Source organism: Pan troglodytes, chromosome 10 (assembly GCF_028858775.2).
Source record: "Pan troglodytes isolate AG18354 chromosome 10, NHGRI_mPanTro3-v2.0_pri, whole genome shotgun sequence".
Classification (NCBI taxonomy): Eukaryota; Metazoa; Chordata; class Mammalia; order Primates; family Hominidae; genus Pan; species Pan troglodytes.
In genome coordinates, this window is record NC_072408.2 from 112,133,987 (window position 1) to 112,206,075 (window position 72,089).

The window sequence follows — 72,089 nt, forward strand, 5'->3', positions numbered from 1 at the left end:
AGCTTAGAACACAGTGCTCATGACAAGGAGTGGCTGGAGATGGGTCAGGTGGGGACAAGGCCAGAGGTTAGGGTTGGGTTGGGACAAGGCTTTGAATGTCTGCTGGAAAGCCTCGCCTTTATCTTCTTGGGAAGCCGAGATTGGACATAAAGTAGAATGATGTGATCAGACATGTTAAGACAGAAAGAGCACTTGGCATCAGTGTGGGGTGTGGTTGCTTCCTCTCCTGAATGCCTTCCTTGTCGTCTCCATCTGACTAGCACTACTCATATTTAAAGATTCAGCTCAAGCGTCACTTCCTTTAGGGAGCCCTCCATGATCTTCACGGCCTGGCCACCTACCCGTCCCATGGGCCTCTGTTGAAGCTGACATAAACCTGGATCACAGAGCCTGACACATCTTAGGGCACATTTGTTTCCCGGCCAGCCTGAGGGTTTGTTGAGGATTGGGCTCCTGTCTGCACTTCCCTATGGTTGGCAGCTGGCACAGAATCCAGCATTTTATAATGACTCACTAAAAATATTTATTGTTAAATAAATAAGAATAAGCATCCTCTGCTTTCATATTTTCTGAAGCTGTGCGTATGTAATTACTACCATTGATTGAATCCTTACTGTTTGTGATGTGCTTTATGATCTCATTTAATTCCCATACAAAACTTAGATGATAATGACAATAACATGACTACTACTATACTAAAACTGTCACCTGGTGCCTAACGTGCTTGACACTGAAGTGATTTGCTTATATTAACCCATTTAATTCTCATATGAACCCTTTTATGATCCTGAACAACATAGGCTTGAACTGCTCAGGTCCACTGATATGTGGATTTTTTTCGACCCAGCCCCAGTGGAAAATACAGTATTCAAGGGATGCAAAACTCATATAAGCAGATTCTGCAGGGCAGACTGTGGGACTTGAGTGTGTGTGGATTTAGGTACATGGGGAATGGTTGGGGGTGGTTCCTGCAACCAATTCCTTGCAAATACTGAGGGATGAACACATTATTCTTTTTCTTTTTTACAAATAAAGAAACTGAGAGGCTGGGAGCAGTGGCTTTCATCTACAATCCCAGCATTTGGGAAGGTCGAGGTGGGAGGATCGCTTGAGCCCAGGAGTTTGAGACCAGCCTGGGCAATATAGTGAGACCTCCATCTATACAAAAAACACAAAAATTAGCTAGGTGTGGTGGTGCATGCCTGTAGTCCCAGCTCCTCAGGAGACTGAGGTGGGAGGACGGCTTGAGCCCAGGAGGTTGAGGCTGCAGTGAGAGCTGAACACACTGCAGCCTGGGCAACATAGGAAGACCCTGTGAGGGAAAGAAAAGAAAGGAAGAAAGGAAGAAAGGAAGAAAGAAAGAAAGGAAGGAAGGAAGGAGAAAGGAAGGAGAAAGAGAGAGAGGAAAGAAGGAAGGAAAGAAGAAAGGGAGGAAGGAGAGCAAGGGAAAGAGAAAGAAGGAGAGAGAAAGGAAGGAAGGAGGGAAGGAAGAAAAAAGAAAGAAGGAAAGAAAGAAAAAAAAGAAAGAAAGGAGTAAAGAAAAGAAAAAAGAAAAGATAGAAACAGATACACAGTGATTAAGTAACTTGCTTGTAAGTGGTGGTGAAGTTAGGATTTGGACCCAGGCACCACGGCTGGAGTCTGCGTTCTGTTTGCTGTATAGACTCTCCATCCCCTGGGCTTAAGTGAAGTTAGGATTTGGACCCAGCCACTATAGCACAGAGTCTGTGTTCTGTCTGCTGTATAGACTATGTCCATCCCTGGGCTTAAAGAGGTTAGGAGGCTTTAGGTTATTTAGCTATAAATGGCAGGGTAGGGAGTTGACTCCATGTCTGTCTGGCTCCAAAGTCATAAGCCTCCAATTTCCTGCCCTGTTCTATCTTAAAACATAATGCAAGTGTTCACCAGGGTCATCACTAAGGCATTTAGAAAATGAAATTTCTGCGAATTAAACACAGGGAGAAGTCTGATTCATGATGAGGTTAGCAGCAGCCAGTTGTGGGTGAAGCTGGAGAAACTCAAGGTGGGTGGATTGAATCTGCAAGAAATGGGGATTCAGAATGCAGCCTCAATCTAGGACATTTCCAGCCTGAGACACTATCTGAAATCACACCGCAAGATCTTCAAGCTACAAAACACTGTAGTAGTTTAATTAATCTTTTTTTTTTTTAAAAAAACATCTGTTGTAGCATTTAAAATCAGAAAATGATGTCCTCATTATCTCTCTGAAGCCTGGCAGATTCTTCTCTACTAAAGGGTCCTGGATTTGAAAATCACTTCCTTTAGAAATCCCTTTTGAGTCCAGGTTCCAGGTGCAGGAGTCCAAATTCCTTTTGCTTTAGTAATGATTAAATGTCTCCTTTTCACCTTCCAGTTCCCTCCCTCTTTTCCAAGCAATTTAATCTTAACCATTCATGTATATTGTTTAGTTAGTCATGGCAACAAGGCCATTTGATAGGTCAATTAGCAGCTAAACTTAGACATGATATTGACATTCTGGCTGTGTTAGCCACATTTTTGAGATCCTAGTATAAAGGTTTGACTGATCTCCATGAATTGTCAATACACTTAGACAATGAAGGTGCTGTAATTGCAAAAGAAAAGAAATTTTCAGGACCGTTTAAATGTATTTTGCCAAGGGGGAAGTTAAACCCTGGAAACTGAGTCATGTAGCATGTTTGCAACTTACGCTTCTTAGATTATAGATTAACTCTCTTCTGCATTGTTCTTGTTCTGTAAATGATTAGAAGAGACCAGAGACCAGAATTCCTTCTCTTCCAATCACTGATCTTTGTTGTAGATTAAGCCCTTCCATTTTTCTCTTGTACGTAACTCAGACCAGATGGTACAAAACAGTCCATGACTGCTACATCTTCAGTGTGGAATGTTAAATGTACCTTTCCGGAAAGGAAAAGACCACCTCGACTAATCAGATCATTGTAACTCTGCATTCGGCCTTTTGTAGAAAAATGTTGAAATTCTGCTAAGCTTCCCTAAACCTTGTCTATGTAAACAATCCCAAACTTCTACACTTCAGAACACTGACTTCCATTCTTTGGAATCTGTGCTTCCCAAGTGGCCATCTTCAACTTTTGCACTTGAATTCAACTCTCTTCAAACTAGCTTCTGGCCAGGCATGGTGGCTCATGCCCGCAATCCTGGCACTTTAGGAGGCTGAGGTGGGAGGATCACTTGAGGCCAGGAATTTGAGACCAACCTGGACAACATAATGAGACCTCTGTCTCTACAAAAAAGGAAAAAAAAAAAACAAACCAAAAAACCAAAAAAAATTGCCCAGGCATGGAGGTATACACCTGTAGTCTTAGCTACTTGGGAGGCTGACATGGTGGGAGGATCCCAGGAGTTTGAGGCTACAGTGAGTTATGATTGTGCCACTGCACTCCAGCCTGGGTGACAGAGTGAGATCCTGTCTCTAAAAATAAAAAAATCAACAAACAAACTAGATTCTGACCCTTTTGATTATTTGAGGTTGACAAACAACAATGAAGCAAAACCAGGCCTGTCTCTGCCCTAATGAGGGATAGTCTAGAGGGAGAGAGAGAAGCACATCTCAGAATCATATACAAACATGAAAGTGCAACTGTGACAACTGCTTTGAGGATCAACAGGTTCTCTAATAGGGAAATTTAGCCTCATCAGGGAGGTTGAAACAAGGCTCTGTGAAGAAGCAACACTTGAGTAAAGCCTGAAGGCTAAGCAGAAATTAATTAGGCAACGAGGGGAGGGAAGGGTGTTCTAGGCAGAGGGAACAGCTTATGCAAAGGCTCAGTGGTGGGGAGGGCCCCGCAGTACAAGGAGCTGAAAGAAGGTGATAAAAGGAGTGTAGGAGCTGAAAGAAGTAGAAGTAGGAGAGGCGGACAGAAGTCAGACCAAGCAGATGTTTGTAGGCCCCGTGAAAGACTTGCATTTGTATCATAAAAGCAATGGGAAGCTATTGAAGAGTCCAAGGAAAAGGAGGGGGTGGTGACTTGGTCAGTTTACATTCTGAAAGCCGCTCTTTAGTGCAAGGCATGGAAAGGGAAAGGGTGCTCGCTTGGATGCTGCTCTTCCCCGCCTCACTCTTAGTCCAGGAAATCTGGCTGGAAGGCTGATGGAGCAAGCCTGGCCATATTGCCACATCCTCTCGTCCTCAGTGACTGGTTCAGGGACAGGCATGTAAGGAAATCAGGCTCAATCAGAAGTCCTGTCAGGTATTTAGCAGGGACTACAGGAACTGATGCATGGTCTTGCCTGTTGGCTTTGAACTTAAGATCACACGAGGAACTGCTGTGGCTGTCTTACCACCACAAGGTGGAGAGCCTGATGCTACCAGGAAGTGCCGTATGGGACCTGAGAGTGAGGCTGAGCCCAGAAATGGAGTGAAACCAAGTCCCGATGGCTTTCATATCTTGTCCAAGCACAACTGAAGGCATCCTTGCTTCAGTACTTTTCAGTTACATAAGCCAACCCATTTCTGCTTTGCTTATACCACATTTCATCCAAAGAGTCAGTGGATTCGTAGCAGGAGGGGGACGTGGAAGAAGTCTCCCGGGCATGCCCATCTGCTGGATCAGGACTGTGGAAGGAGCTGGGCTTCCTGTTTGAGCTACTCCTGCCAAGCAGAGAGGCTTTCAGAGGAGGAGCAGGAGCAAATTGGCCTCTGCCTGGGAACAGACATTTTTTGGTGCCTGGTAATCTAGTCTAGTCAGCTAGGAGCTGTGTAAATTTACCCTTCTCTATGCTGAAGGCTTAGTGCTGTGGGTGCTGTTGTCTTCTGGTTCCCTAGTAAAGTTTCTTTTACAAACTATAGTCAGCTCTTGGCCGACCTGAGGGAGAAAGGGAAGGAACCAGGGAACCAGAGAAGTCTCAATGCCCTGGAAGCCAGGGGTCAGCGTGGGGTTGGGTGGGGAACATGGCAGCCACTGAGGACAGGCTTCAGCTGCAGGTAGATGTGCTTGCTTCCAAGAGCTAGGAGAAAACCATGATTGTCCTTTGTTCTTACCTATGGTGGGTGCTGCCCGCTAAGTACCTGCCTCCCCAGCCAGCTCCTCTGGACCCCTCAGCCAGCTCTCTAGGTTTCCAGGGCCAGAGCTGCCTCTCAAGTCTGGTGGTTATTTGAGGCCAAAAGATCCACCCACAAACCTCAACCTCTCATTCTCCCAAAGGAAGAATATTATCTGCAAGGGAGGAGGACAGGCAGGGAGTGACATTGCTCTGTTCTCTCTTTCAGGATGAAAGGGGCAGAACCATCTAGAGAGCTGGACAAGAAACAATAAGCCATGAGTTTAAGTTCTTGCTCTGAGAACTTGTAAAAGAACTGTGAGCCAGACCTCTTTGGGCCTCTGTTTTCCTCACTTGCAAGTAAAAGCATTGGATTCAATGTTCTTAAATCAAATATTATACACATCAGACTGGATAACTGCCTTTTAAAACTACTCAGAAAATGAAGCTTCTTACAACTTCTGGAAAAATTGGCTGGGGTTAGTGTTTAGGTCACAATGGAAGGCAGAGCTCCTCCATCCCTCTCTCAACTAAAGGGAGGACAGCAACTCTCTCTGACCCCATATAGCATTTGACCTTGGACCTTTCCTTCTGGGACTTTGAACCTCGAGAGAGAGGCATGTGGTTAAGTGAAGGTGGGGTTGGGTTTGTGACAGCAGCAGTGTGGGGTAGAGGCAGTGGCAGTAGTGTGGCACTGGGGGACAGGCACAGTGCATGCTAGCTGTGTGTTCCTTTTGCCCAGCCTCCCTGGCTTCTTCATGGCATCCCAGGTCTGGTTCCCCAACCTTCCTATCAAGTCTGTGGACCACCCAACAGCCTTATAGATAATCCCTTTCCTGGTTACATCAGCCAGAGTCAGTTTCTGTTGTTTGCATCCCAGGTATCCTGGCTGATACATAATGGAGGACACTTATGTTATTAAAACCCCAAACTAGCTAGAGACATTTTTGTCTTTTAAGACAGGATGACATAATTCATGTCAGCAGGAAAATAAATGTTTGTGTGTCTCTTTCCCCTGCTAAATGTGTTGGAAGAGGGTCTGGAGAGTAGCAGGGGGTAGGCTGTCCTTAGGGTGCATGTGCACGGGTATGGATATGGAACTTCTGTGTTGTCAGACTGTTTCCTTCTTGTATTTCCTTAAGCAGGATCAGCAAACTTTTCTGTAAAGGGCCAGATAGTGAATATTTTTGGTTTTGTTGGCCATATAGTGACTGTTGCAGCTGCTCAACTCTGCTGCTGTAATATAGAAGCAGAAATAGATAGTACGTAAATGAGCAGACGTGGCTGGTTTCCAATAAAACATTATTTTCAAAAACAAATGGTGGGTCAAATTTGCCTGTAGGCCATCGTTTGCTAATCTCTTTCCTAAAGCACTTAAAGCACTTTGTATTCGTTTGTGATAATTTGAATTATCGTTCAACCAATATTTACTCCTTTCCCTCTTCCACTGTGGACAAAGTACAATTCCCTAAACCAATGATGTTAGGCTTGGCAAAGTGACTTGCTTTGGTCGATGAAACATTAGCAGATGTAATAAGAGCCTTAAATATGTTGTCACAGTTTGGCTTGGATCTTGCATTCTGGTGATCCACTATGAGAAGCACATGCCCTGCGTAGCCACTGCCTCTTCAGCCCCAGGACAAACAACTCAGAGTTAGGATCCAAGCCCAGCCAACCTCAGTCCAAAGCAGAGCCACCCAGCTAAGCCCAGCCCAGATGAACTGACCCACAGTTGATCCACCTGCAGATCTGTGAGCATGAGAATAAATGCTTGTTATTGTAAGTTACTGAATATTGGGATGGATTGCTAGCAATATTGTAACAGTATCTAAAATACCATCTTAATGCATTCATCACAGACTGACTGTTTTATGGTTGCTTGTGTCATACATGTCATTTTTCCCTTACTGCATTAGAGATTCCTTGAAGCCATTCATCAGATCTAACTCTTCTTTAAAAATTCTGTAGCACCCAGCACATTGCCTTACAAATAGTGCTTCCTAAGTATTAAGATGGTGTGTAAGATACTGCTACAATGTCGCTAGCAAACCACAATATAATATTAAATGGTGAATGTAGCATTCATTCATTCATTCATTCATTCATATAAATGTGGAAGAATTTTCTGCCTCTAGTGAAGAATGACATTTGCTACTCTCTTCAGAATGATGAGAAAAATATGACATGACAGTGACAGTGGACATTTATGTCTCAACAAGACATAGTTTCACTTGACCAGAAGAGGAAAAGGAAGCTGAATGAGCCCATGGTTCTGCTTCTCTATCTGTATAGTGACTATAATGATAGAACCTACCTTTTGGGTTTTCATGAGGATTAAATGAGATAATTCAGGCAAAGTAGTTAGCATTGGGCCTGATCCACGGTAAGTAGTCAAAATATTTTCATTATTATTATTTTCAGAAAGATTATGTGAATTGTCTTGAAATCCAGCCCTAGGATTAATAATGGCAGTTGGGCTAAAACAAAAAAAAAGTCTTTTACAATGATTCTCTCCCTCTCTTCCTTTGTTTCTCCCTCCTTTTCTCTCTTAGTCTTCCTTCCCACATTTACACTCACACAGAGAACTTTTATGTGCTATTTAGTGCAGCAAGGAAATTGCAGGACACTATCTCTACCATCAAGGAACTAACAGTCTAATGAGACAGATACAAATACATATATTCAATGCTGTCTGTAAAAATATGTTATTTATGGACTGAATAAGTAGCATATGCTATAAGAAAGTGTTTTGAAACATCTTCAAATATTAAACACTAGGAGAATGACAATGGAAGTCCCAATGCATTTCAAAGAATCACTTTCATAATGATAACTCTCTCCAAGACAACTTAAAAATCAAGAGTAAAACTATTAACACATTTGAAAAATAAATTTACTTGGAAACTTAAAAGTTCTAGATAATTCATGGGTTAATAGGCAATGAAAATTATAAGGAATTTAAAACTGAAGGACAATGAAAATAATAAATATCCAAACCATCTGGATGCAATTTAAGCAATATTCCGAAGAAAAAAGAAGGCTTAAATGAATTTGGTATTTAACTCAAGGAGTTGTAAAAAATAATATCAGGGTAAACCCAAAGAAATTAGAAAGAAGACAACAGGAAAAGGAAGGACTGGAAATAAATGAAATTGAAAACAAAACAGAAAAAGAAAGAAATGGTTAAAAAAAAAGTGGACTCTGAAAACTCCAGCAAAATGAACAAATCTATAGCAAGACTAATCAAGACGGAAAAAGTGCAAATAAACACTACGGGAAGGCAAAAGGAGGCACATCCACAGATATAAAAGGGATTACAATCACCACAAGAAAACACTATTATCAGCTGTAGGCCTATATATTTGGAAATGTATACTGTAGCAGACACGGTTAGTTGCTGCAACTGTGCTATGCTATGCTATGCTATAATGTGCTATGCTATGCTATAATGTGCTATGCTATGCTATACTGTACTATGCTATACTATGCTGTGCTATGCTATACAGTGCTGTGCTAAAATATGGTATGTTATGATAACACAACCCTAACATCTCAGGTGGCTTACAGATCACAAATATTGCTTTCTCATTCATGTTGCAGGTTCAGTGTGGGTGTGGGTGAGGTCCTCCACCCCACGCCACACGGTGACTCAGGGGTGCAGGCTGACGGAGGAGCCAACACCTCCACATGTGCTTCTGGGGTCATTGCAGCTGGAGAATCTAGAATCTTTTTTTGGGGTGGGTGTATACAGTCTTACTCTGTAGCCCAGGCTAGACTGCAGTGGCATGATCTTGGCTCACTGCAACCTCCACCTCCTCGGTTCAAGCGAGTCTCCTGCTTCAGCCTCCCAAGTAGCTGGGACTACAGGCATGCGCCACCATGCCTGGCTAATTTTTGTATTTTTAGTAGAAATGGGGTTTTACCATGTTGGCCAGGCTGATTTTGAACTCCTGTCTTCAAATGGTCTCCCAGCCTTGGCCTCCCAGAGTGCTGAGATTACAGGCATGAGCCACGGCCTCTGGCCTGCAGAATCTTTATTACTCTTGTAATCAAGTACTTCTTGTCTACCACCCTTGAAGATGCTCTGTTGTGAGGAGTGAAGTTGGCTGACAGCCTCCAGCTGTTGGCACCTTTGGAATCTGCTGCTGTGTTGAAGCTGAGCTCTGGGCAGCTCACAGCCTGGTGGAATTACTATGGCCTAGTCATGTCTGCCCAACATGGGACTCCCCTCCAGGCAATCTGCCTTTGAGATTCCCACTGGCCTTGGCCAAGACTTTCTCAGAGCTGCACCACAGTCTAAGCTTCTTTCTGCTCACTCCGAATTTACCTGTCTTTGTATTTCCCCCTCAAGGGTGTCAGATGTGCAATGCAGTCTGAAGGCTTTCCCTGCCTACTCCTGATCCCCTCCCACTCCGCGCTCCCTGTATCTTTCAGGCATCACCCCCAATAAACCTCTTGCATTCCTACCTCCTAACTCCTAGCAGTCCAGAATCTCAAAGTCATATTTAACCTTTAATCACATTTCATTGGCCAAAACTAGTCACATGTCCATGCCCATCTTCAAAGGGTTAGGGCAGTCTAACCCAAAGGAGAACTGGATATTGGGGCACATTTGTAATTTTTATCACTACTGAAAAACCCTAAATAATGGGAAGAGAAGTTCTCTAAAAGAAAATAATATTTATTTGGGAGTAAGCATTGCAATTGAATATGGTGGGTGTATTCGGGGAAGTAAAGGAAGATAATGGTTTTTAAAGAATAAATAAGGAGGATTACATAATTGTTTTGAGATAATTGTCCTTGGCTACAAGGATCAATAACAAGGGTTATGCCAGTCAGGTTCGACAGGCAGTTGCTGGGCAGATGTCTTTGCAGAAAAATTTTTTTTTTGTATAAGGGTGCAGTACCCTTTGTGCAAGATTGTGAGTTTTGGCCGGGTGTGGTGGCTCATGCCTGTAATCCCAGCACTTTGGGAGGCTAAGGTGGGCAGATCACCTGAGGTCAGGAGTTGGAGACCAGCCTGAACAACATGGCGAAACCCTGTCTCTACTAAAAATACAAAAATTAGCTGGGCGTGGTGGCACACGCCTGTGATCCCAGCTACTCAGGAGGCTGAGGCAGGAGAATCTCTTGAACCCAGGAGGCAGAGGTTGCAGTGAGGTGAGATTGCGCCATTGCACTCCAGCCTGGGTGAGAAGAGTGAAACTCCATCTCAAAAAAAAAAAAAAAAAAAGATTGTGAGTTTTGCATCCTTTTCTGGTTGTTTTTGTAATCAGCCATATGTACGTGGGAACATTTCCTTCATGGCCTTCCCAGCCTCTATTTGTCAGGGTTTTAATAAAGTGACTCCACTTCGATTCTGACAACTTTTGATATACAACTAATGATTAAACAGTTATTCATTACCCTCCTTTTCTTGCCAGCAGAGCCCCAATTTTTTCAGGTGTCTATCTTGCACTTCCATCATGACTCAAGGGTAAACTGTAACTTACTAGAGCCAATTATAACCAATTTCCAGTAATTGGATCAAGAAAAGGCCAATGAAATCTTGGCTAATGCAATGGGAGAGGAAGTGTTCTGGGTGCCACCTGGATTTAAAAGTGACACAGGCCGGCGCGATGGCTGACGCCTGTAATCTCAACACTTTGGGAGGCCAAGGCAAGTGGATCACCTGAGGCTAGGAGTTCGAGACCACCCTGGCCAACATGGTGAAACCCTATCACTGCTAAAAATACAAAATTAGCTGGGCGTGGTGGCGCATACCTGTAATCCCAGCTACTGGAGAGGCTGAGGCAGGAGAATCACTTGAAACTGGGAGGCAGAGGTTGCAGTGAGCCGAGATCCCGCCACTGCACTCCAACCTGCCTGGGTAACAAGAGCGAAACTCCATTAAAAAAAAAAAAAAAAAAAAGTGACACAGTGTGGGCAAGAGCCTCTTTTCTCTTTTCTGTTGGTGGGTATGGTTATGTATGAACTTGATACCGGGTGCTGAGGCAGCCATCCTGCAGCATGTCAAGAGGGAAAAAGAGAAAAGCAAAAAGAAAATCTAGGCTGCCAAACTTTTTGTGGGGAGCCTTTTATGGGAAGAAAAATCATGAAAACTTAGACTTACTCAGGTTTATATTCTCCTACCTCTTGCTTTCTTTTTCTTGTCAGATGAATTTCACTCATACACCTCTTCTCTCTCCTTCATGCCAGATCAGTTCTGTTTGGAAGAATGAAAATGACAGCTAAGTGGTGTGATCTAACTGACACAGGGAAAGAAGCTGAAATTGACCACTCAGGAAATGAGGCATGTGTTAATGATTTTCTTTTGACTCATTGTTTTTAAAAACATCCACATGCAATCAACTGTTGTCTATAAAATAAAATAAAATTCCTAAAAAGGAAAAAGGGAGCATAGACTTGCTATTTCATTCCACATTAGGAAGAGGACTAACATTTATTGGGTACTTACTATATGCCTGACATTTTACTAGGAACTTTTCATACTCTGTCTCACCAAATGACCTTGCTTGCCCTTTGAATAAAATTTTAACTCCTTTCCAAGGTGTATGTTCTGACCCCCCTCTCTGAAATCCGCACCCTCCCCATCTCTACTCCACAGATGGGCCTTTGAATTCTGGCCTTTTTTAAAAATTCCCTCTTGTTTATGAAACACACCTAGCACGTTCCTGCCTCAGGGCTCCTGTTCTTGTCATTCTCTTTGCCTGGAATCCTCTTTCCTTGGATCTTCCCATGTCTGATTTCTTTTTTTTTTTTTTTTTTTTGAGACAAGAGTCTGGAGTGCACACCCAGGCTGGAGTGCAGTGGTGTGATCTTGGCTCACTGCAAGCTCCGCCTGCCGGGTTCATGCCATTCTCTGGCCTCAGCTTCCCGAATAGCTGGGACTACAGGTGCCCGCCACCACGCCCGGCTAATTTTTTGTATTTTTAGTAGAGATGGGGTTTCACCTTGTTAGCCAGGATGGTCTCGATTTCCTGACCTTGTGATCCGCCCTCCTCAGCCTCTGAAAGTGCTGGGATTACAGGTGTGAGCCACCGCGCCCGGCCAATGTCTGATTTCTTTACATCAACCACACCTCACAAAAATATCCTTTCTTCAGAGGGCCTTCTGTGACCATTCTATTAGGTTAGTGCAAAAGTAATCGCAGTTTTTGCCATTAAAAGTAATAGCAAAAACTGTGATTACTTTTGCACCAACCTTATATCTAGAATAGCACCTCTCCCTCTACCCCTAGTCTCCTATTCCAGTGACTTATTTTTTCCCATCGCACTTGTATCTAAAATTATCTGTATTTGTTTTGATGTATCTCCTCCCACTTGATTTTTCCTCTCTCTCTTGTTCACTGCTGTCTCTCAAACATTTAGAAGAGTGGCTGGCACTTTAAAAACAGATTGGGGGTACAAGTGCATTTTTGTTACACAGATGTATTGGGTGGTGGTGAAGTCTGGGCTTTTAGTGTAACCATCACCCAAATAGTGTACATTGTACCCAACAGGTAATTCCTCATGGCTGGAGCTCTTAAGGTGATACTCAATAGTGCTTGTTGAAATAATTGATATATCACATAATCTATAACATTATAAGGCAGAATGCACACTACAAGGAACCATGAGATATCTCAGTAAGTGAGTGTTAGAAAAGAACTTACAGGATTTAGGTTCATAATAGGTGATTTTGGTTGGGATTTAAGGAAGCAGGACTTTTTTTTTTTCTACATTGGATATTGTCAGGAAGCAGGGACAATTCTATGATTAGAGATTCTTAAAGAACCTCATCTCTAGGCAGGAAGACAAGAACAGGGCTAAAACCATAACTGGTAAAGCAGCAGCAGACAATCCTATCAGGCAGGATGGGGAGATGTTTGGTGTTTTGGGGGTTTGCACAATGACCTTGTTTTTGTCAGCACTTAGACAAGATTACCGAGTTGTCTTGTTTTTTGTCTCATTTCATAGTTTATAGAGTGGCCTTGTGTGATATTGGTGTTCTATGCAACTGTGTTTAACAGGAGAATGCAAAGGCCCAGCTGTTGAGTGTCACAGCTTCTAGGCCAGTTTCTAGGTGTCAAGGTCCATTTTCTGTCTCTTACAAGTGTCCTAAGGCTGGAGTCTAGTGTCAGCACAGAAATAAGCAGGAGAATATCTTTCGGCTACTTGATAGTTCCCTTTTCCCCAATTCTGGCTATGTATTAGGATGGACACTGAACCAAGACAGCACAGGCTGGTAGAGAAGCAGTACTTCTAGAAGTCAACTCAAAAATGCCTTTATTTATCCAAGAATTAATTATCCTCTCAGCACATGGCTACCACAGCTAATTTTCAAATGGAGAATGCTGTATATTTTGCATCCTGAATGATAGAACGCACCATTGCCTCAAAGGCCATGTTCAAAAACCTGCCAAGTCCTTGATTCTGGTTCATATTTTTATTTTTATGTAAACACAACAGTATGGTTTCAGGAAAGTCTGTTTTTTTTTTTTTTTGTTTTGTTTTTTTGAGACAGAATCTCACTCTGTCACCCAGGCTGGAGTGCAGTGGTGCTATCTCGGCCCACTGCAACCTCCACCTCTCAGGTTCAAGTGATTCTCCTGCCTCAGCCTCTTAAGTAGCTGAGATTACAGGTGTATGCCACTACACCCAATTAATCTTTGTATTTTTAGTAGAGACAGGGTTTCACCATGTTAGGCTGGTCTCGAACTCCTGACCTCGTGATCCGCCCGTGTCAGCCTCCCAAAGTGCTAGTTTACAGGTGTAAGCTACCATGCCCGGCCTTAGGCAAGTCTTTTAACTAGCATCCCAGCATCCTCTGGGACTCTATGGCACCTGTATTCCTCTGTTAACATTCCTTCTATATTGTAATTAATTTATTTTAATCTATCTGCCTGGTTAGACTGTCTCCCACGTATTTGTATCCCCGGAACTTAACAAAGGACTTGGCACAGGCTAGGCTCCCTACAAATATTAAGTGAATTTAAAATGGAGCTTTAATTCCTGGCTTGAAGTCACCTCACAAAACATTTAGTGAGTCTGTATTACAAGCCAGGAGGACGCTATGAAAAATCAGATAGTCTTTCCCTTTAAGGAATTTGTATTCATTTCTATTGGAGTTAATAATAATAATGATAATAGCTGATATTTACTAAAGATAGGGAACTTTGTTAGGTACTTTATATGTACCTGAGTTACTGTCATTTTGTAGGTGAAACAATGTATGTACCCAATGGGTTAAGTTACTTTCCTGAGGTCACGCAGCTATCACGGGGCAGAACGAAGACTGTAACTCAGACAGTCTGACTGCAGTAATGCTGGCCCAACTATCAGGTTGAAACGTACAGCACCGTGCCCATCCACAGTTCTCTCATTTATCAGAGAGGAGGTCCTGAATCCAAGTTATTGAAATCGTTGCAGACATTTGTTTTAAAGAGGAATAGGTCAAGATGACCAATCTGGGGAAGAACTTACGTCTTTTGCCAGGCAGTGCGTATGGGGAACAGAGCTGCGTTGGCCTTCTGTTAAAGCAGCTGGGGATTTCGGTTTTGGCTTCAGACCTGCACAACATTCAGTCAATAGCATTTATTGGGCGTCCACTGTGCAGGGTGCCCCCTGCTACTTCCTCTCCTCCCCACATCCTGGGGCAGGGAGGGGAAGTGAGGAAAGAAAAGCAAAGACAAGGCGAGGAGGATGCTGAGGGTGGGCAGGTGGGCACCCCCACCCCGCTGCGCCGGCCACGCCCCTTGCCGCGCCCTCGCCCCGGAGCCCACTTTAAACTCCCGCCCCTCGTAATGACGACCAATGGCCGACCGCGAAGCGCGCAGGAGGCTGGGGATTGGCCAGTGCCGCGGTTGCTGGGGCGACGGGTGGGTCCGGCGGGTCCCCGGGCGGGGCGGGGCCGGGGCGAGGGGTGCCGGGTGGTTTCCGCCCGGCAGCCCGCAGCCCGCTGCGCCCCGGGCCGCGTCTCCCGGCGGTGGGAGGGGGCGGCCCCCACTCGGTTCCTGGCCCCTCGCGGCCCCGTCAGCCTCCCGCTCGGGGTGCGCCGCCCTTCGTCTGGGTCTCCGCCCCCAGGACCCGCGGCCGAGAGCTCCGGAGCGCGGCTTCCCCGGCCGGCTGCGCGATGGGCTGCGGGAACTCCACCGCCACCAGCGCGGGCGCGGGCCAAGGTGAGTCCGGCGGGAGGCGGGGGCCGGCGGGGGCGGGCGGGAGAGGCGGCGGGGAGGAAGGGTGCAGGGATCTTGGGTTGGGGGCGCGCAGCCCCCTCTCCCCGTCCCCATTTTCGGGACAGGAGCAGACCGCCCGTTTCTGGAAAGACCGAAAGCGTGGCAAGTCCCCCGCGCGGGGGCGGTCGCGCCTGGAGCAGTCGAGCCTGCGGGGCGTCTCTGCCGAGGGAGCGCGGGGAGGACTGTCGCGGGCTTCCCTGCAGCCGCCGGGGCTCACCTGCAGCTGGCGGGTCTCAGGGCTCTCCTGGGGGAGAGGATTCCCGGACGTGGTCCCCGGCCGCTCCCCCACCTCCCACACTTGCTCCTCCAGGCCTCTCCCCCATCTCCTCGGAACCAAGGCGCTGCACCTGGAAAAGTGCAGCAGAGCAAGACAGGACTTTTCGGGCAGTGGTGGTGGGGCAGGAAGCGGGGAAGGGTGGGAGTAGGGTTGGGGAGAACTAGAAGCAGAGCTGCACAAACGCATCTGTGTCTGCCTTGATGCCGAAGACCGGCTGGGCTGCTCTTAGGATTTCTCTGAGAAGCTGCAGCAGTAAGGATGTTTTACATATGTGAGACAGAGCTTTATTATTAACAGTCTGTTAAGATACTTTTCATTAAACACACACACACACACACACACACACACACACACACACACACACACACAAATAGAAACTTCTTTTTATACCACTTCATGTTGATTGGCAGGCAAGGTCTTCTAGCTTCCCCGGGCCAGCCAGGCTTTGTGTCAAGTGACTTTTGCCAAAACTCACCCTTCTATTTCACCCTGCCTATGTCTCGGGATTTAAGGTAGCCTGGATCTGTTTTGAGTAATAACTGCTGACCTATTTCAGTGTCCTTTTGGATAAAGAGCTCCTATCTCCTCCAATTGAAGTCAATCAGATGCCACATCCTAGCCTAACCAGCAAATGCAAACAGCAGTCAGAGGCTGCAGTATTTCCTAGGCGGCTGTGGAGGCCCTGGCAATGACTTTGTAACCTTGGGCCTGTCACATCCCTTAACCCAGACGCCGGTAAAAAATGGAGTTTAAGACTCAAGACTAATTTATTTATTTTACAGTTTATTTTGACGTTCGCATAATGGAATCGGATGTGGCAGTCTGCTCAGTACTTGGCCAGGTTTGTGTTTCCTCCTTGGCTGCCGTTGTTGCCACACATCGGGAATATTCTGCTTCAAGAGAAAGGGCTAACATATGTGCAATTCTAGTCCTAGAGATATGAATGAACCCAGGTAGCGATTTGTTGAAAAGTTTATGACTTACAGTTAACCGTTACCATCTTGAATTAAATCCTGTCCTGGTGATAATGCAGAGAGCCACAGGAGAGCGAATTTTTTAGATTCATTTAACAGTGGGGAAGGTTAGTTTAGCGCCTTATGCTAATGAGGGCAGACGGGCTTCAAACCTGCCTGTGGCCAGAAAGCTCTGCATGTATGAAACAATGTCAGGGCCACACCCCGCACTCAGGTTGTGTCTCAGTCTACTAGGTACTGTGGCCGTATGCAATCCACTGCATGTGTAGCCTACTTAAAAAAGGTGAAGAAAAATTATCCACATTAAAAAAAATTGTAGGAAGGATTTGTAGCAGATTTCCCTTAAAATGAGGCTAGTTTCATACATGTACATTTTGATTTATTAATGAACTGCTTGTCAGTTTTAGGGATGGAGAGGGGGTACCATTGCCAAATGAAAATCAGAATGATGGACCAGGTGCAGTGACTCATGCCTGTGTAATCCCAGCACTTTGGGAGGCTGGGGTGGGTGGATCACCTGAGCTCAGAAACTCGAGACCAGCCTAACCAACATGGTGAAACCCAGTCTCTACTAAAAATACAAAATTAGCTGGGCGTGGTGGCGCCTGCTTGTAATCCCAGCTATTTGGGAGGCTGAGGCACGAGAATTGCTTGAACCTGGGAGGCGGAGGTTGCAGTGAGCTGAGATCGCACCATTGCACTCCAACCTGGGCAACAAGAGTAGAACTCCGCTCCATCTAAAAAAAAAAAAAAAGAAAAGAAAAGAAAATAGAAAGATGGTAAGGTATGATGAGCTAGCTCTAAAATGTTAATGTAAAAATCAAATTTGGAGGGAAAATATGATTTCTTGGGGAAATATGATTCTCTTTATGAGTATTTGATTGACTTTTTCCCTAGGAGCATCTCACTTATCACCTAAAGGGAAGTCATATTGAAAAAAAAAAAAAAAGCTACTGAAAGAGTAGTTTGAGGAGCAGCCTCACTTTTGTTTGTGGACAGTGCATGTGAGAGCATGCTATTCTCTCCTCCAGCTTGCTCTTTGCCAAAAATTACTTTTTGTTCAGAGGAGAGAAGGATATTGAGTGCAGATTCAAAACATGCAGGAGACAACATGATGAGCAGGGAGTTATTGCATCACCTCTTTGATGGATATGCGCTTGTCTTGGAGAAGCCATTCCCAAACATTTGCCTGCCTGTGAGTCCACCTGGCTGACTTTGGGATTTGGTCATTGTTATTTTGAAATGTTCTGTCAGTTGGTGTTAGGAATTTAGGTTCAGAAAGGAAATACATCAGGATGAGAGATGTAAAGAAAAATAAACCACAATGCAAAGGTACTGAAAATCTCAGCTGTGAGCTTGGGCATCAGCGTCAATTGCACTGTTGACCAAGCTGCACACCAGGAGGACTGAACCCAAGCAATACGAAACGCGTTAAAGAGATATTGTCTTTCTCTTCTAGTTGCTTACAGTGCACTACTTCCAATATGTCCCAGGAGTCATAGAATTCAGTAGCCATACAAACTTTTCAGAAAAAAAAATGTACAAAGAGATTGTGGAAAGGGTGCTGAACTTAAGAGTCTGGACAGTGAGCTTAAGCTTAGGTTTGGTGCTGTGCTGTTTGCATTATTGTGGGTGTTTCATTTTACTTTTTTGAATTTTGGTTTCTTTGTTTATATAATGGGAATAATTGGGTGTATCTTGTTTCATAAGGCTCATGTGAAACTCAAAAATAACATGAAAGCACTCTGTAAACTGTAATTATTACTATATAATAATATTATCACCATTTTGAAGGCAAAGTGGTTTTCCTTGAATATTTTTCTATAAGAACATGGCAAATATTTTTTCATGCATTAACATATTATTACAATACCCCTAAATCTGAAATCTCCATTCTGAGCCCTGTTTTACTTTTTGAGTTACTCAGGTAAACTGGATAATTGTTTCCCCTTTCCCTGAGATAGCAGGACGGCTGCCTCTCTTGGCTTTTGTCTGGTGGACTTGGTTAACATGACAGATTGATATGCAGTAGTGTACTTGAGTTAAGTGGATTCCGTATGCCTGATGCATGGAGAAACTGGTATGGAGTAAAAGGGTCAAGTGGCCATAAGAAGTAGTGAGATGGATCAGCCCCTTGATAATTCTGGGTAGACTTGCCCCTGGAGTATGTTTCTATTAATAACTGTAAGCTTACACATTGTCCACCCCTATGTGGGACCTCCTCTGCTGGGAACTTCTAGGGCAACGCTGGGGGCAGCCAGCAATGGATGTTTGTAGAATGAAGTCAAACTTTGTTGCTCTTGAGAAATTGATAGTCTAGGTAGGAAGATTAAGCAATTGAGAATCACTGCAAAGCAGTGGATAATAGAATATAATCTGGACCTTCAAGTTTGCAGGAGATGTTGAATGACACAGTTAAATCAGAGAAGTCCTCCTGGAGGAGTTGAGCTGGGGGTCTAGATGGAAATGTGAGAGGCATTTTGAGTACACAAAAGCTCTCCACTTTCACATTTTGATATGATCACTCTCTCAAGGTAGGAATTTGATTTTTCCCAACCTGCAACTATATAAAGGATGCAGCATATTTTTTCTGCATGGTCTAGAGTCTAGACCCCAAATTATGGAGAAACATCGGGATTGAATAGTTCATTTTAAAGTGTCACATTTGTTATAAGGCAGGGAGCTTTTACACTCTCGCTCACTCTCACTCTTTCTCTGCAGTCAGATTCTTTACTCACTTGTTTTTCCCCCGAGCATGTCTCCGGACTAGGCAGAGAAATGACCAACCTTGCATTCTGAGTTAATGATGTCAGCAGGTCGGTCATTCCCTTTTATATAGTCACATTCATATAGACTATGAAGCAAGTCTTTGTAATGTAAATCAGAAGTTCCTTTTTATGTAAACCAGAAAATCCCTTAAAAGTTTGGATAGTTCCCCATATCTACAGTAGTCTATTTTAATGCAGGCTAAGGCTGTAGAAATTATTTGCAGCAGGAGTTATCTCAGAAATATTCAGCTCATGATATTGGGTTAAATTGGTTAGTTGAATTTTTTCTGCCAGAGATATGTAATTGGTAACTGATCTTAACTTTGCAGGCAACTTACTGTCAGAATGTTTCCATAATAGTTTTCTGCTGTTTATGTAACAATAGTCCGAGGGGGAGGAGCTTGATAATTATTTACCCTATTTTATCAGTGTATCCCAGGGAGTTAATACAATCCTTTTGGGTCCAATATTTTAGATTAGTTATGTCCTTGTCCTCAATTAGCTAGATAATTGCATTCTTTTGAGGTAGCTATATTGGTCCAGGCTTAATTACATCTGTAAATGGTTTGGTAGTATTGAAATGATACAGCTCTGTTTAGCAATAGTGCAAGATTTGTGGGGGAAATAATATAAAAATAATACAAAATTTTGTTGATATCATTTTTATCTTGCACTACTCCCCTTTCCCCACAAGTATGTACCATCCTTCTTTCTATTCTTTAAACATGCTGAACTCATTCTTGTTTTCTCTCTGTGTGAAACACTTTTTTGCTGGAGAGCTGATACTATGTTTATTTCTTGTCTCCTTTCCCCTCCCCCAAATGGAGGCCTCATGAAAACCTATACATTTTGTTTACGGCTGTATCCTCAGCTTCTAGACTAGTTTCCACATTTTTAATGGAACTCACTCTTGTTTTCTCTCTGTGTGAAACACTTTTTTGCTGGAGAGCTGATACTATGTTTATTTCTTGTCTCCTTTCCCCTCCCACAAATGGAGGCCTCATGAAAGCCTATACATTTTGTTTACAGCCATATCCTCAGCCTCTAGACCAGTTTCCACATTTTAAATGGATTTTTTGGTTCTTGAAATATATTTGTTGAATGAATGAGTATATTTGGGAAACAAAAAAGATTCAAAATGAAGTCCTAAGTTGGTGTGGGCACACTGTACTGATGTAGCAATTGAGTGAAGAAAATAGAACCTCAGGAAGTCAGGGAAGCCTGCACGGAGGAAGTGGAACTTGATTTGGGTTTGAAGAATAGCGTGGAGGAAGTGGAACTTTATTTGGCTTTGAAGAATAGGTAAGATTTGGATAGCAGAAAATGGAAGGCAGGTCATTTTTAGTGCTGTAGGAAGTCCTAGAGACAGAAATGGGCTTGGCGCATTTCAGGTTAGTAAGAAGTCTAGCCTGATTGGATGTAGTCGTTCACATTGGTTTCAGGGTATTGGGAAGCAAGAATGGTTAGGATACGGGACGAGGAGGACAGAAAGGCACTGAGGCCACAGAGTTGAGAGTGGGCTCTGCAGCTAAAAAGGCCAAGTACAAATCCTGCATTTGCCATTCATCATTTGTATGACCTTGGGCAATTTGCTGAGGCTGTCTGTTCCTTAGGTTCCTTGACCATAAAATGGGGGTGTAATAAGAGAGCCTATTGTAGATTCAGTGAGTTAATGTGTGTAAAGTGTTTAGAACAGTGACTCGTATATTGTAAGTACCCAATATACTATTTGTTATCAGTATAGGGAAAGACACAGCTGGTGTAGAAGGAAGGCGTGAGCCACTGAAGGCGTGTACGTATTGAAGTGGCATCATTCACAGCTGCTGTCTGCGCTCAGAGAAGTGCTGAGGGCCTGGATCATGGCTGTGGGCCCTGAGAAGCGTTGAGGTCACAGATACGTGGAAGACAGTTGAGCTAAAGAGAGGCTGCAGATGTGGGATGAAGGAAGAGGGAGAAGTAAAAATTAAACTGTTAGAGCCTGGGTAACTGGAAGGAGGTTGCTACTCACTCTAAAAGTACGGTAGTAAGGGGCAGGTGATCAACATACTCGACTGTACCATGTTTGAAGTGATGATGAATAAAGAGAGGTGTGGAGACCCCTCTGCTCAGGTAGTAATCATTGGTGAGACAGAACCAAGAAGCTCTGTGCATCATTCGCTTGCTGTGTCTCCCCAGAATTGATGGCATCCAAAGCGAGTGATTGATTTCTGCCATTGTCACAGCCTGGTAGGTTCTTTTTGCCCACTGCCCCAAACAAAACCAGCGAGGGCTGGGCACGGTGGCTCACACCTGTAATCCCAGCACTTTGGGAGGCTGAGGCAGGTGGATCACCTGAGGTCAGGAGTTTGAGACCAGCCTGGCTGACATGGCGAAACCCCATCTCTACTAAAAATACAAAAATTAACCAGGCGTGGTGGCGCGTGCCTGTAATCCCAGCTGCTCGGGAGGCTGAAGTGGGAGAATTGCTTGAACCCAGGAGGGTTGCAAGTGAGGCTGCAGTGAGCAGCCTGGGTGACAGAGCAAGAGCCTGTCTTAAAAACAAACAAACAAAAACCAATGAGAACAGCAGTTTTTGTGGCAAATAAAGAGTTTAATCATTTCAGGGCTGGCCAAGTGAGGAGAGCAGAGAGAAATTTCTCAAACCTGTCTCTCTGAGAATTCGGAGGCTAGGGTTTCTTAAGGGGACTCTGGTAGGCAGGGGGTTACTGGGGAATTGGAACAATTGACTGGCTGGGGATGAGGTCATAGGGGCATCTAAAACATCTTTGGGCAGTAAAGTCAATTCCCAGGAAAGGGTTGGTTCTCAGAACCAGGTGGCATCTCTTGATCTACCAAAATGTGAAATCTGAAAACTATGTCAAAGGCCAGGTCTTTAGGTTTCACAATACTGATGTTATCTATAGGAGTATTTGGGGAAGTTGGAAATCTTGTAACCCCTGGTTACGTGACTCTAGTGCAGTAAGCAACTTATAGGAAAGCATGCTAAACAATAGCGGGTCATTGTTTATGCCTATTTTTTAGTAAAGTTTAAGCCCCTACCAGAATTTTAACCTTGCCATGTGAATGCAGCTTTGATCTTTGAACAAGGATGGGGTATGGTGGGGGGTGGGGTCAGTTTTCCTTGCTTCAAAGTGTAACTATAAACTAAATTCCTCTCATAGTTATCTTGGCTTCCATGTTAGAATAAGAAAAAAAAAAACCTATGAAATTAAAAGCAAAGCAAAATAGAGTCAGTTATATTAAATTTCTCTCATTATTTATAATTCAGCAAAGGCAGTTTTACCATGAGCCACTTATAGCTCCATATAGACATGGCTTAAATTTTATTATATCAGCTAAATGTCAGTGCACTAACTTATGCCTGTACTTCTTATATGGCTGCATTTATCTTTTATTTATTTATTTATTTATTTATTTTGAGATGGAGTCTTGCTCTGTCACCCAGGATGGAATGCAGTGGCATGATCTCGGCTCAGTGCAACCTCCACCTCCCAGGTTCAAGAGATTTTCCTTCCTCGGCCTCCCGAGTAGCTGGGATTACAGGCATGCACCACCGCACCCAGCTAATTTTGTATTTTTAGTGGAGATGGGGTTTCACTGTGTTGGCCAAGCTGGTCACAAATTCCTGACCTCAGGTGATCCACCCGCCTTGGCCTCCCAGAGTGCTGGGATTACAGGTGTGAGCCACTGCGCCTGGCCATTTTTTGGTTTTTACTTGCCTAAAGTATAGCTGCTTGTCTTAGTTCATTTTTGTGTTGCTATAAAGGAATACGTGAGACGGGGTAATTGATAAAGAATAGAGGTGTATTTGGCTCGTGGTTCTGCAGCCTGTACAAGAAGCATGGCACCAGCATCTGCTTCTGCTGAGGGCTTCAGGCTGCTATCATTCGTGGTAGAAGGTAAAAGGGAGCCATAGTGTGCAGAGATCACATGGCAAGAGTGGAAGCAGTAGAGAGAAGGGAGGGAGGTGCCAGGCTCTTGCTAACGACCAACCAGCTCTCATGGAAACTAATACAGTTAGAACCCACTTGTTACCACCAGCCATTCATGAAGGATCTGCCCCTATGGCCCAAACACCTCCCATTAGACCCCACCCCCATGAGATTTGGAGGGGACAAACAAACCAAACTCTAGCACTACTCAACAAGGACGACCTATGAAAATGAGATTTTCTATAAGAGCTTCCATTTTCATTGACATAATTTTATGTCAATATATAATTTTATATTTCTAGGACACATTGACCTGAATTTTTTTCCTCCATTATTTGAAGAAATCACTTATGAATCTGTATTTTTTTATTGCACTCTGAAAAATAAGCATTGCTTTGGATGAAGTAATGAGCTGTTGTTCCATTTCTTTTGGCCAAACCAAGGCTATGACATAGTTTTATAACTATTGTGGGTCAGAAGAGCATAGCAAGCTGTCAAAATTAAAGAGAATTTTATTTATTTTTTTGCAGTTATATTTATGTAGTTCTCGGAGGGACTGTTTCTTTTCTAAAACAAATAAGGAGTAAAACATTCCTGCATGTTTTTATTATTTCCCATAAGAACCATAGGCATTTATGTTTCTGATAATTTATGCTGAAAGAAGAGTGCTTTTTAAATCTTCAGTATTTTTTTTTTTTTTTTTTTTTACAAATTCTTCACATACATAATTTTATTTCGGGTGTGTGTGTGTGTGAATTATCACCACTTGGTTTGAAGAATGTAACTTAACATGTAACTTAGCAATTCATTTACCTGTGAATATTTCTAGTATATTTTATAAAGTCTGGAGTCTATGTAGTATAGTGGTCATAAAAGGTATTAATGGACTAAAATGTATATGACCTTTTCTTTCTTTCTTTTTTTTTTTTTTTGAGACGGAGTCTTGCTCTGTCACTCAGGCTAGGTGCAGTGGCGTGATCTCCGCTCACTGCAAGCTCCGCCTGCCGGGTTCATGCCTTTTTCCTGCCTCAGCCTCCCGAGTAGCTGGGAGTATAGGAGCCCGCCACCAGGCTCAGCTAATGTTTTGTATTTTTAGTAGAGACGGGGTTTCACTATGTTAGCCAGGATGGTCTCGATCTCCTGACCTCGTGATCCACCCACCTCAGCCTCCCAAAGTGCTGGGATTACAGGCGTGAGCCACCATGCCTGGCCCTTCTTTCTTTTAAAAGATAAAAGTATGTTCTTCATAATAGAGTTTGGCATGTGGGAGGAAACGCTCACATCAATAAATGTTTGAATCTGTATAATACTGAAGACATGCTGGACAGTATGATTCATGGTTTTTAATGTATACGACAGGCTGATTAGCTCTCAAAGGACCGTCTGTCTGTAGGAACCAAGATATTGTGTCCGTCTACTTAAAATTACTCAATGCAGGTGGGGCGTGGTGGCTCACGCCTGTAATCCCAGCACTTTGGGAGGCAGAGGCGGGTGGATCACAAGGTCAGGAGATCGAGACCATCCTTGCTAACACAGTGAAACCCCGTCTCTACTAAAAATACAAAAAATTAGCCGGGCGTGGTGGCATGCGCCTGTGGTCCTAGCTACTTGGGACGCTGAGGCAGGAGAATCACTTGGACCTGGGAGGTGGAGGTTGCAGTGAGCCGAGATCGTGCCACTGCAATCCAGCCTGAGCAACAGAGTGAGACTCCATGCCCCCGCCAAAAAAAAAAAAAAAAAAAAAAAATTTACTCAGTGCAGTATCTTGTAGCTGGCTTGTGTTATCATTCACGAGGAATAAAGTTCCGTTTGTGTCGTGCATGATACATATATTACATTTAGTTTCCCTCCAGATATTCATTTTGCTCTGTATTTTAAAAGAGAGTATTTTTTGGAGACAGGGAAGGACAAAGATAAGAAGGTCTAGTGGGTTGAATGGTAGCCCCCAAAAAGATATGTCCACGTTCTCTTCTCTGCAGTGAGTGAATGCAACCTTATTTGGATAAAGGATCTTTGCAAATGTAATAAAGTTAAGGGTTTTGAGATGAGGAGGTTATACTAGATTATCTGAGTAGGCTCTAAATCCAATGAGAAGGGTGTTTATGAGAGACACAAGATGAGAAGACGGACATAGAAGGGAAGGTGATGTGAAAATGGAGGTGGAGCAGAGATGATGGGGCCACCAGCCAAGGAATGCCAAGGAATGCTTGCTGTACCAGAAGCCAGGAGAGGCATGGAATGGGTGCTTCCCTAAGGCCTCTGGAAGGAGTTTGGATCTCCTGAGACCTTGATTTTGTACTTCTGGCCTCCAGATCTATGAGTGCATAGATTTCTGTTGTTTAAACCACCCAGTTTGTGGTAATTTGTTACAGCAGCCATGTGAAACGAAGACAATATTTTTCTGCAGTAGTTCAGAAATGAGACAAAATCAGAATATAAGAAAATGTATTAAACTGTATACCTGGAGTATAAATAATTCTTTGCTTAAATAAACACAGCACGATGCAATCGTGGTGTGATTCATAAAGCCCTTCAAGACTGTTCAGAACCTTAACCACTACTAGGACACATACAATTTTTATATGAAACATAAAGAATGTCTGAGAGGTTTTTTTTTTTTTCCCCGTTTCCTGACACCTAATTCTTCAACACCAAGTGTCCTGCAATTCAATTCAATTCTAACGCTACCTGGAGTTAGTGTCAGCCTCCACAGGTTTAATGGGTCGGTCCCACAAGACTGCCCTCCCTTCAGACTCTAGTTGCAAATATTGCGCTTCCAGGTTGCCACACTTCTGTCAGCTTGGCTATAGATTTGGGGGTCTTCACAAATCTCTTCAGTCTCAATGATTTGCTAGAATAGCTCACAGGACTCAGGAGGACACTTTCCTCATGTTTACTGTTTGATCATAAAGGGTCTGAATGAACAGCCAGTGGAAGAGGTACTTGGGGAAGTCTGGAAGTGTCCCAAGTGCAGAAGCCTCTGACCCCAGTGGAGTTGGGCTATACCACAGTCCTGATGGGTAGATAAGTTCACCAACCTGTAAGCTCACTGAATCCAGTAATATGGTTTGGCTGTGTCCCCACCCAAATCTCACCTTGAATTGTAATAATCCCCACATGTCAAGGGCTGGGCCAGATGGAGGTAACTGAATCATGGGGGTGGTTCCCCCATAGTGTTGTCGTGGTAGTGAATAAGTCATGAGATCTGATGGTTTTATAAATGGGAGTTCCCCTGCACAAGCTCTCTTACCTGCTGCCATGTAAGATGTGACTTTGCTCCTCCTTTGTGTTCCACCATGACTGTGAGGCCTCCGCAGCCATGTGGAACTGTGAGTCAATTAAGCATGTTTCCTTTATAAATTACCCAGTCTAGGGTATGTCTTTATTAGCAGCATGAGAACAGACTAATACATCCAGTTATTTTGAGGTTTTCGTAGGTGCTGTGGTTTGAATGCGTTCCCCAACATGTGTTGGAAATTTAATACCCAATGCAGTAGTGTTGGGAGGTGGGACCTAATAAGAAGTGATTAGGGCTTGAGGGCTCTGCTCCCATGAATGGATTAATGTGTTTAATCATAAATAAACTGGGGGACGAATGGAATGGGTTGGTTATTGAGAGAGTGGGCTGGTTATTGAGAGAGTGGGTTGCTGTAAAAGCAAGTTTGGCCCCTTCTTGCTCTCTTGCTGTCTTGCCCTTCTGCCTTCCCACATGGGATGAAGGAGCATAAAGGCCCTCACCAGATGTGAGCCCCTCAATCTTGGACTTCCCAGCCTCTAGACTGTAAGAAATACATTTTATTTTCTTTATAAATTATCCAGTCTGTGGTATTCTATAACAGCAACACAAAAAGGACCAAGACACAAGCATGGCTGGTTAAATCCTTTGCCACTGGTGATTAACTCAATCTCCAGCCTCTCTCCTCTCTCTGCAGGTGGCAGGGTGGAGCTCAATGTTCCAAGCTTCTAATCAAGGCTTGGTCTTTCTAGCAAACAGCCCCCATCCTGAAGCCATATAGGGGCTTGGCCAGGAGTCATCTCATTAGAAGCCTCACAGAGAGGCTCCTGTCACTCATCACTCAGGAAATTCCAGGGGTTTTAGGAGCTCTGTGCCAGGAACCAGGGGCAAAGACCAAATATCTTATGATGAAACTGCAATATCAGATTTTTTGAATGTTTGAATAGATGGGATTTGCTATGCATTTTTAATTAACTGAGACTTCTGTCATTGAGACTCATGAATAAAATGTTAAAATCTTCTGAAATGTGGAAAGTAAAAGCTAAATAGAGCCAAGGTGAGATGAAGTGATACTGTAAACAACCAACAGTGATGGAAATGTCCTTCTTTACATTCTATTTACAATTTTTGTTACTGAAACTGCATATAATACATTCCTGAGAACAAACCTTTCCCCTCTCCATTTTTAGGAAGATATTTAAAATTATGATTATCATTTCTGCAGTTTTGGGAAATAGTCATTAAATCTTTTGACTCCCTCCCCTCCAAATTATAATAGTCTCTCTATATTTTTTGGTGTGTTTTTTTCCCCACAAGAAACGTTGTTACCTTTTTTTCATTTCTACTTCTCCTGAGGCCCTAGGCCCATTGTATTAACCCACCAAGGTTATGTTTAAACAGTAAGGAGCCAATTTGGCAGGACATGAAGTGGTATTAGGATGAATGATGTATCCTTGTGGCCTGGAAAAAAATAGATGTAACATTATACATATTTGCTTAATAAATGATAAAGATACAGTTTAAAGCAAATGGGATCTTGCCACTATCTAATTTTGATCAAAGCACTTTTTTGCATAATTACTTAGATTAGGGATTGCCATTTGGTTAATTACAATAAATATATAAGCGAAGTGTAATTAAAAGGTTGCAGGGAGGGTAATTTTATTTCTGATCATTTTATGATTTTATACTTTTACAGGACAAATAAACTTATGCTTTGCATTTTATATACCTAGGTACTCTGATAATTTTGTTTAGGGTTTCCAACATTTGCAACCTTTTTTTTTTTCTTTTGGGAAGTTGTGTGTTAGGGAGTCATATTCTCATTACCCTGGTTACAAGCTTTTCAGTAACCACCGTGTTACCTTGCTTCTAAGATGCACATTTTCCTATTAAAAAATGGAGCACATTTTACAATCATACACACACACAGACACACACACACTTCATGGAGTGTTTCTGACTTCTTTGCCCCACCCCTACCATTGCAGTTATTCAGTTGATGATGCCCTTTCAAATGAGGGCCATTTTAGAACAGAGGGAATGGTCTGTTGACTTTGTTTTAAATGGTGGCACCATGCATCTCTCTTGGGCCTGCTGGGATGTTAAATGGTGAGCCCAGCAGGGAGGAGGCCCTTGATGGTGCCCATAGCTTGGTGCAATCAAGGTGAAGTGGATGGAGAGTTCCTGATGCTGATTAAAATAAGCACTGAATGCACAACATGTGGCCATTTGTAAACTCATTTCTCATTTCACACACGTTACTGTGCTTTGCCTTCCTAGCTGCATTTGTTGGCCCAGTATGTCCTCATTTACTAGATGCTGAAACAAAGTGATTTAGTGACTGTCAGACAAATACTGGCATAGGGATCCGACTCCAGTCATCTGCCTTCTGATTCCACACTGTTCTTACCCCATCACCGTTCTGCCATCCCTGAGATGTAGCAGGGCAGCCTTGGCCACTCTCTTCTTCCTGTGGATTGTACTAGGTCACCCCTCATCTTTAAATGTTGAGGACTCGGCTGGGTGTGGTGGCTCACGTCTGTAATCCCAGTACTTGGGGAGGCCAAGGCAGGTGGATCACTTGAGGTCAGGAGTTCAAGACCAGCATGGCCAACATGGAGAAACCCTGTCTCTACTAAAAATACAAAAACAATTAGCTGGGTGTTGTGGCAGGTGCCTGTAATTCCAGCTACTCAGGAGGCTGAGGCAGGAGAATCGCTTGAACCCAGGAAGCAGAGGTTGTGGTGAGCCAAGATTGTGCTGCCGCACTCCAGCCTAGGCAACAGAGTGAGACTCTGTGTCAAAAAAAAAAAAAAAAAAAAAAAAGTTGAGGACTCATGGTCCACATTATAATCATTGTTTTCTTCCCTCTGTAAGACTTGCAGAATCAAAGGCTCATCTCTGATTCTCCCTTCCCCTGACTCCAGCAAAACCCAAACATACTCTTTATCCTTTTCCACAAAAATAAAAAAAAAAAGCTAAAAAGATATTATTTTCTTTTTAGACGTAAGCTGAAAATTCTAAGCCCCCCCCCCCCCAACCAGTTAAATGGACCCCTTCTCTTGGCCAAGGTCATTCCTAAGTTAACCTGCAAAACTAGGTCAGGCCATGATGGGAAGTGGGGATTGGACATGCCTCATTATACCCTCTTCCCTTTGAAATTCAGGCACAACTGACCAGCATTTAACATTAAAACAGACCTTAAGACTGACAAAGCAGACTCTTTGTAGCAGTAAGATACCAACATGACAGCAGGCTCTAAAAGAAGTCAGGCCGGGTGTGGTGGCTCCTGTCTGTAATCCTAACACTTTGGGAAGCTGAGGTGATTGGATTGCCTCTGCTCAGGAGTTTGAGACCAGCCTCGGCAACATGGTGAAACCCTGTCTCTATTAAAAAATACAAAAATAAGCCAGGCGTGGTGGTGCACGCCTGTAATCCCAGCTACTCAGGAGGCGGAGGCAAGAAAATAGCTTGAACCCAGGAGGCGGAGGTTGCAGTGAGCCAAGATGGCACCACTACACTCCAGCCTGGGTGACAGCATAAGACTCCAAAAACAAATATAAAAAAAAAAAAAGTCAAAGTATTTTACCCCAAAATATATTTCTTTGACATAGATTTTGAAATGCCAAGCAAAGCTGTAGTTTGAGGGGGAAAATCTGTATTCTGTAGATAAATTCTCTTCCTTTTCCAGGTCTTTTTCCTGATCTTGAATTAGTGTCTGGCCTTTTTTTTTTTTTTTTTTTTTTTTTTGAGACAGAGTCTTGCTCTATTGCCCAGGCTGGAGTGCAGTGGTGCAATCTCAACTCAATGCAACCTTTGCCTCCTGGGTTCAAGCAATTCTTCTGCCTCAGCCTCCCAAGTAGCTGGGATTATAGGCGCCCACCACCACACCTGGCTAATTTTTGTATTTTTTTAGTAGAGATAGGGTTTCACCATGTTGGCCAGGCTGGTCTCGAACTCCTGACCTCAGGTGATCCGCCCACCTCGGCCACCCAAAGTGCTGGAATTACAGGCGTGAGCCACCGTGCCCGGCCTAGCACTTTTTTAAGTCTGATAAGAAACATTTAAAGAAGCTTCATCTGCAAAATAAAACCTTGGGTCTCCAAAATCCCTTATCTTATCTCAAGACAATTCCAGGAATCAATTGATTCCAGATCTTTAAATAAACTCTTTCAACCAATTGCCAATCAGGAAATCTTGGAATCCACCTATCACCTGGAAACAACCCCCCACACCCCCACCACTTTTGAGTTGTCCCGGACCAAACCAGTGTACATCGTACAGGTATTGATTGGTGTCTTATGTCTCCCCGTAACGTATGAAACCAAGTTGTAGCCTGAGCACCTTGGACACATGTTCTCCAGACCTTCTGAGGCTGTGTCACAGGCATTCCTTAACCTTGGCAAAATAAACTTCTAAATTGATCGAGACCTATCTCAATACTTTTTGATTTACACAGATTTTCTTCTAGATTCTCATGCTTGACTCTAAAATAAAACGTTCATTTTCACGGGTTTATGGTGGCACTAATTTTTGTTTATTTTTTTCTATCAAAAACACTCTACTGTTGGCAGTTTTTCCTATGTTAAAATTTTTTTTAAGTTTAGGATCTTTTGGTTTAATAATCTCTGATTCTAAGGTAGTTTACATATGTATCATTTTAACAGTAATGGTGGCACAGAAATGTTCTTCCCTGAAGAAGGGAACTAAGTTTATTACAAAGTTTAGGTTTAGTCAAAGCCTTAAAAGAATTCGTTTGAGACATAGCCTCAATTATCTTTAGGATCAGCTTTTAATTTGCAGTATTACAGATGCAAAATGAATATCATTGTTTGATTGTTCTTGCAATTTGGCAATAACTTTACCCACAGACTTATTTACTTACTTTGTAGCACATCTTCCTTTATTTTTACACCTCTGTGACTTGTGCAGAAGTTATTTTAATTTCCATTTAATATATATCGAAATTGAAATATTAAGTGTGACGTCTAATAATAACTTAGTTTGCTATTTTTATGTGCCAGCTTTGTGTTAAGTGTTTACATTGTCTTTTTACACATTGTCTTTTTAAATCTTCACAATAACCTTTGAGAAAGATACCTTTTGCCCTCATTTGACATAAGGGAGGTGAGGTTTTAAGAGGTTAAAGGATGCTTAATACCATATATCTTGTAAGAGTTGGAACCAAGTCCTGTGCCTCCCAGATAAAGATATTGGGAGGAGGAAATGTGGGCAGAGAATCTGCGAGAAGTAATGGGGATGGAGACCAGAAGAGATGAGCTGTTTTTGTCACATGGGTGGTGTATTAGGGTTCTCCAGAGGGAGAGAACTAATAGGATAGATGAATGTATGAAGGGGAATTTATTAAGGAGGATTGACTCACATGATCATTAGGTGAAGTTCCACAATAGGCCCTCTGCAAGCTGAGGGGCAAGGAAGCCAGTCCGAGTCCCAGAACCTCAAAAGTAGGGAAGTCAACAGTGCAGTCTTCAGTCTATAGCTGAAGGCCCATGAGCCCCTGGCAAACTACTGGTCTAAGTCCAAGAGTCCGAAAGCTGAAGAACATGGAGTCCGATATTCGAGGGCAGGAAGCATCCAGCATGGGAGACAGATGAAGGCCAGAAGACTCAGCAAGTCTGCTCTTTCCACCTTCTTCTGCCTGCTTTATTCTAGCTGTGCTGATAGCTGATTAGATGGGGCCCACCCAGATTAAGTGTGGGTCTGCCTCTCCCAGTCCACTGACTCAAATGTTAATCTCCTTTGTCAGCACCCTCACAGACACAGCCAGGAACAATACTTTGCATTCTTCAGTTCAATCAAGTAGACGCTCAGTATTAACCATCACAGATGGGAAGCCAATGGGAGCAGAGTTAGAGATGCATGTGACTCTTTTTGGAGCTAGGCTGGTGTCTTCGAGGCTTCCTAATTAATTTAGTCCATTGCTTGCATTAGCGCACAGTTTGACTTAACCGTGCCGTGCAGACACCAACTTAAAAGGTGTATGGCTTAAAACAGAAAATGTTTCTCGAAGTCTACCAGTTTTAAAATTCGTAAAATGTGAAGTTGGATTAATGTGATCTGTAAAATCTTTTTCAGAACTGGCACCTTGTAATTTACAGGAACTGTTAAAGGTGGGTGGAATAGATTCCAAAGCTAAGATTTGAAACTTAAACTAAATTTGAAATTTAAGATTGGAATTTGAGGCCTGGTGCAGTGGCTCATGCCTGTAGTCCTAGCACTTTGGGCAATCAAGGTGGGAGGATTGCTTGAGCCCAGGAGTTGGAGAGCAGCCTGGGCAACATGGTGAAACCCCATCTCAAGAAAAAATACAAAAATTAACCAGGCATGGTGGTATGCACCTGTATTCCGAGCTACTCAGGAGGCTGAGGTGTGAGGATCACTTGAGCCCAGGAGGCAGAGGTTGCAGTGAGCTGAGATTGCATCACTGCACTCCAGCTTGGGCAACGAAGTGAGACTGTATCTGAAACAAACAAAAAAAAAGATTTGAATTTTATGATTTTTTTGCCCTCCTTTCTCTGTTTTTGAAAATTTTTTTAAACCCATTTTCTTTTCAGGAATATTACTGTATTTTAATTAGGCATTAGACAACATTTTTGTAGCAATACTATCACCAATACAAACCTATCTTCTTTTTTCTCTAGGCCCTGCAGGAGCAGCCAAAGATGTGTAAGTATTGAATATTAATGATTTTATAAGCTGTCTTTCTGAGGAAGTTGCTGTTTTTCATGATTATGACCTTTAGATCTCTGTGGGTATGGCTGAAAAGACATGGAAATACTTTGTGTATAATGCACATGTCAAGATGATCATTGTAACTAAAGTGCTATTCAGAGAGTGTTCTTTGTGCTTTTCATTAGCTTTTCAGTTGCCTGGGCACTTTAACTCAGGATCTTAAGAAGGGGAAATGTTGAATTGTGTTTTCCATCCCAACTGGTATAGAGATTTTTTTTTTCTTTTAGTTAAAAGCAAGTGATTATAGGAGAAATAAGCATGTAGCTCCTATGACTACGCAGTGTTTTAGAGTTAGCTGGGGAGGAAAGGCTGGGGCCAAGCAGTTACCAAGTGTACATTGAATTGTTTTAAAGTTGATAACTAGATATTCGAATGAATATATAGGGCCATTCAACATAGTCACCATTGAGCTATCTTTAGAGCACAGGACATTTAATAATGGGCATCTCCCTGTGGAGAGATCTGGAGCTCAGGAGCATTCAGGATTTCCATGCCCCTTCTCTCTGCATCCTCCTGCCTCTAATCTAGCTATAGCAAGGACACTACAGCAGTTCACTCTTTAAGAGTATTTCTGGTTACCCAGTGAAGGGTGGGATCAACTCTCCCACCCAAAACTGGGTTGGATGTCAAGACTGATTCACCACATCTCAGGAGGGTGTGGAAAGATGTATTGCTCACATGAGGCTTTCTGGGGAGAGCAGGGCAGCCATCCAAATGGGTCTGGTTTTTATTTTGGTTGGAGAGTGGGCTGGGGTGAGGCTACTTATGAATGGGCAGAGGTTTGATCTTCCTGCTGGCACAGGGAAGAAGTGCCCCCACTTTCTTATTGGCTTACACAGATGTGGGGCGAAAGGGGAGTGATGGGGCTCAAAGCCGTCAATGGTCAAATATCAAAAATAGGGCCAGGTATGGTGGCGCATGCCTGTAATCCCAGCACTTTGGGAGGCTGAGGCGGGTGGATCACTTGAGGTCAGGAGTTCAAGACCAGCCTGGCCAATATGGTGAAACCCCGTCTCTACTAAAAATACAAAAAATTAGCCAGGCGTGGTGGCGGGCCCCTGTAATCCCAGCTACTTGGGAGGCTGAGGCAGGAGGATTGCTTGAACTGGGAAGGTGGAGGTTGCAGTGAGCCGAGATCACACCACTGCACTCCAGCCTGGGTGACAGAGCCAGACTCTGTCTCAAAAAAAAAAGAAAAAAAAGAGTCAGACTTTCTTATTTGTTACTACAAAGAATTTAGAGAAGATGAGAATGGGATTGTAAAGCTTTCTGGGAATTAAATATTTAAATATGCATTTTAAAATTAGGACTTTAGATACAAAGGAAGCAGTAATTGATGGCTTCTAGCTCCTGTTTGCTGTGTTGGAGTTTATTACCTAAACATTTAGCAACAGTGAATTCTGCACCCTGACCGTATTCCTATTATTGCAATATTTTGGTTTCTCCTTCAGTCTCTCCCTTCAATTTCTATATGTGTTGCCAGATTAATTTTCCTCAAGCACTGCCCTGCACTTGCATAGGACCTCTGCTCAAAACCTTTCAATTATTCCCATCGTCCTCTGGACTGAACCCAGGATTTATTAGGAATAGGAAGAGCATTTATGTTTTAGCCTCAAACCGACTGGCTCGCATGGCGTGGGAGGAGATGCTACAGTGGAGAGTGAGCAGAGCCCAGGGCTGGGAGGGCTGTGCAGAGCTGCTTCAGGCCACTGTTCTCAGGGGCTTCTGCGACCTCATGCTTCTTGCTCCTGTCCTTGTGTTTTGCTGTGCCCACTGCCTGGAGTGGCCCTTTCCCTTTCTGTTTATAGAAATGACATCTGTTCTGTAGGGCATGTGTGTTATCCTTCGTGAGAAGTATTTCCTGGCTCTCTGAGCTGCATAGTGTGTCTTTCTCCTCAGAACCTTCACAGCATTTTGGACCTTTCTTGTGGGGCATCGTGTTGGGTTTATATCATAGTTCTTCATGTTCTTGTCTCTTTTCCCTTGAGGATTGAGAGTGGGGCAATACCTTACCCATTTTATTGTGCTCTAGAGTTATTCATGTCATGCTTTGATCATAGTTTGTGTTGGATAAATAGTTGTTGAATCAGTTCCATCATTGCTCTTCAAGGACGGAGTGATTTCACGACATCTTTCTTTTTCTAATAAAATTTAGTGATGATTTTGTCAACAGAATTAACCGTTCCAGGATGCGAGATGCCTTTTAACTACTTAACTATTTCACTATTTAGAATCCTGAATTCTTCAGATTTCCCTTGACTATACCTCATTCTATGTCCTATAACTTTAAAATAAAGTAATTTATTAAATAAATGACCTTTTAAAAACAAATGCAGTGGATTTACCTGGAAAAAGTTAAAGAACATTATAATATTACTTTTCCTTACACAAAAGGTATATTCAAGCACATTCAGTTTTTTAAGTGGAAGCTATAGATTTATAAATCTTGACTGTAATATTAGGTGATGCCATGAATGAATGACGAGCTAAGAAATTAAGATGACTTAATTTTTTTATTATGCACATTAAAATTTTTTTTTTAAATCTAAACAGACTGATCCCAAACCAGAAGGATTGGCCAAAATAGTAGAATAAGTACTGAGAGTAAAGAACTTAGAATAGGGCAAACACAATATTATGCAGACCACAGGAAAGTCTTTGTGGGAAAATGGTTGTTATTTTTGGAAGCCAGAAATACTATATATTTAAAAAATCACTTCTCTAGGAAAGGTCTGCAATTTTTACTACTCGTTTTTCTTATTTATTTGCTGTTTTCTATAGGTGAGAAGTCAGTATATAATAACAAATAAAATGATGTATCTGTCCTGAAGTAGGTCACTGTCTACTAGGGACCAAAATACAGTGTGGTAAGTGCTAATTATTCCAGCGTTCAGAATTTAATGCTGGTCTTGGAATTGAAGGATGAACAAGAGTTCATGCAGAAAAGGAGAAAAATGGCAACCCATGGCAGAGGACAAGCATGAAAAAAGGCATGGGAGTGCCAGGGGACAGTAGGTCTGGGACCAGCCAGCCAGGTGGTGTCCCCTGGAGCCTGTGCCTGTGGTACAGTCGGGGCAGAAGTGAAAGATGAGGTTGATGGGCAGGGCTGGCTTGTGAAGGGCCTTGGGTGCAAAGCCAATAATTGTGCTTGTTTTTTTTTTAATGCATTCAAAGGCTGATAGAGATTTTAAGGTGGAGGAATTAAATGATTATGTTTGAGTTTTAGGGCAGTAACTCCCAAAGCAGTGTGACACATGGGATGAGGGAGGGTGCAGGCACAGAGGAATAATGGAAGTGAGGCCACAAGAGGGTCAGATAGCAGAGGGAAAGGAGAAGAGGTGATACAATCAAGATGCATTAGAAAATGTAATTAATAAGATTTGTTTAATGACTGAACGGGGAAGGAAAGGAAAGGAAACTCTGAGGATAATGCTGCAGTCAAACTTGAGCCAAGGGAAGCGATGGCTGATAGTCCAAAGAGGTCATGGGGGGCTGAAGGAGGAAGAGAAGTCATTGCGTGTGTCATGATGGCCACATTGGTCACCCTGGGGACTGTAGTTTCAGTTGAGCAGGGTGAATGATAACCAAGTCAAAGTGGAAGTGAGCCAGGTGCAAGGAAGTGGAGAGAGTGATGTGGGTCTTTGGTTTTACGCTGTTTGGCGGTAAGGAATGGAGGGATGTTGGTGGCTTTAAGAGGAGGCAAATTTTCAAAATATACTGTATTAGAAAAAGAATACCAAGGAAATTTGGAAAGTACAGGAAAGTATTTTTTAAGAGAAAAATTCAGTTATTATTCTACCACCAGAGACAATCATTATGAACATTTTACACTTTTCTTCAAGTGTTTTTTGGTTGTTTCTGCCCAGTTGTGAGTATGGTTGATTTTGTGTATTGAAGTTTGTTTTTCCTTTTGTCTTTTTTTAAAAACTATTTTTTGGCATGGAGGAGGCATGGATATTGCTGTAGGCTAAAAGACAGGAACCAGGAGAGTAAGAAAAGCTGATGGTGGTTTGGGGAGGGGGTTTTTCTCTGGTGGTGGAGAGAATAACGATGCATGTAAATCCTATGACAGGCTAGAGAACTCAAAACCTAGCTAGGTTAACCTTCAGCACTTGAAAGCATGGTTGACAATGTCTAGAAACTTAATCACCATAAGAAAAAGCCTACATGTGTATCAGAAAACAAGCCTATTTTTCCCTCTCTTTCTGTCTCTTTGAAATTAAATCACAGTGCAGTAACACACTGAACAAAACAAACAAAACAGTGAATTCAAGGTAATGACATTCGGCCACTTTCACAAACCTGCCAACATCAACCATGTTCTTATTTTAGTGTGGCAGATTCTCAGCTATTTGGCACAAATAGGCTGCGTTGGGATATTTTTGGTAGGAAATGGCAGAAGCCCAGTTTAAACTGGCCTAAACAAACAAACACAAAGGAATTTATTGGCATGTGGAGTGGAAAAGCTCCAGGGACTTGGCTGTAGTCACAGCTGGATCCAGGTGATCAGACGACAGGAAGAAACTCTCTTCTCTGCTTTCGTCTTCATTCTTAGGCAGCTTTCCTCAAGTGGTGACAAACAGGACCAGTTTATATCTTATCAGCTTCCTAATTCCTGTGGAAAAAAGCAGCTTCTTTTTCCTTGTAGTTTGATCAAAAGTCCTAGGGCTGGGCTCTCCTGGCCCGTTGGGGTCATGTTCCTATCTCGGAATCAGTCAGTGGGACAGGAGAATGTGGGGTGCTCATTGGCCAGGCTGCAGTCATGTGCTCACTACTGGAGCCAATCAGTATCATCAGCCCCACCTTACCATATGGCCAAAGAGCAGAAGAGGGGTGATTCCCCACGGAAAAATTGGGATGCCGTTACCAAAAAAAGGGGAGAAATTTTAAGTGGGCAAACAGAAACAATTGGAATTTAATTGAAAGCATTTTTTTTTGTAGATCAATTTTCGTGTTCTTAAAAAAGTCTTGATTTAAAGCTTAAGCAATATTTATAAGAATATTATGACTATGTTTCAAATAAGAAACAGTATTAAATAAGTTGACTCAAATATAATGTTTGCTGTTGAAAATAAAAAAACCATAGCTACTCAATGTAAACAATGTAATTCAAATACTTCTTTCACTTAAAACATGTAAAGTGAATCTTACTGAGATTCTTTCCTTGGTAAAGCTATTTTATTATTATGGAAGGTAGCAAATACAGAGAAAAATATTTTGGAATGAAATGACGTAAAACCCATTGGCAATTTGTTTTTGTTTTTGTGTTTGGAAAAAAGAAATGATAAATCTTTTATGTTGAGTTTCTTGGGATCCTTTATAAATTTACCATGTCTAATGCACCCATGTCAGCTGAGCCCTCTCTGCTCCTCATAGATACAGACCTTAAGGTATCTGATGGGCTCTTTTCTCATCCATGTAGTAGAAGGTAACACTGTCTTCTGAGGGTGAAGAGGATGGGGTTGAAGTAGCATTGAAAAAGCCTGCATTTTGGAAGCAGAGGGACTTGTGTTTAAAATCCCCTTCACCATTTGCTAGCTGTGTTACATTGTGTCCTTAGTATAATTATCTGTGAAATTGGGATAATATAATAACTGTGCAGGGTGATCATCTTCATCATCATCATTCTTACAGTAGTAGCTAATCTTTACTGAGGACTGTGCACCATACACTGATTTCCAGCATTTCCTGTACGTTATCTCCTTCCATACCCATGATAATCTGATGGACAGAATAATGATGTTTCATTTTACAAGTGAGGAGATGGGGAGCACAGAGAGCTGAAGTAGCTGCTGGAGGGACAGATTACAAATACAGTATATTTAATATCCTAGGAAAATACTTGGCATTATGCTTGTTGCCCCCGGTGAATGACAGCTAGAATTATTAGTTAGTTTAAAATGTTGTTGAAAAAATTTGGCAGGGCCTCTGACATGAATACTTGATGGCAGAAGACCCAGCATATTGAGGGCCTTGCTGTGGTTAGAAATCATATATTCCCATTGGTAGCCACAATGAGATTTTCCTTAGGTCGGACCCTGTGAAATAGGAGCAGGAAGAGAGAGAGCAGATGGACGGATTCATCCAGGGATGGAGAGGAATAGGTGGTGACCAGCAAGTGCTGCAGAAATACTTGACTGCAAGACACGTGCTAGGGAGAGAGGGAAGGGAAACACGAGGGGCTGATGGATAGGGAGGACGGGGAGGGATGGATGAACTGGAGCTGATGTTGCAATAAGAAAGCAGCCTTCTTGAGAATGATGGGACTATCGAAAGGAAGATTTTTTTTTTCCTCCCTAGGGAGTGGGATTTTCTACTCTAAAATGTGGTAAAATAGTTCCAGGAACTAAACTCCATGGAGCAGCCATCGGAGCATGTTAGCAGAGCAGCACAGAAGTTGTTGGGATAGAGGAAGTCAGCAAAATATGAGGTGAGAGGTTGGATGGGTGGTTTTCACGAATTTCTTTTTCTTTTCTTTTTCTTTTTTTCAGAGTTTTGCTCTGTTGCCCAGGCTGGAGTGCAGTGGCGCTATCTCAGCTCACTGCAACCTCTGCCTCCTGGGTTCAAGTGATTCTCCTGCCTCAGCCTCCCAAGTAGCTGGGATTACAAGCGCATGTCACCATGCCCAGCTGATTTCTGTATTTTTAGTAGAGTTGGGATTTCGCCATATTGGCCAGGCTGGTCTCGAACTCCTGACCTTGTGATCCGCCCGCCTTGGCCTCCCAAAGTGCTGGGATTACAGGTGTGTGCCACTGCGCGGGGCCATTTTCATGGAGTTTTAAATTGACCAAGATAATGGTGCTTAGAAAGAAAAACTTTGGGTCAGGGTCAAAATCTTTGGTGCTCTGGGGACAGTTATGGCAGGGTTTAGACTCCAGAGAGGAGAGGTTCTGAGTGAAAATGAAATGGCCCCACCTGTAAGAGCTCTGTGGGGAGATGAGGAGCATGCTGGCTCCGTCTCCTGTTAGGAGAAGCTAGGGTAGGTGAGAACAAGATGCATATTCTTGAGGTTTTGAGAAAAGTGGTGCCAGCAAGGAAAAGCCAAATTTCTTAAGGTAAGGAGATGAAGAGTGCACCCTTGCCTTAGAGCAAATGATACTTTTACAACCAATTCTGAAATAATTCCTAACACTGTGTGCCCCTTAGTAAGAAAATAACTGGGGGAGGAGAGCTAGAGAGGACAGGGAATTTGCAGTCCGGCTCTTGATCTCTTGCTTCTGGATAAAGAGAAGTTGAAAGCATTCCTTTGAAGTGAATGTTACTCATGTTCTCCAGTCATACACTCTGGAAGAAAGAAAGGGACTAATATTGGCCAATGGGCTCATCCAGGGAGAGAGATCAAAAGAAAACAGTCCAAAGAAGTTTTGAAATTGGAAAGAAATGAATGATATTAAACATAGGCCAAAACAGCCAATGGTAAAACATAATTCATTGTGTAATTAAGGGTTTGCTAGAATGGATTGAAACCACCCCAAGGAGCAGGAACCATCATGAAAACATGTTATAAAGAAAATTAAATAATTATAATTTATCTGGAGAATTGTAGTGTAGATGGAAGTAAACACAATCAATTAATAAACCTATTCCAGAAGGTTATCATGAATGGTAACTAGAAACAGATCAGGAGAGCCATGGTCTCCAGGGTTTCCATATTCAATTTTTACTGTTTACGAGTCAAAGTAAGTTTAGCCTCTTTAGTGACACTGCAAATAGGGAAAAAGAAAAGACTACAGGCTTTTTTTTTTTTTTTTTTTTTTTTTTTGCTTTTTAGATCAGCTCTAATAAGAATAGCTGTATATTTAGAACATTTTTCTTGATGAATAAGTAAAAAATAAATCATTTCTTTGCCACATAACTTTGTTAGTTCTAGAAGCCTAAGGGAAGTGAGAACTTTCTGAATTTTCAGGCAAGTTGTCGCAAGGATGACTTGGGAGCTGCTGTTTCGAATGGCTGGCTGCTATCTCATATTTGTCATCTGTATTTGTCCTCGATCATGACATGGTTCCATTATTTCACTGTTAAAATCTTTAGGTCACTTGGGATAGCTATTTTATATAACCCAGAAACTAAGTAAATGTAATGATGAAAGATTTTGACTACCATATATTACTGAGGAAGAAAAAGATTCACATTTTATGTATTAACTTTGAATAAGGTTTCACTTAATGAAAGTGATAGTTATTGGTAAGATAAATCATAGTAATTTAAAATGATTGTAAGGTTGAGGTGTTCCATGCAGATATTTGGTTTTAAATAGGCATGCAAAAAATACATTAATTTAAAAAAAGACCAGGTAGGCGAAAACCCACCCACCCCAAAGAGCAGCCACAGAGACATGGGCGTTTTGGAGGCAGCCCACCTTCCAGAACCCCGACCTACAAGAAGACAGAGCTTATTTATGATTAGAGAGACATTCAATGTCTCCAGTTCGTTCAGAAAAAGTCTGTGACCCTAGTATAAAACAGAAGGGTGCATAACTACCTAGAGAATCTGGATCAGCACTGCTATTCACCCTGAGAAGGGTAAGAAGAGCACCTGGCTGGTTTTAGTAAGTTCACAGGAAGTGAGCTAGAAGTGGAATTAATAGAAACTCTGAGACAGAGGAAACCCGAAGCCATCCATCTGTAATCTTAGTTGCAGTGGTTGCCTTTGGTCAGTTGCTTTTTTTTCTTTTCTTTTCTTCTTTCTTTTTCTTGCATGCCGAGTGTCAAGCCAACTTTGGTAAGGTACATATCACTAAACAGTATCTTACTCTACAAGAGTGAGTCATGTTTAAACCATCAACTGAGGATTTATCTTTTCAACGATCCCAAAAGACGTTGAAAGTGGGGAGAATATGAGTTCCGGGGGTCACCTTGAATAACACTTGTTTCTGCAAACAGTTTTATTAATGCTATGACTGAAAGTCTGAGTCAGAGCCCTGTAAGTGTGTGACCTTAGGCTAGGAGATGATTATGATACTCAACGGGTGGCTTGAACCTCGACTCATTCTTTCTCCTTGATCACCTGTTCTTTGAAAAAGGAAGCTTACGTTTTTTTGCTAACAAAAGGAGACCTGATTTTAGTTGAATGCCCAATGTATTTTCTGTGTGTGTGTGTGTGTGTGTGTGTGAGAGAGAGAGAGAGAGAGAAAGAGAGAGAGAGGGGAAAGAGAGAGAGAGACAGACAGACAGACACAGGGTCTTGCTCTGTTGCCCAGGCTGGAGTGCAGTGGTGTGATCATGACTCACTGTAACCTCGACCTCCCAGGCTCAGGCAGTCTTCCCATTTCAGCCTCCTGAGTAGCTGGGACTACAGGTGCAAGCCAGCATGCTTGGCTATTTTATTTTGTATTTTTTGAAGAAACAGGGTCTCCCTTTGTTGCCCCAGCTGATCTTGAACTCCTGGGCTCAAGATATCTGTCTGCCTTGGCTGCCTGAAGTGCTGAGATTACAGATGTGAGCCACTGCGCTGGGCTCAGTGTATTTTTAAACCTGGTCCAAATTGGTGAATACATGTTCTGTGGTTCTTAGGGAACGTTCCTGTGGTTTAAAAGGTTTTATAGGTGGGCATGGTGGCACGTGTTTGTAGTCCCAGCCAGTCAGGAGGCTAAGGTGGGAGGATCACTTGAGCTGAGGAGTTCGAGACCAGTCTAGGCAACATAGTGAGACTCCATCTCTACAAAACCAAAAAAAATATATGTTAGCCAGGTGCGGGGTGTGCGCCTGTGGTGCCAGCTGCTAGGGAGGCCGAGATGGGAGCATCGCTTGAGCCTGAGAGGTTGAGGCTGCAGTGAGCCATGATTGTGCCACTGCTCTCCAGCCTAGGCTACGGAGCAAGACCCTGTCTCAGAAAAAAACCAAAACAATAATAATAAATAAATAAATACAGGGTTTTCCTGATAAGATGGTATTTGAGGTTATGATTTAAAAATATTTCAGTCTTACATTTTTTCAAATGTTGCATTACTTGCCACAAATTTTTCAAATGGTATAGATGAGGAGAAACAAAACATTGTCTTGATACCAGAGAAAGCAATTTACCGATAGGTTTTCAGTCATGCTTACCCTGGAAAAACAAGCTTATTACACAAGTTTATTCTTTAGAGTAGTGGCTCGTGTGCAACTAGAAAATGGAATCACTGCTCAGTAAATTAATGTAAATCCTTTAGTACTGGCTTCCTCCAGCACTCTTTGGACTCCAGAAGTCAGTCTTCCTTCTAAGATTGGCTCTGGGCACAGCTGTAAAGCGGATGATGTTTCGACCAAACCCCAGCACATGGTTCCAGTCCCTTCCCTTGGGTCTTCCTTCCCCTTTCACTTCTCTAATGGACTTAATGTCTAGCATAGCTCCCCTAGCAAGAGCAGGATTTGTCTTGATGTGCCACGTACTTATTTCCAGATTTCCCTTGATCCCTTGGTAATTTGGGCTAGTTTCTCTTCCCCTGCGTCGGCACCAACGTTTGACTCCATGGTTGTGAAATTGAAGAAGTCGTGATAAGCTTCAATGCTTGGGGCCAGGCCAGAAGTGGTGGGAGGCAAACTGGTAGAATTCACCTTTTACTTTTTATTTTTAGGTGATTTGGTTTATGGCACCTGATCCCTTATCTCCTCTAACTCTGCATTTTGGTTCTCTTGGTATAAGCCTTATCTTCAAGGTTTCTTCCCCATTTATAGTAGATTAAGGGGTACTCTTGTTGCCCCTAAGTTGCTTCTCTCCCATTTTCCAGTTTTTAGTCGTTGGCTTGTGGGTGTCTGGGCATTGCTTCCTGAATTGTGCCCTCCACCCCAGGAGGCTGTTATTTAGCAGTGGATTATTACTGGCTGGGCGCAGTGGCTCACACCTGTAATCTCAGCACTTTGGGAGGGCAAGGCGGGCAGATCACTTGGGGTCAGGAGTTCAAGACCAGCCTGGCCAACATGGTGAGACCCCGTCTGTACTAAAAATACAAAAATTACTCGGGCGTGGTGGTGTGTGCCTGTAGTCCCAGGTATTTGGGAGGCTGAGGTAGGAGAATCGCTTGAACCCAGGAGGCAGAGGTTCCAGTGAACTGAGATCACACCACTGCACTCCTGTCGGGGCAAAAGAGCCAGACTCCTTCTCCAGAAAAAAAAAAAAAAAAAAAAGATTACGATTATACCGTGAGAGATTTATCCTGGTTGCTGTATGTCCACTTGCTCCTTTTCTACGGGAGGAAGATTATGTTTAAACTGAGTTTGTAGAGATGTTTGGACCAATTAACTCCCAAAGAGTGTGATCAAGTGCAGCAGGACAGTTTGACCTCTTTTCTAGTTTCAGCCACCGTGAATTGGCCTTGTCTTCACTTTGTTTATCTCCTCCAGCACAAAATAATTCAATCTCCAGGCCCTGATCTCTGAGGGAAGATTCTAGAGGGTGAAGTCATCTCATTCCTTGCTCTTACTGATCTGCATTAGGACTGACTGCAGAAACTAGGGCCTTGCTGCCTCCTTCTGAAGACCTTCTGGGCCCTATCACTGGCTGCTATTCTCACAAGGCTGGGGAGGGTGTGGCTCTGTGTTCTGCTCTCCCTCCCCATTTCTTTCTCTGGTTTGGGGGACAAATTTTGCAGTCCATCAGCAATCACAGCTGCAGAGCATGCAGTGGTCACTGCCCTACAACTGGAGCTGTAGTGACCAGAAAAGAAAATAATCACATCCTTGGTGAAGAACGGAGTGGCTCATCCAGGAGCTTATGTGGCTGTGGATGTTCTGGCCTGAGCATGGCCATTTCCAGCAAGACATTCTGGATCCTCAGGGCTGAAGAAGGACCAGACACTATTTTTGTAACTTCTGAAACCTAATAGAAACCTATGTGTGCCTACAGTGATGTGTACCTGTAAATGTAAAATTTATTTGCCTTTGATTTGAATGACATAAGCTACCTGTGGGCACCTCAGTTCCCCCATGCCCATCAGAAGCTCCTTTTGGCACTTACATGTGTAAGAAAATATTGACAAGTGAATTATTACAATTTTTATTTTTTGAGACGGGGCCTTGCTCTTTCACCCAGGCTGGAGTGCAGTGGCGTGATCTCAGCTCACTGCAACCACTGTCTCCCGGGCTCAGGTGAACATCTGGGCTGCCTCATCTTAGATCTTTTTTTTGTGAGACCGAGTCTGTCTCTGTTGCCCAGCCTGGAGTGCAGTGGCGCGATCTCGGCTCACCGCAACCTCCGCCTCCCAGGTTCAAGCGATTCTCCTGCCTCAGCCTCCCGAGTAGCTGAAATAACAGGCACACATCACCATGCCCAGTTAATTTTTGTATTTTTAGTAGAGACGGGGTTTCGTCATGTTGGCCAGGCTGGTCTCGAACTCCTGACCTCAGGTGATCCGCCTGTCTCGGCCTCCCAAAGTGTTGGGATTAAAGGTGTGAGCCACCGCGCCTGCCCTGTAGATCATTTTAAGGAATCAACGTACCCTTTTCCCTCACAAGAGGGAGGCTCGTGTGATCCTCCCACTGCCACCTCCTGTAGCTGGGACCACAGGTGCACACCACCACACCTGGCTACTTTTATTTTATTTTCTGTGTTCTTAGTAGAGATAAGATCTTGCCATGTTGCCCAGGCTGAAATTATTAAGGCAGGTAAAATCTTTCAAAATAAAGAGTTTTGTGAGGGGAAAAAGGTATGTTGATTCCTTAAAATGGTTTGCAGATGGGGCAGCCCTGATGTTTGGATAGCTAGGGCATTATTCAACACTTGAGAACTTGAGAACAAGGATTCAAATCCCAAAGAATTAAAGTTTCTTGTAAAAGGGTTGAGTGATAAAATAAATTTAACATCCCAGTTTTGAACAGCCACTTCTCTTACCAAAAAACGACCTTTAGGGAAATGAGCCCCCCCACCAGAAGGTGTGCTTTTTAGACTTTTTAGACTATGGAGCCTAAAAACCTAATAACCTGAGGCAATCACATGGGCCTGTCAGGAGCTTTGGCTTAACATGTCTGGGCCTTCCTTTTACCAGGGGTCTTTATTGCTGTGTATTGACCCATTTTTCTTCCTTACGCTAAAGCTTGTGCAGGTGGGGCAGGACCACACCACCCCAACAGGTAGGATGCTGTGTCCCTTTGAACACTGGCAGGACAGCATTTGGTTCTCTCCCCAGGCAGCTCAACACAAGGGCTTGGACCTATCCTTCCACAAGAAGAGTTGGTTTAGACCAACCACCGCTTTCTGATTTAACCTTAGTCTGGACCTGGTTGTCCAGATGAATAGATTCTAATGTAACTGCTCATCAGAACAACCTTTGTACCTGTATAAAAATGACTTATGTGGCAATTTGACAAGATCTGCAAAGATTGATGGTCCCTGGCAGCAGTTAGAGGTTGTTTCTCATGCTGATGAAACAGACTAGGACTCTTCTACCATCTTGTTTCTGACTTTTCTTGAGTGGGATGATAAAAATTGGAGAGCTCCTTTGGGAGGCTGAGGCGGGCGGATCACGAGGTCAGGAGATTGAGACCATCCTGGCTAACATGGTGAAACCTCCTCTCTACTAAAAATACAAAAAATTAGCCGGGTGTGGTGGCGGGTGCCTGTAGTCCTAGCTACTCGGGAGGCTGAGGCAGGAGAATGGCGTGAACCTGGGAGGCGGAGCTTGCAGTGAGCTGAGATCGCGCCACTGCACTCCAGCCTGGGTGACAGAGCAAGACTCTGTCTCAAAAAAAAAAAAAAAAAAAAAATTGGAGAGCTCCAGCTGCGGGAAGATGCATGTTTCTCTAATGCAAATTAGCATGGGCCTACAGTGTATGAAGCAGGAATTAGGATCACACAAATCTGGGTTTGAATTCTGGCTCTATGATTTAGCTTCGTAACTTCGGTCATGCTACTCAGTTTTTTCATTTTTAAAATGTGAGTAGTACTGGTCTTGCAGGATTGTATAAGGATTAAATGAACTAATATAATAGGATTAGCAAAGTGCCTAATATAGTTACACAGTCAGGTTGAGAGATGGGGTGATGGTCAAAACTTTTGCAAAAGCAGTATGGAGGTGAATCACCCACTTTAGGAGAAGCCACTACGTTGGTCTTTCACAGGAAGTGTTTTTGACTTTTACGTCTTTCTACCTGAGAAGCAGAGTGGTGAATGAGAATGTGGAGCATGGCTTTGGTGCCAGATGGATGGGGTATGGATGTTGGTCATGCTTGTTAGTCTTGTATGTTTATGAATTACATGGCTTTCTGCACCTGGTTCCTCAGGCCTAGGCCCTCAGAGCTGTTGTGAGGAATAGCATGGATGCACGTGCAGTGTCCTGCACTGTGCCTGACACACAGGAGAGACTCATGAATGACACCATTATACCCACGGAGTCCTGGTCTCTAGTCCTAGTGTTGTAGAATAACTGTTTGTGGAAGGAATGGATGAAGTGACAGTCTTATACACGGGAGTGTGTATGCAAAGGCAGGCTTTACAACTTACTGGAAGGTTTAAAAGAGTGGATATCTGGCCGGGCGCGGTGGCTCAGCCTGTAATCCCAGCACTTTGGGAGGCCGAGGTGGGAGGATCACGAGGTCAGGAGATCAAGACCATCCTGGCCAACATGTTGAAACCCCGTCTGTACTAAAAATACAAAAATTAGCTGAGCATGGTGGCACGGGCCTGGAATCCCAGCTACTCGGGAGGCTGAGGCAGGAGAATCACTTGAACCAGGGAGTCAGAGGTTGCAGGGAGCCGAGATTGTGCCACTGCACTCCAGGCTGGTGACAGAGCAAGACTCTGTCTGAATTAAAAAAAAAAAAAAAAGAGTGGACATCTTATAAGTCTTTATAGGTAGTATTTTTTTTAAGATTTGGCATTATATCTGAAGCTTAATTTATTATCCAATAAATATGGCAACTACATTATCATTTCCTGCCAGTTATACATGTAAGGTTGTTGATTAATTTTATAATGGAGAACACAGATTGAGTTTTAAGATATTGAATAATTTAATAGGAGAAAGTAAATGACTATTTTCTTACATTTGGGAAAGTGAAAATATATTTTAAAACCTTGAATATATCCTTAAGCACAGTTAAGCAAAAGGGGAAAGAATTAAAATAAACGGATGTGTAAATGGATGTGAAAAGAATAGTCATGGCCGGAAATGTGTGTCATAAGCTACCAGTTACATACAGGTTCAAGTGATTTCATGAGAAAGTTAATCACTCAGGACCAAAGTAAACAGTTCTTATCAGAACTTATCTTGAACGAGTTTGTCCTCATCATTTCTCCATTATCTATGCTAAAGGATTATAAATCCATTTTAATTAAAAGTAGTGAACAACTCTCTCTTATACCACATCAATAAGCATAACACCATTAGTATGACTTTGACACTTGAACTAAAAAAACAATCCAGCGTTAAGAGGTAAATGAAGCTGATAACCATCTAGTGAATTTAGGTTATATGCTCAGTTTGGATAAATTAGGTCTCAAGATGGATTTTGCACTCTCTTCCAGTATTAGCTGTTCATGGCCAGCGTTCACCAGATAATTATTAAATCTACACTTTCCTTCTTTATAGACTTGGACTTACTGGCTGTTGCAATAAAGCAAAAATCTCATGCACATATACAGTCACATTTGAAATATTCACAGCTTTTAAGTGGGTAAAATCATAGTTAGACAATCTCTGAATCAGAAGAGTCAATGACATTTAGATGTTTGCAGTCTGCTTTTTCCTCAACTGAAGCCCCTTAGCGTTACAAGTTGAATTCAGCCAGATACATTGGAATCTTGTTGAATTATTTTTTTTTTTCTTTCAGAAAAGCAACTTATGTATGCCAACTAGTGCTTCAAGGAAAGTGTCCTGATTCTCTTAGAAGTACACCAAGGAATTCTGGTAGAATATGGACTCCTTTTTTTTTTTTTTTTTTTTTGAGACCAAGTATCCCTCTGTTGCCCAAGCTGGAGTGTAATGGCGTGATCTCTGCTCACTGCAACCTCCACCTCCCGGGTTCAAGGATTCCTGTGCCTCAGCCTCTTGAGTAGCTGGGACTACAGGCGTCACCATGCCTGGCTAATTTTTGTATTTTTAGTAGAGATGGGGTTTCACCATGTTGGCCAAGCTGGTCTCGAATTCCTGACCTCAGGTGATCCGCCCGCCTCGGCCTCCCAAAGTGCTGGTATTACAGGCATGAGCCACCACGCCCAGCTTGGATTCCTCTTAATGCAAGGAGAGAAGCTGTGCATTTTAAAGTAGTGATCCCCTCTAAATGTGTCCTTTTAAACATTTCTCCCTCTCTTTGCAGTAGATCATGTATGAAATGGCTCATGTTTTTAGATTAAAAAAAATCAAATAGGCATTAACTCTTTTTGCACTGAAGAAATCTTTCAGTACCTATAGTTGTGCCACTGAAGTGTCATAAGAGATCTAAAACCATGTATTAGGACTGGAAGAGACCTGAGGGGTCATCTGATCAACCAGCTTATTTTACAAATGAGACACAGGCTGGCAGCTCGCCCACAGCCTGTCTGTCACACAGGGAGTGGGTGGTACACACAAGACGATAACTCAGGCTTCTTTCCAATTTCAGCTGCCCTCAGTTTTCCATTTCATTTGGCAGTTGTGCATTTTGGCATTTGCTGGATTCACACATTTTGGTTTGTAGAAAATTACCAAATTTTAACGTATGAATGATTGAGGTGAAGGCAGAATATTGTCACAGAAACACTTGATGGATAGTTTTGCTCCTCTACTTAAGTCTAATGGAAACATTTGAAATAAAATTGACTTTAACTCAGTATTCCCTTTTTCTCATAACCAAAAATGAAGTCCCCGACTATGTAACCAAGTGTCTCATAGCAAATGTTTCTGACCTTTTAGAACAGAAGAATCCATAACAGAAGATGACAAGAGGAGGTATGTTTGGTGTTGCAGCTGGCTTTAGTTTGAATGGTTTTGGCCATACCTCATGGATTTAACACACTGTAGCATATTCCCAATAACACAGATTCTGCCAGGAAAACTGTTGGCACAGAGAATACAGGTAGGGGCATATGGTCTGAAAAAGAACTTGCCCAGGATTCATCATCTTTGCTCCTTCCAAGCAAACTTGGTTTTTGTCCTATGCATGTGGCGTGTGCTAATTTTCATCCTATGACCTTTGGGTGTGCTCTTCTCCCTAACTGGATGACTTCCCTTCATTCTCTCAGCCTTCCCTGTCCTCCTACTTCTCTGATTAACTGCACTCCACCCTCATTTCTCTCTTGCTGTCTCTGCCCTCATTTCGTATCTCTCTATTAGTAAGATATCTTTGTGTGTCCATAATGCCTAATATCATACCATGTTGACCACGCTGAATTATTGATAAATGTTAACTGTAACATGTCATTGTATGATATTTAATACTCTACTAAATTGTAACATCCCAAAGTCTTTTCTTCTTTCTCATTACAAGTAAAATATCTAAAAATTCTACTAACGCAATACATCTTTCTTTTTTTGAAAAAAAAAAATAGCTTCTTTTTAACCTAGGAAACCAATTATATTCCCAAGGGCCATAATATTCTAGATTCTAGTTTTGAAAAATCATGAGTTATTTTAATAATTATATAATTGTTTGGAGTACTCCATGCTTCTGTTGCTTCCTGTAAATAGATAGTACCATTTAAATTGGTTTGATTTCTTTTTATCAAGAAACTATGGAGGAGTATATGTTGGCCTACCATCTGAAGCTGTCAATATGGTGTCCAGTCAAACAAAGACGGTTCGGAAAAGTAAGTGAAATCATGTGCTGTTGATTTTCCCTAATTATTTATTTTTAATGTTTTATGAAAAAGCATGAAATTTATATTTCGGCTTACTCGACTCAACCTATGTATTGGTTGCAGTGAACCATGTATAAGTACTGTCTGTTCATTGCAGTCATTGGTTGAAATAGCCACCCACATGGTAAGAAGAGTTCCAGAGCATAATTTAGCTTTTATTTGTGGTTATGCTCCATATTTTTAATTTCTTGTTAATTTTAGCAATGATCAGTGTGAAAATGAAAGCTAATATTTATGTAAGTTTATGGCATTTTCATAGAACAGAAAGGTAAATTTCTGTAATATAAGATGACTGACTGATAAGCAATCTGCTGTTTAAAGGAAAAATAATTGCCTATTGCATAATTAAATGAAATGAGGCTCCATTTTCTGAGTTTTAATAGTTAGCAATTATGGGGCCAATGAAGTCCTTTTGACTAATAGGCACCTTTTGACTGATAGATAGCTTCTTGCTCAAGGCAATTTTTAAGCGAGGCTCATGGTAAACAATGCTGATTTATAAAACCACTGTACAATGTATTGTCTGATGTTTAGTTTTAAATGACTATTAACATGTTTGCTTTATACACAAGGCTGTATTACGTTATTTTTAACATACTGTATTTGTTCCTCATTGTTCTTTACGTACTTTATGATTTAGACTAGCAAATACGTGTATGTCATTACTGTTTAAAGTTCTATAGAAAATTAGAATATGCTATTTATGATCTGAACATTTAACTTTTCTTAATTTTCTCTTTAAGATTAGAAGAAAATAACATCATGACTCAAGAATCAAGAGGTGCTGTATATTTTTCTAAATCTATATATTTAGACTTATTGATGAATGGACTGTAGATATTATTTGCTCTATAAAAAATTTCTAAGAAATCTTGAACTTTACAATTTAAAGGAGGGGTTTCATCCTATGGAATTGAGTGTGTTTTATTGCAGAGAGGTGAATAATCAGATGAATTTTCTTTCAGCTACTTTTTTTCATTTCATTTTGTTAAAAATGAATATTTATTTAATAAGAGCAAGCTAAGTGTCTCCCTAAAACATTGAGATCTCACCCTTCTTCATTGCAGAAATCTGTGAGGGCCTAGGACTTGAGAAATGACAGGGAGAGACCAGAGAGGCTAGAACTGGGGATTAGATTAGAATCGATTTTAAGTGGTATTAGCCAGTGGTTAATATACAGAGAGGAGATGTGTCAGTACCAGAACTCCAGTAGAGATGGGCAATCGGTCAATTAAGTCCAAAACACTTAATATTGATTCTAATCTAACTGAACAGAGATGTAGTTATGCAGGAAGGAATAGTAAGAATCAGAGAATAAGTTAACAGATTGGTTTTACAAAACACGTTCAGTATGGACATGGCAAAGAGCTAGGAGTTAGAATTATAATAAGACAACAAGAACAACGACAAGAGAAAAATAGCTTTCATTTGTTAACTACCCTACATACCAGTCTTTAAAAGACATGGAGCAGCGTTTCCATACAGACAAATAATCTTAGTTCACTGGGTCCACCAAGGGTCCAACAACACATTCCATGCTGGGCTCTCCACTGTATTTCACTCCTGGTGAATGACACCCAACCTCTTTTGAAGCCTCCAGTGATTAGGAATGTCCTATCTCCTGAGATAGCCTATTCTATTCTGGAAGTCAGGTTGCCTTGGTTATGAATTCAGGCTCTCATTTACTAGCTGGGCACGTTCCTTCCCCTTTATGACCTCAGTTTTGTTATCTGAAAAATGGAGCCAATACTTAGACTGAAGAGTTGTTGTTAGGATTAAATATGAAATAAATGTTAGCATCTGCTGTCATCATCGTCATCACCACCATACTATTAATTTTTTTTGATAACCAGAATCTAACCATTGGCAGACCAAAAGCAAGACTGATTTGATACTGAACCAACTTCTTGCCCAGGGCCAGTACTGGATTTGCTATTTGGGATGGGGTGGGATTACAGACTAATTTCACAGATAGAGACAAACAAACTTACCTGCTAGAGAAAGGAGACGCAGAAACTGTAACCAGTTTCTTCCTGACAAGAACTAGAACAATCTTTGGGTAGCTACTTCTTTGAAGATTTGCTCATCAAGGCAACATTTTGGAGTTTTATCCCCTCGTACCCATGAACAGAGGGTATTCGGTTTCTTCTTGGGAAGTCACTGGAGAGTTTCTATTTCTAGTATTTTTAACATAGTTCTAGCCCTCCATATAGATTTCTGAGTTCTCCGCTAGTTTTCTCCTGTGCAGAAGTACTTTTATTATTTGTATCAAATAGAAAAGATAAGTTGAAACCAAGAATATACTGCTGTTTACCCTCCTGGAAACAGAATGTATTTCAAAAAGCATAGAAATAGAGTGGAAAGAGGTGCTGTCTACATAGCTATCAGGAGACTGGGCAGCTCTGCTACCAACACAGACCTAAGATGAATCCCTTAACTTCCCTCAGCTTGTCTCAACCACAGTTTTCTCATGGGAAGTGTTAGACACGATGATTGCTCACCCTTGTGGGTGGATCTGAAGTTTGCCACTAACACTTTAGCAATAATCCTGGTGAGCAAGCTCATATAACTTTAGGCAGCTAGCTAAAACATTTCTTACTGTTAATGGCTGTAAATTTATCGTATTTTATTGCACCCCTCTCTCTCCTCAACTTTCCCCATTCTTTAACTCTTTTTTTTCTATTACCCTTACATTTTATTTATTTTACTTATTTTTATTTTTATTTTACTTTAAGTTCTGGGATACATGTGCTGAACGTGCAGGCTTGTTACATAGGTAAACATGTGCCATGGTGGTTTGCTGCACCTATCAACCCATCTTCTGGGTTTTAAGCCGCACATGCATTAGGTATTTGTCCTAATGCTCTCCCTCCCCTTTCTCCCAACCCCTGAACAGGCCCCGCTGTGTGATGTTCCCCTCCCTGTGTCCATGTATTCTCATGGTTCAGCTCCCACTTATGAGTGAGAAAATGCGGTGTTTAGCTGTCTCTAAACAATTAGTTTGATCCTGGTCTTTCTGTAGCCTCCTTTGAATTATCTGAAAAGTTTTCTAAGTTGATAGGCTGCCCATTTTCCTTAGATGCTAAGCATCCATTATGGTCCTTACCTGTGACATGTCTGAACTCAGGGCTTTCTAGGCCTTAGTTGTTGGGCGGAAACCCTGATGAGATGACTTTAGAAAAGAGATGTTTCATGGAAAGAATTGGAGACACTTTTGTTGTTGTTGTTGTTGTTTGTTTGTTTTTTACCTAACATGTAGACTCTCTGAACTAAATGCACTCAGTGACCAAAGTTCAAAGTTGATTTGGTTTGGTTGATTTTGAAACAAATTGAGGAATGATTTCAGAATCCCTTAAAATTACTTATGTCAGGATGCAAATGTGTAGTTTCTTCTGCAGATGACCCTAGGCTGAAAGTTATGCCCACTTAGATGTGCAGAGTACTTCCAGCACAGAGGGGCTTAAGTGATGGTGCTCAGATGACAATGGATGGCCTGGCTGCATCAGAATCCCGTGGGGGAGTGCCATGTAATGTGGAGGCCTAGGCTCTCCCAGGAGGTTTGGACCAAGTGGGGAAGGGATGGAATTGTGACCGAACAGTCTCTATTTTTAATTTGGATGATGTTAATATACATGCAGCTAGGTTTGGGCATTGCTTATCAAGATGTATTTTAATTGTAAGTTTGTAAGTCTCTTTTCCTACCCAACTTTGCCTCTTTATATAATTATCATCAGTGCTTGGCTCTACACTGGCCACCTAAGTCTTAAATTAATATTGGGTGAATATTAAATAGGTGTTTTACTTAAAAGAAAGTCAGTAAATAATTTGTAGGCTTAAGGCTAATACATTTTTTAACCTAAGTTGTACCTGTTTGCTCACTCTTTTCTCCTCTTCTGTTGTCTCCTTAGCTTGCTCATCAGTTTGGAAGGAATTTGGCTCCGTGGGACATTGTAATGTGCACAGACATTTCCAAGGAAATTCTAAACAGTCACCCTTCCCTTTTGCATTCCCCCAAATCTTAAGTGTATACATAAAACCCTGGGTACATATTGTTGTGGTAATAGAAGGGAATTGGTTAAACAGTACACTTGTTTATGGAACTTTCTGTGGCCACCTACGAAAGACAAGTTAACAAACTGTCATGGAGGCTGTTGTTGCCCAGCCAGGGCCGCTGCATTTTGACAACATTTCCACCCTGGCCACTCAGCACATTTCATGGAGGTCATGTCTTTTCACTGATACTTTTTTGATAGTTTTTATATAACAAAATCCTTATTCTATTTATAACTTAGGATGATAAGGCACTATAAATTAATGACCTAAAATAATATATTTGTCTGTTAACTTTCGCTATTTCTACTTCACTTTAATTTTTAGCTGTAAAATTGGTAAATGGATTCTTACAACTATCTCTTTCCATTTTTTACTATTTGGTTTTCAAATTTCATTTAAATGTCAGAATTTCCTTTTTAAGAACAATGTGTATTTCATTGCAGTATTTAAAAATAAACTCAAATTTGCATGCCATATGCACGTTTTGATTACATTTTTATTTTCTTTCGTGAAAGGCATGTGCAACTACAAATACTTCATAGCTGTTTGGGTTGCTCATTCTACATCACAACATCTCATCATATTATTTCTATAACTGTTTTCAAGGACTTGTGATGGATGGTTAGTGGGATATCTGGAAATTAATTTGATAATGACTTGTGTGTCTACTTAGTATTGCAATGTAAGTTACTCAATTTACCAATGTATTTCAACAATTAAAACATTTTTATCCCTCTTCACTTACATTTCTTAATTATTTTTCAAAAGAACACTTAAAGTCACACATGGCATTGTGATGTATAGATACATTATATAAACATATGAAGATAATAATATATAAGTAGATTACTAAGAAAAACCAAAGTTTTTCATAGGAAGAAAGGCATTATCTTATATATTTGGTCTATATGACAACCACAGGGACATCAAATTGATAAAAAATTTCAAAGCTAAGAATTACTAAGAAATTATCCTGATACACACATTCCTGTCTCATGTTCATAAGTCCATAATGGTATTTAGGTGGAATATCAGCAGTTTGTCCTATTAGGAATAACAGATAGATTGACTTTTTTTTTTTTTTTTTTTTTGGGTGATGGAGTCTTGCTCTGTCTCCCAGGCTGGAGTGCAATGGCATGATCTCGGCTCACTGCAACCTCTGCCTCCTGGGTTCAAGCGATTCTCCTGCCTTAGCCTCCCAAGTAGCTGGGACTACAGGCATGCACCACCACGCCCGACTAATTTTTTGTAATTTTAGTAGACACGGGGTTTCACCATGTTGGCCAGGCTGGTCTTGAACTCCTGACCTCAGGTGATTCACCTGCCTTGGCCTCCCAAAGTGCTGGGATTATAGGTGTGAGCCACTGCACCTGGCCAGATTGACTTTTAAAAAACTTTTAATTTTGAAAAAATTTTAGATTCATAGAAGCACGTAAAGATTATATGAAGAGTTCCTGTATGCGCTTAACCCAGCTACTTCTAATGTTAATCTTGCATGACCACAGTACATTTGTCAGAAGAAATTAAACATAGGTACAATGTGATAAACTTCAGCCTTTAATTAGATTACATCAGTTTTTCTCCTAATGTCCTTTTTGTTTGTTTCAGGATCAAATCCAAGATTCCATTGCATTCTATTGCACTTGATCATCCTGTCTCCTTATTCTCCATTTGTCTCCTTAGTCTCCCCTTCCTGGTCCTTTCTTCGCCTTTCCTTGTTTTTCATGACCTTGACACTTTTTTAGCCTACTGATTACATATTTTGTAGTGCATTTAATTTGGATTTGTCTGTTCTCTTATGATTGGACTGGGGTTGTAGATTTTTAGGAAGAGATATTAGCTGGGTGTGGTGGCACACACCTATAGTCCCAGCTACTCAGGAGGCTGAGGTGGGAGGATTGCGTGAGCCCCGGAGTTTGAGATTGCAGTGAGCTGTGATCTTACCACTGCACTCCATCCTGGGCCACAGAACAAGACCCTGTCTCTGGAACAGAGATTGTTGGGAAGAGGACCACAGAGGTAAAGTGGCCCCCTCATTAGAGCATATCATTATATCTCATGATCTCAACATGACTTATTACTGCTGATATTGACCTTCATCACTTGACTAGGTGATATCTGGCAGCTTTCTCTTTGATAAAGTTTCAAGTTTTTTCTTTCTTTCTTTTTTTTTTTTGTTTTTTTTTGGAGATGGGCTTGCTGTGTTGCCCAGGCTGGAGTGCAGTGGCACGATCACAGCTCACTGCAGCCTCAAACTCCTTGACTTAGGTGATCCTCTCGCCTCAGCCTTCTGAGTAGCTGGGACTAGAGGTGCATGCCACCACGCCCAGCTAATTAAAATTTTTTTTTTGTAGAGGTGGGGTTTCGCTCTGTTGCCCAGGCTATTATTGAACTCCTGGCCTCAAACAGTCCTCCTGCCTTGGCTTCCCAAAGTGCTAGGATTACAGGTGTGAGCTACAGCACCTGGCCTGTAGTTTTCCGTTTTCATCCCCTGCTCCTTACAAGTGATAAATGAACCACTAAGTTGAGACCACACTCAAGGACAGGGGAATCAAGCTTCACCACCTGGAGAAAAGAGTATCAAGGAATTTTTGGACTCTTTTAAAGGCACCATGGTAATTAATAAGTAATTTGGAGAAGATAGTTTGAGACTCTGCAAATACCCTGTTTCTCCTTAGAGTTTTGCCCACTAATTTTCAGGTTCATCCTTGGCTGTTGTCTGCAGCATCTGTTAATGTGGCATAAAAATGTGACTTTCTATTTCCCTCGTTCTTCTACCTGTATTATTTGGAATTCTTCTCTAAGGAACATTTGTCCCTTTTTCCCCCATTTACTTATTCAGTCATTCATTTGCATCAGTATGGGATTTTGGATATTTATTTTGTCCTGTAGGTTATAATCCAATACTCTTGCTATTTTGTTGCTCAAATTGTTCCAGCTTTGGCCTCTGGGAGCTTTTTCAGGTTGGCTCTGACATGCTCCATCCTGCCCCCCATCTCCACCGCCTCCACCTTTGGTTGATTTTTAGTAACAAACAGGCCTCTAAAATAAAAATCCAATCCAAAAGTTTGTTTAAAACACATTCTAAAACTTCATCACTTTTCATCATAACTGGATAGTAATTTCCATATTGTGATAAGTCTTGGCATTTTCCTTCAACTAGACATTTTTAAAATTTAGAACCTTGTGATTCTTACTTGCCACCCACTTAACCTATATCTTAAAGCTAATGACTATAATTTTTAATAAGTACTGCAAGAAACTTGAGTGAAGAACTCAGAGAAGAATAAATAACATTAAAACATTTCAGAAGAAAAGTGAGAGATGGGTAAAGCCTTAAAAATGCCTGATATTTAAGAGTTAATGCCTTTTCAAACAATATATGGTTTCTTCGCAAGATTATTATTGAAAAATACAATGAAGAGTTTCTGAGATTTTCTGATTGATAAGATTGTCTGAATAAAAAAGGTTTTCTTAAGAAACCTTCTAAGCTAGAAGGCACTCATTGCTAGACTCAGTTAAAGAAGACAGCTATAATTTAGTTTTGGAGAACTGCTTGGAACTCTGGAATGTAGAAAACTCTGGTTTTGACAAGTACAGCTGACTTCTGGGGTGCTATTGAAGAATGCTGGCCTGTTGGGAAGTGATCTGGACTAGGCTCTGGGGAGAGAGGCAAAATGATAGAAGGCACTAAGTTAATACAGTGGGGAGTTGCCTTTCTGGTTTTTTGAATTGTTAAAAGAGTTTGAAGAGGAAGAGAAAACAGGCTTAGTTTTGCAAATGGGAGCTAGTGTATCTGTACTGTATCCATGCCCAAGGGTGGGAAGAATTTCTGGTGTGGAAAAGTTATGTAAGGAACTCATTCCCAGGAAGATCGTTTGCATTTACTTATTTACATATACTTGATGCACCTGATCAATTCAAGCAGTACAGAAGGATGAGGTGCTTTTCGTAGATTTTGTCCCAGTACCCAGTTCTGATTTTCCGTTGTTTCTCAACCATCACCAGTTGAGTTCTTGCTGTGCCCCTGATAGGCAATGGTTACTGGGGTACAGCTGAAAGACCCGATCCATGCACTCAAGGCTCTTCAGATGAGGGGTGGATACTCTGGGTAGCCTGTAAGGAACATCTAGAGCAGTGGCCGGGGCTGGTAGAGATTGCTTCAGGACCACAGAGCAGGGACGCCTAAGTCAGGATGGTGGACGAAGGAAGACTTCCCAGAGGGCAGTTCCTGGTGCAGAGCCATAGGGAAGGTGTGAGTTTGCCAGCAAAGATCAAGGAAGAAGGCAGCTTCAGGCTGAGAACCACAGGTGCAGAGACACCTGGAACGCCCTTGGCATAACCTGGGAAATGCTAGGAGTTGAGCCTGGCTGGGTGGAAGGTGATGGTAATGGGATGGGAGAGGCAGGCAAGGTGAGCTTGTGTGGAGCCTGGAGGGTCACCTTTGAACTTCTGAAGCCTGTGAGAAGCCACTGGGGAATGAAGCTGTCATGGAGCTTAGGTGCTTAAGGGCCGTCATGACTGGTCTTAGTTTCCCCTCCAGTGCCTGGTTTGTGGGTCTGTCTCTTTAGTAGGCATGATAAGTACTTGCAGTACTTTCCATGTCTTATGAAGGTGTAGCTTTCCCATTTAATCTATAATATTATATAAACTACTTGGAATTTTCAGGTGCATCATGTCGGGGTAGATGTAGCCAGGCAATGAGTGTGTCAGGAACATTCCATTAGGGCAGGGCCATGCCTATCCCAGCAGCAGGTATAATCATCAGCTGCTTGGTTTAGGTTTGTGACAATGTTGGGGTTATCTTGTTGCTTCACGTATTTCTCCCATGTCTTTTTTTTTTGAGGTGGAGTCTCATTCTGTTGCCCAGGCTGGAGTGCAGTGGTGTGATCTCGGCTCACTGCAACCTCCACCTCCTGGGTTCAAGCAGTCGTCCTCCCACCTCAGCCTCCCAAGTAGCTAGGATTACAGGCGTGCACCACCATGCCCAGCTAATTTTTTTATTTTTATTTTTAGTAGAGACGGGGTTTCACCATGTTGGCCAGGCTGGTCTCGAACTCCTGACCTCAAGCAATCCACCCACCTTGGCTTCCCAGGTAGCTGGGATCACAGGTGTACGTCACCGTTCTCGGCTTCTTATGTCTTTTTTCACAAAACTATTCCATTAAGACAAATTTCTGGCTGGGTGTGGTGGCTCACGCCTATAATCCCAGCACTTTGGGAGACCGAGGCGGGCAGATCACGAGGTCAGGAGTTCGAGACCAGCCTGGCTAACATGGCAAAACCCTGTCTCTACTAAAAATAACAAAAATTAGCCAGGTGTGGTGGCAAGTGCCTGTAGTCCCAGCTACTCGGGAGGCTGAGGCAGGAGAATCACTTGAACCCGGGAGGCCCAGGGTTGCAGTGAGCCGAGACTGTGCCATGGCACTCCAGCCTGGGTGACAGAGTGAGACTCTAGCTCAAAAAAAAGACAAATTTCTTTCTCCATTAGTGAAGTCTCTGACACTTAGATAATGTAGTACTCAATTATATAATTTGCTTATTCTCCAAATATTTAATATTAAAATACTGCAGACTCCTTAGAAGGCAGGGTCTTTGTATATTCTTTTTTATTCTTGTAGTCAAGCCTCAGGGACCCACCGTGAAGAAAAGGCCTTGTATTTGTGTAAAAGTGAAATAATTTGTGACTTTCTCCCCAGACACAGACCTTTTGGGCATCTACAGTGTCATCTCTCTTAAGAGCAGCAGTATCTTTGGAGTTATTTTTAGGGCCTTTGGGAAGTTAGTTGGCTTTTCCGTACCTCAGAAATTTTCAGTCAGTGGGATAAAATGAATTCTAATTCTCTTCTAAGATGGTTAGCAGAATTCATTTATTCATATCTTTCACCAACAATTTTCCCTGAGTATCTGTTATGTGCCTGGCATTGTTTTAGAGATTTGAGATGCAACAGTGAACAAATCAGAAAAAAGTTCCTGTCATCCTGGGGTTATGTTCTACAGAGGGAAGGCATAGCAAATGAATAAATAATATATATGTAATTGTTACAATAATACCAGAGAAGAGGAAATAGCCAGTTGGGAAGGTGGGCATTGCAATTTTCATCTTAAACAGAATGATCAGGGAATTACTCCCTGGAAAGATGACCTGTGAAGGCAAAGACCTGAAGGAGAAGTAGCCACCCCTGCAGGTATCCAGCAGAAGACGTTCCAAGAAGGACAGGTTAAAATGCCTTATGCAAGAGTGTGTCTGGCTTACTGGCAGAAGAGCCAAGAATTTGGTGTGGCAGGGCAAAGATTGCAAATAGGAGAGTAATAGGAGAGGTCAAAGGGCTGCTGGGAGGGGGATTTGGAGGAAGATCTGATCTCTTGTAGACCATCAGATGTATTTCCCGGGTGGCTTTCACCTTGGGAAATCATCCAGCCCTTGAGTGGTTTGGAGGAGAGGAGTCATGTGATCTAAGCTCGAACCAAGTTTGTCAGGTGTCAGGTGAGGATGGGAGCAGGGGGATCCCTTGGGAGGCTGTTAGAATAGGAAGGAGGACAAGACTTTGGAACAGGGTGACAGTATTGGAAGTGGTCAGATTCTGGATAGATTTTGAAGATCGAGTGGACAGAATTTGTTGATGTGTTAGCTATGGGGTGCAAGAGTGGAAAAAGAATTAAGGAGTAATACAAAGATTTTGGCTGAACCGCTAGGAGAATAAGGTTGCCATTTGCTGAGATGGTGAAGACTGTGGGAGGAGTAGGTATGGGGTAATCAGGTGACTTGGACACATTAAGTTTGAGATGCACCTTTGACTTTAAAGGGGAAGCATAGAATAGGAAGGCAAGATATCAGGAGAGAGGTCAAAGCTGAGGTATCATTTTTTGGTGTGCATGCATGGGTGTATATTTGGCTATCAATTAGGTAAAGAATATTTGCAGCCATAGGGCTGCTGGGACCTCCAGCAGAGTGAGTAGATGGAGAAGAGTTTGAAGAGCTAGGTCTGGCCACTCAGTGTTTAGACTCTGGAAGATGAAGTGTCAGTGCTGAAGTAGCCAGGAAAAGACAGAGAGAGAAAACCAAGGAGAGTCTGGTGTCCTCGAAAGCACATGCAAAGAGTGCTGAATGAGGTATTTAGCAAATGGGTAGAATAATCATACTCTCAAAAGCACAGATTCCCATAGAAATGGAGCCAATGGGAGCAGAGAAGAGAGTCTGGGGATATTAATTTTGTATTAGGCAGATAGTCTATTAACAGAAACCCTCTCCTATTTAGGTCTGTTATAATTGTTGGCTTAGGTATATTTTTATAACTGATGTAGGTTCTGTTTGGAGCAAAGAATGAAATCTATAACCTGAACTTCCTATTTCTTTCCCTAAAGGTGGTATTTGTTGTGAGGGAGTGATATAAAGAGGTTGTATCCTTTAGGAACAAATTATTTTCTGTCTATGTAATAGCTTTAGTGCAGTTACAGCCATAAAATGTCAATTGAGAGAGTGGAAGTGACAAGCAGAACATACCTTACTGAATATCAGAGCTTTAATATACCCACAATAGCCAGAGGAGGACTGGGACAGGAATGGATAGATGGATGGAACAGAAGAGGAAGCACATACATATACTATAAGTATAAATTTTGCATATGATTATGTCATACATTGGAATGTAAAGAAAGTTATTTTTTTAAATGGTGCTGGAAATAGTTAAATAGTTACATGGAGAAATGCCACATATTACATACTATCCTATAAATATAATTGAGTGGATTTGAACATAACATAAACGATAAAACCATAAAACTGAAGAAAATATTGGTGAATGGTTCTATCTGACCATTGGGAAACAGATTTATGTGAATGGCACATGAGGCTGATTTTATAAAGTAAAATATTGCTAGACCTGATGATGGAAAAACATGAGAGCATCTGTGTATGTGTATATATATATATAAAGCCTGGAAACATAAAAGGCAAATGGCTGGGAAACAAGGGAACGTTTGTGACGGACAAAGAGGTAATGTGCTTTGTAAAGAGCTCTTAGATGAAGGGCCTAAGAGACTAACAAAGGAACCAAAAAGACAATTTGTAAAAGGAATATAAATGGCCATGAGTCATAGGAGGGAATTGAGTGTCATTAAAGTCAAATGATTGGGAATAAAAAATGAGAGACAGTTTTCACCCATCAAATGAAACTGCCCACTGCCCTCCTGTGGCTGTCAGCTGGACCGTGGGGGCTGCTGGTCCATGAGAACTTCTGTTCTTGGTCACTGTGACCGACGTGATTCCTTGATGATTTCCACACCCACGTGCAGGAACCATGCGGCACCCTGGCCTCCCAGCTCTTTGACCTTTCCCTTCTCCAGTGAACTTGTTCTCCACCAAGCCCCTGACATCTGCTCCCATCCTGACACCCAGCATTATTATCCATAACTACAGCTTCTCTCAAGGGCAGTTTCTAAGATCCCACACTCCGGCCGCTATCTCCTCTCTTTCCATCTCTGACTCCAGCCATCTTTTGGCCTTGGGGGCCACTCATTGCTGTTTTCACTGCTAGCCTTTCCTGTCCCTCCTTCCTCAGCTTAAACACCAAGGTCGCTCAGTGTCGTCCCTCCTTTGCCTCCCTCTCTTTTTGTTGTAATCACTTGCCTGACTACAACCCTGGTTGAAGCCATGTCACTGCATGCATGTGCCCTGGTGATATGGCTGCATAGACAACCACACAGACAGGGACTTCCAGTGGGTCCATAATGCTGCTGGGGCACCACCCTCTATTTCCTGAGCCCATTCATTCTTTCTTTCCTTAGATGACTATTTCCTATCTTCTAGCTTTTCCTCAAACCTCCAACACATCCTCTCATCCTCACTCTCAGCTGTCACCCTTGCTTCCTATCTCACTAACAATGTAGAAACAATGTAGAAACAATCGAGCTTCCCCCACGATGGGTACCATTGCTCCCCCTTTCCCGCATTGCATCCCATCCTCTTGCACCCAACCAAGCACTTTGCCCCAACAATTCTCCAACAATTCTCAAATCAGTTCTTCCCACCTACAGGATTATTTCCATCATCATACAAATATTATTTTATTTCTCCCGTCCTAAAAAAAGAACCGTCTCTCGACCAAATACCCCTTTGTCTCCTTCCTTTGGCGTCAGAGCTCCTAATAAGATTAGTCTATAATCACTGTCTCCACTTTCTCTCTTGAACCTACTCCAGTCAGGTCTTTGCTCCTCTCATTCCACTAAGACTGGTTCTCATGGGCACCAGTGGCCTCCTTGTTGCTAATCTAATGGTCAATTCTTAGTCTTCATCTTAATCCTGATCCCTCCAGCCTCCGTGAGACTTCTCCACTTGGCTTCTGGGTCACCGCATTCTCTTGATTGTTTTCTTGCCTCTCTGTCTGCTCGTCCTCAGTATCCTTTGCTGATTCCTTCTGGCATCCAAACCTCTGAACACAGGCGTGCCCACAGCCTTAATCTTTGGACAGATCCTCTTTTCTGTCCATTCTATGTGCTGTTAATTCCTGTGTGCCCTCAGCCTTGACCTCTCCCTAAGCTTCAGTCCTCTATCCAACTGTCTACTTGGTGTCTCCACTAGGATGTCTTAAACCGTATCTCATATTAATAAGCTCATATCTGAGGTCTTGATCTCCACCCTCTACCCCTGTTCTGTTTTGTTCCTTTGCCAACTTCTCCAACTTAGTAAATGGCAACTTCATTCTCCAAGCTGCTCAGGTCAAAAAGCTGGGACTCACCCTGACTCTTTCTTAGCTCTCCCCCATCCCTGAATCAGCAAATCCTGTAGGTGCACGCGCCGCCTTCACATCTCTAGATTTCAATCTCTTCTCACCATCCCCATCACGTCTGTTCCATTGCCACCATCATCTCCATCCTAGATTACGGCACTAGCTTCCTTCGTTCCTCAGCCCACCTCAGCCTGTTCTGAACACAGCAGCGAGAGGGATCTTGTTAAATTCCAAGTCAAACCCTCCAGTGCTCCCCTTCTCTTCCAGGGAAAGTTGAAGTCCACACGGTCCTCCATAACACATCTATCTCCTCCTCCCCTTCTGATTTCGGTTACTCCTCTGACATCATTTACACACATTACTCTTCTCCTCTCTGGCTTTCGGCCACACTGATTTTGCTTTACCTCGAACTTGCCAACCAGGCTCTCATCTCACACCTTCTCACTTGCCGATCCCGCATGTCTGCAATCTTGTCCTCCAGATATTTGCACGCCATCTCCCTATTTAGCACTTTACTCATATCTCCCCAGTAAGCCCTTCTCTGCCCACCCCATCTAAAATTCATGCCCCTTTCACCCAACACTTCCAGTTGTTATTGCTAGATTTATTTTTCTCATTAGCATTTACAATGAACATGCTGCATATTTTACTGATTTCCCTTGTTTACTGACAGCCTCCTGCACAAGAATGGAAACTCCAGGAAGCAGGAATTCCTTATCTCACTTGCTCATTGCTGTATCTCAGCACCCAGCCCAGAGCCTGCCACCTAGTAAATGCCTAATAAGTATTTTTTTGAGTGACAAGATATTAAATATGATAATTCGCAGCCTTGGCATGAATGTGGCCAAATGGTCACTCTCATCTTTGCTTGGAAGCTTCAATTACTAAAACCTTTCTAGAGAGCAGTTTGGCAATTTGAATCAAGAACATTTAAGGCCAGGTGCGTTGGCTTATTCATGTAATCCCAGCACTTTGAGAGGCCGAGGTGGGCAGATCACTTGAGCTCAGGAATTTGAGACCAGCCTGGGCAACATGGGAAAACCTGGTCTCTACAAAAAATACAAAAAGTAGCCTGGTGTGGTGGCTCTTATCTGTAGTTCCAGCTACTCAGGAGGCTGAGGTGGGAGGATTGCTTGAGCCCGGGAGGTCGAGGCTGTAGTGAGCTGTGCTTGCGTCACTGCACTCCAGCCTGGGCGACCCTGTCTCAAAAAAAGTGTGTGTGTGTGTGTGTGTGTGTGTGTGTGTGTATAATGAGATGTAGAGACTTACAAAAGGAATGTTCATCAAAGTTGCTTATAGTAAAGGGGAGTTGGAAGCCATATAGTGTCCAACAATAAAGGGCTGCTTAAAAATTATGAATCAGCTATACAAAGGAATATTGTAGAGTCATCAAAATTATACTTTTATGTGTAATTTAATGGGAAAATGTGCATTGTCTATTTCAGAAAACAAAGATATTAAATTTTGTATAGAATTATCCCAGATATATATGAATGTGTGTATATATGTATACGTGTGTACATATATATGTATACACATGTACCTATATACACATGTACATATATGTATATATGTATACACATGTACCTATATGTATATATGTATACACATGTACCTATATGTATATATGTATACACATATACATATATACACACAAATATAATAGTGTATCTATAAGAGAGGAAATACTGGCTTTCTGTTTGTGATGAAATGCAAATTCTTTATGTATTTTTCCAAAATGTTTAAAATGAGGCTTTTGTAATCAGAAGTATATAAGCCCCCTTCCCCCAAAGAAAATGATTATTCTACTGCCTGTCTTGGCTGTATTCTTACTTGGGGGCAGGGTGGGTGTCGTGAACAGGGAGAGCTAATCTCTCCTTTCTGACTCATTCCACAGTCAATCCTTTTTCTTATTATTTTCCAAAGGCATGAGGACCTTCCATGTTCCGAAACCATTGTCCAGAGTATTTCTTCTGGACTATTTTCCACTTCCCTCCATCTGCCCGGCCAGCTGTTCTGCATTTGTAAAAGCTGGTTTCTGATGTCATCTCTAGGCAGGACTGCTCCCTCCCTCTCCTGCACTCCTATACTTCGTGGCATATCCGCCCCAAGATAACACTTGTCCCTCTGTTTTCCAAATTCAGTTTCATTCATTCGCTTCACATGTGCACTGAGCCCACTGACTTCTTTCCCTGTCTGTTGCCAGCACTGGAGACCAAGCCTGCACCCTTTGGCCCAGACCATCTCATTCACCTTTTAACACAGAATCAGGGTGAGTGGAGAGTGGGGGAGTGGTGTGGTGGGTCTTTGCCTCTCGCTGTTCAGTGAACTTCGTGCCTGTCCTCCTGATCCCCAGCGCTAACACAGGGTCAGGCTCGCGGGAGTGAACAACCACCATTTATCTCCGGCGTGTTGGGGGAAGCCCTTTCATTTACTTGACAGTTTACTTGTCAATTTTACGTGCGTGGTCATTTTTAATCCTCTGCACTTTCAGTTAATAGGAAAATAATTTGAATCAAGTTCTTCCTTCACCATTGGCGTAAAATCGGTCATTAAACTTTTAATATTTAACGTCTTAAAAAAAATTCCCCGGGCTAGCGTCATGCCTAAATAATGCATGCATCTACTTCCCCCTGGTGGACTCATCTTCTAATAGCAGCTCGGTTTTTCCCCCTTTATTATTGGCAGGAGTAATCCATCTCTCACTTTCCTTAACACAGATATTCATGGATTCCAGGATTCAGCAGTGTCTTCATAATAGCAGGAAGTTTATGTTCTGGCTTTGCCACTTACTAGCTGTGTAACTTGGGCAATTTACTTAACTTCTCTGCGTCTGGGTTTCTTAACCTGTAAAATGGAGACAGTATCAATAATAAAATATTAAAAACGAATACATATCAAGTGCTTACTACATGGCATGTATGAACTCATTAAATTTCTACAAAAATCCTATTACATAAGATTTAAAATGTCCTGGCCGGGCACGGTGGCTCACGCCTGTAATCCCAGCACTTTGGAAGGCCGAGGCAGGCGGATCACGAGGTCAGGAGATCGAGACCATCCTGGCTAACATGGTGAAACCCCATCTCTACTAAAAAATACAAAAAATTAGCCGGACGTGGTGGCGGACGCCTGTAGTCCCAGCTAATCGGGAGGCTGAGGCAGGAGAATGGCATGAACCCGGGAGGCAGAGCTTGCAGTGAGCCGAGATCGCGCCACTGCACTCCAGCCTGGGCGACAAAGCAAGACTCTGTCTCAAAAAAAAAAAAAAAAAAGATTTAAAATGTCCTATAAAATGGGAACAAATAGCCTGAGCAACGTGGTGAAACCCCATCTCCAAAAAATACAAAAACATTAGCCAGGCATGGTGGCTCACGCCTGTAGTCCCAGCTACTTGGGAGGCTGAGATGGGAGTCCAGGGAGGTCAAGGCTGCAGCGAGCTGTGATCATGCCACTGCACTCCAGCCTGCTGGACAGAGTGAGACCCTGTCTCAGGAAATACATAAATAAATAAATGAATAAATTAAAATAAAATGGAAACAAATATTTCCATTTTACAAATAAGAGAATCAAGAACTAGAGAAAAATAGTTCCTACTTCTTAGAGAAGTGTGAGAATCACATGAATTAATGCAGGGAGGATGGTTAGAGAGGGCCTGGCACATAGCGAGTGTCCCCTAACATCATCGTCATTGTTAGTGTTACAGGATTGGTTCTGTGATGAAGACATTGCCATGGGCCATGTGGATCCTTGTTTACACTTGAGCTACTCTCATTTTCAACAGGCATCAATCACTTGCATGACAAAATATACACTATATCAAACAGTGAGCTATGCTTATGTATTCATAGTTTTCTAGACACTTCTTAAGTCAGGGCATAAGTCTTCATTTCTCCAGAGGCTAATGGAAGGTCAGCCCATTTCACTCTTGAGTGTACTGGGGAGATCCTGGGAGAGGGGAAGGAAGAGTGAATGGGCAGGTTGAGTATTTATATTAGGATGCAGCTGTCTAGAGGTAAACAGGGTCCCCATATATTTTCCCCACATTTTCCCAGGTCTGAGCATGAGCAGTGGGGATGGAGGAACTGGGCTGGCACCCACAGCTATCCATGTAGCTTGTTACGCTGCTCATTTCCTCATGCATCTATGCCCTGAGCCCCTAAGTGTCTTGCACTGTTTGAAGTGCTGGCCTCTTGCTCAGCGCTTCCATACGAAGTCCATCATGCTGCTGATGCCAACAGAAATGAAAGAATCAGGGACACAGATGAAGACGAGAGCATGACCAATGTGTGGATTTTCTTGTAGACAAATTCTTTACATTTGCTATGGTCTGAATGCTTGTGTGCTCCCCGCCACCCCAATTCATGTGTTGAAATCCTAACCACCAACTCGATGGTATTCAGAGGTGGGGCCTTTGGGAAGTGATTAGGTCATAGGGATTCAGGCCCTTAGGAAAGAGGCCTGAGGGAGCTTGGTCATCCCTTCTACCAAGGGAGGACACAGCAAGAAGTTGTCCTCTGTGAACCCGGAAAGGGGCCCTCACCAGACATTGAATCTGCCAGTTCCTTGATCTTGAACTTCTCAGGTTCCAGGACTGTGAGAAATACGTTTTTTTTGTTATTTATAAGCCACCCAGTCTATGATACTGTGTTACAGCAGCCTGCAAGGACTAGGACAACATTGCATTTAAAAAAATAAAGTATAGGTGTTGTGTTAAGAAATGCAATAGGCTGGGTGTGGTGGCTCACGTCTGTAATCTCAACACTCTGGGAAGCTGAGGCAGGTGGGTCGCCTAGGAATTTGAGACCAGCCTTGGCAACATGGCGAAAAATTAGCCGGGTCTGGTGGTGTGCACCTGTAGTCCTAGCTACCAGGGAGGCTGAAGTGAGAGGATCTTCTGAGTCCGGGAGGTTGAGGCTGCAGTGAGCCAAGATTGGACCATTGCACAGCAGCCTGGGCAACAGAGTGAGACCCTCTCTCAAACAAACAAACAAACTCCAAAAAAGCAAAAACAAAAAAACAAAAAAACAAAAAAACCCCCAAACCAATAAAAAGAAATGCAATAGTGTGAATATTTTTGAACTCTCACAACTTGATTAAAAGGCTAATCATGCAAAATAAAAGATTGAACTTCTAACAAATTAAATTTAAATAATCAAGTCCAATATGAATGGAAATTATTGGGGGTGGGAGGGAGTACATTTTGGGGATTGATTTTTTTTTTTTTTTTTTTAACAAATAGAGCACTAGAAGCCAGTGCATAGAAAGCCGATGAAATATGAAATAACCTTCTAGGGAATGGCTAGGTCACTGGGTGCTCCATGGAAAGTCGAGCTTGGTGCGGATTCTAATTTGAAGATGAGTAGTGCAGTGACAGCACAGGCTGCTTCATGGAAAACAGGCAGCTGCCCCCACGTGTCCTTCACCTAAAAGCAGCAGTTCTCTCTAACACTGATGCTGTGGAGGTGCACACAGGGCACAGTGGAGGTTGTCATGTAATTCACTGCCATTTACCTTTCTGCTGAGCATAGAATGGCATCTCATCCATGCTCATTTAACTTACTGATGGCATTAGAAGCCCCAGATTTCTTTCTTTCCTTCTTTCCTTCCTTCCTTCTCTCTTTTTTCTTCTTTCTTTTTTGTTTCTTTCTTTCTCTTTCTTTTTCTTCTTTCTTTCTCTCTCTCTCTCTCTCCCTCCCCTTTCCTTCCTCCCTTCCTTCTTTCCTTCCTTCCTTTCTCTTCTCTTCTCTTTTTCTCTTTTCTTTTCTTTCCTTCTTTCTTTTTCTTTCTTTCTGTCTTTCCGACACGGACTCACTTTGTCACCCAGGCTGGAATGCAGTGGCATGATCATAGCCCACTGCAGACTCCAACTCCTGGATTCAAGTAATCCTCCTGTCTCAGGCTCCCAAGTAGCTGGGACTACAGGCACATGCCGCCACACCTGGCTATTTTTATTCTTTTGTAGAGACAAGTTCTCACTATATTGCCCAGGCTGGTCTTAAACTCCTGGGCTCAAGTGATCCTCCTGTCTCAGCCTCCCAAAGTGCTGGGATTACAGGCGTGAGTCACCACGTGCAGCCTAATTGAGTTATTTATTGGTTTTGAGAGCAACGCCCAAAGGCCCAAGAAATGATAACTCATTCAGTGAAGGCTTCAACATGAAATGCCAACTTGAAAAAACAGAAAACAAGTTGCTTAATTTCTCCTCCACAACTTGAAAAAGAACAGTGCAAGATGTTGACTTAGAGGAAAATTCGTCATGCAAGATTTAGAGGAAAATTCAGCAAACATTTATTGAGCACTTACTATTTAGGCCAGGCCTGTGTTAGATCCTTCCTATATAGTATCTCATTTAATCCTTAAAGCCACAGAGAAATTAAAACTATAGAGATTATTATACTATAACAAGGTTAACACTCTAGGCAACGGCTTGGGATTTTCCATGTATGCCTGTTTACTGCTAGAGAATTTAATTTGGAGACAAAATGATTTTAATGCCCTCGCACCTGTAGGAGTACTTTCCTTTCTCTTCCTTCTGTTGGAATGTGAAGAGGCCCAAGAAAATATTACTCTTCCTTGCCAAGTTCTGAACGAGTTGAGAAATAGGACAAAAGAGTAAGGCAAATGGAAGAGCAAGATGTCACCTTTGTTGCTGATGAAGCTGATTTTTGGAGATTGTGCCTTTTTTTCCTGTGGATAAGCAGATTTCCTACTACCGAACCCCAGAGTTAGAAATACCCAGCCGCCAGCAGTGTGGGGCCACCCTGGGCCTCTGCACACACAGGACTATCCCCGGAAGACCCTCAGTGTGTGTGTGGGTGTGTGTGGTGGTAGGGCATGGGGAGGAGAATGTGTATTTCCTGCAGGCAGTCAGCTCCCAAGGAGAAAGGGAGTAAAGGGGCTGGGCTATCCTGGTGCAATGCCTACTCTCAGCAGAGTTGGCTAGCACCGGCTTGTGCATATCTCAGCTCCAGGTTCAGTGACCTTCTCAGCTACCTTGTCGGTAGCTTGGTACCGATATTTCAGCCCTGCTGAAATAGGTATCTTTACACTACAGAAGTTATCAAATGCTGCAAATTGAAACTTTTGCCCCAGAGAACCAATTGTTGAACATTTACCTGCATACCACCGACTGCTCCCAAAATTTCCAACCAGAGATCTTTCTTCTTCCCCAGCAAAAAAGTGAATGAGAGGGGTGGAAAAAGGGTGGAGCCGGAGCTGAGAAGAAGAGTTAGCATCACCACGGTCTTCCTCCAGGTGAAGTAGAGTTACATCTTTATTGGTGATTCTCAAGACCAAGGCCATGAAAATGACCCCTCCAGCCAGGGCTCTGTTCTCTGTTTCCCTTTACAGCAAAACTCCTCAAAGGGTTGCCTACACTGTCTGGTTTTTTTTTTTTTT

General features: G+C 42.5%; 1 protein-coding gene across 1 annotated transcript; it reads left to right on the plus strand.

Moving 5' to 3' along the window:
* Nucleotides 1-14,880: 14,880 nt before the first annotated feature.
* C12H12orf75 (chromosome 12 C12orf75 homolog) lies at nucleotides 14,881-54,992 on the plus strand. The gene is made up of 6 exons (XM_003952280.6): nucleotides 14,881-15,160; nucleotides 33,069-33,093; nucleotides 49,964-49,999; nucleotides 50,777-50,856; nucleotides 51,651-51,688; nucleotides 54,816-54,992. The coding sequence occupies exons 1-5, from the start codon at nucleotides 15,115-15,117 to the stop codon at nucleotides 51,653-51,655; spliced, it is 192 nt and encodes a 63-aa protein (XP_003952329.2). The 5' UTR covers nucleotides 14,881-15,114; the 3' UTR covers nucleotides 51,656-51,688; nucleotides 54,816-54,992.
* Nucleotides 54,993-72,089: the final 17,097 nt, after the last annotated feature.

Excerpts from the sequence above, each read along its gene's own strand:
- C12H12orf75 (XM_003952280.6), top strand. The coding sequence starts at position 15,115 with ATGGGCTGCGGGAACTCCACCGCCACCAGCGCGGGCGCGGGCCAAG. Across the intron at positions 33,094-49,963 it reads GCAGGAGCAGCCAAAGATGT|AACAGAAGAATCCATAACAG; the intron begins GTAAGTATTGAA and ends CTGACCTTTTAG. Across the intron at positions 50,000-50,776 it reads ACAGAAGATGACAAGAGGAG|AAACTATGGAGGAGTATATG; the intron begins GTATGTTTGGTG and ends CTTTTTATCAAG.